Below are 63,095 nucleotides of genomic sequence, written 5' to 3'. Positions count from 1 at the left end.
AAGCCTCTGCCACTTCTGGCAACTTCCTCAACACCAAGTCGTGTCTCCACCTGTACTGGCCTTGGGAAAGCGCGGTCTTGCAGCCAGACAGGATGTGCTGAAGGCTTGCATTGATTGTGTTGCAGAGTGGGCAGGTCTCTTCTGTACCGAACCATTGGTGGAGGTTTCGTGGACAAGGTAGGGTGTCATAGGTGGCTTGGATCAAGAAGCTGAGCCTGGCTTGGGGGATCTTCCACAGATCGGACCATGACATTGGCCTGTCTGAGATGCCTTCCCATGACAACCAGCCTCCCTGCCGGCTCTGCGCCACAGCCTTGACATGGAGACGATCTTGCTCTGCCCTTGCCACTTTGGCCACCACCATGGCTCTCCTCTGTTCTTTTGATGCTTTGGACTAGAAGAGAGGGGTCTCGCCTCTCCCGACCCTGCTCGACCCTCCTGGACTTTGCCCACCATCTGCTCCCATATGACTACTGAATGTTCCACACACCCTGGAAAGCCTGGCACTCCAGCCTTCTGGCAGCTGGTGTCAATAAAGCTGTTGTTCACGAGGTAGCTTGTCAGCCTCTTGGCCAGGATGGAGAAGAAGATCATCCCTTCAACATTCAGGAGTGCAATGCTCCTGAACTGGCTGATGGTGGAGGAGTCTGCCTCCTTTGGAATGAAGACTGTGACTGCTCTTTGCCACTCTGAGGGGATGACCTGGTTCTTCCATGCCACTCTCAGGACCCTCCATAGGTGTTTCAGGACTCCTGGGCAGTACTTGTATAGCTTGTACGGTATCCCATTGGGGCCTGGGGCTGAGGCTGCTCTTGCTTTATGGATGACCTCTTCTACCTCGCTGAGCTTGTGCAGGGCCGCATCAAAGAGGTAAGCTGGGGGGTGTGGGCAAGGAACATAGCCTGGTGGTCCTAGCAGAGTCTGTTTCGCCGGGTTGCTGTAGAGCTCTTTGAAATGACTTTCCAGCTCTGGTTGTGTGATCTCCAGCTTCCCGCTCCTCTTATCTTCCAGCAGCTGCCTTGCATGCCTGAAAGGATTCCTGAAGAAGCTGCTCCTCTCCTTCTCCTTCCGCCTTCTGCGTTTGCGGATGTGCTCTGCCCTCTGCAGGCTGCCAAGGCTTTTCCTCACCTCCCCCCACAGTGGCTTCAGGCCTTCCCTCTCCTCTGCGCTAGCCTGTCTCCACTGCTTTCGTATTTTCACATGAATATATTAGAGCAAAATGTGTTATTTTTTAATCTTTTCAAAAAGCATCCTGGTCATGTGATCGAGGAGCCTCTCACAGGTATAAGCTGGAAATTTAGTACATAACTGGTTAAAGGTCGCATGTTATGGTGGCACATAACCGCGATGTCGTCCTGGTTCACTCATCTATTGCAACGCCATCACGTGCTGAATAAAAACCGGAATGTTAGCTCTCAAATACACACTCAACATTTCTCCCTCACACTGAAGATGAACGAGCTGCGTTCACTAGATCAACTAAACAGCAGTTTCTCAAGCTAACTGTTTTTTGATAGAATAGCATTTACCTCTCGGACAGTGGACAGTTGTGTAAACTGCTAACTGAGTGGAAAGAGCGATTTTAGGGGCCCATCAACCTTCCTGTTCAGCACACTCAATCTCACGCAGTACCCTTGTCTTTTTCACTCAGTTAGGCTCGAATTAAAACTATATGAGTAACATCCTTAACAACAGAAGATGTCTAAATATTTAGCAGGAACCGAGCAGTACTGATGCTTCTCAGTCAGAAATGGGGGTTAAGTTGGTTTACAAATGAGTCAAACGTTTTTTTGGTTGCAGCTGGAAGCGTTGGAGGAGGCTATCATGTTGAAGAAATCCAGCAGTCAGGAGAGATGGAAATGTTTGGTGTGTGGAAATAGCTTCGCCCTCAGATCCGAAATGATGCGAGCATAGTTTTACTCTGCAGACGTCTGCTAAATATCTTCCACTGTCTGAAATAGTCAAAAGATACAAACATTTATGAATTACCCAGTTGGGCAGTTAAACTAAACCAACCATGAGTGCTGATTTTTGCAGCTGAGTAGATGGAATGGTTCATAAAATGCGAATCCTTTTAATAATGTTTTACCAGCTGCGAGAGCTTTTCTAGTGGTCTTTCTTTCTCTGATTCACATTAACTGCCTTCACTTTTCAAACAGCCTCATGTGGCAAAAACAGAGCATGACCTCTATTGCTGATCACTTTCCAGGGATCTCCTAGCAGCAACATGCCTCCTGTTGTCTCCTCTGTCCGGCCAAAACACTCTCCACCTCCATGCAAGCGAGACTTGACTCTTGTTTCCAACTTAAAGTTATACTCGGTTTCACTTGTTATTTCTGCTGTTTTATGTTTCTAAATAAAGTAAATATTACTTATGACTTGATGTCCATGTGTGTAGTCCTCAGTTCTACATTAGACTAAATGCAAACACTCTCAGATATAAACTTTATATAAATACTCACCCAAATGGAATATGATGTAAGTTCAGTCTTTGACTGATAAACAAACATGTAACAGCTCAAGGAACAAGGAGGAATAAATGTGTTGTTAAAGTTTGTACTCCTGTTCTTTTGAGTACATTTAAGTCCTAAATAAATATCAGTACTTCTGCTTCTACCAGGTTTTTTTTTTTTTTTACACGAGTATCAGTATTACTTTTTGAGTAATGAATGAGTAAACTTTTGCCTCACTCTTGGAAAAAAGAAGGATGAAGCATGCTGTTGCTGTCTTACTGATGCGAGGGGAGAACGAATTGAAGTAGAACCGTTACTAGTGCACCGGCAGGGGGCGGTGAAGAGGTGGACGTTCACTGAAGTCATCGTCCCACTCTGCTTTCTGACCGCAGGTGAGGGCGCAGTGCAGCGGGTCGCAGCTCTCCCACACTCACAGTAAACCTTCCCCGCTGCTCTCTCACTCTCACCGTCAGTCTGCTCTCAGCTCTTCGCATGTGCGGACTCTTCCTGAAGTTTCATGAGCTGGAATGATATCCTCCTGAGCTGCTGTGATGAGATGTAAGTGTGTCCTGATTGCTGCCTTTGTGTGTGTGTGTGTGTGTGTGTGTGTGTGTGTGTGTGTGTGTGTGTGCGTGCGTGCGTGCGTGTGTGTTTTCCGAAACTAATTTCAGACCTGTGTTGAAGCCTCCGTCCTAGGATCCTTCTGTGCTCTTCTCTTGCTGCTGCGGGAGCCTGCATGCCGGGGTGATGAAGTTATCTCCAGCACAGGTAGGTGAGAGGTCAGTAAGTGGCTTTAAACAGGACTTGTAACATAACTTGTGTGGGTGCTTGCTCAGGAAGCACATGTACAGCAGGAGTCAGTGCTGTGTTTTTATTATCCTTGTGGTTTTATCGGTTCTTCCTCTGAGCACCACCCAGTATTTTACATTCTTCGAATCCCTTTTAACAAACGCAGGTTCTGGCAGGTCTGCACAAGGTAAAATAGATTACGTCATTAGAAAGAAGAAGTCTGAAAAGAGATAATTTATGTCATAATATGTTGATTTTTCTTATTTTAGAATCAGTCTCGTCTGCATTTGATGTCAACAACAGCCATATCGTTTATAGAAACGTCTTTCATTTTACACAACATGATCCTGTTGGAAATTGTGGGATCTTCAAGGTTAAAGCACTACTTAAACCAGGTTTATATTTCGTTCCGTCACAAATAGCCACTTTGAGCTCATGAAGATGTTCTTTTTTCTGCAATATTACTTATTTATGATTCCAGAATGTGGAAAGAGACAGCCACATACATTTATCTTAAAGCTAACGGCAGCTAACTTCTAACAACTGTCAAAAAAAAAAAAAAAAAACGCTGCTGGCTCATTCTTCCTCACAAAGAAGTAAAACATTTTTAGGAGCTCAAACCATCATTTGAGAATACTTCAAGAAAACTACATTTTTTTGGGTATTGCTTTAAGTTTTCTTCTTGTTTTTCTTCCTGCCCCCCCCCCCCCCCCCCCCACACACACACACACACACACACAGACAAGCGTCTCTGACCTGTACAATCATGTCACACTCCATTTCCTCTACACAGTAATCCTCCTGGCTTCAGGCCAGCTTTACAGCCCACCCATGGAAAGATTATTGCCCCTGCATCTCTATTTTTTTATTTTTTTTTAATGAGTGTACATTCATGCCCTAAGAGAAACAACACATACTCAAGGCTTGGGTGTCACTGGAAATGTGTCATTTGATGTGGTAACAGTGGATAAATACTGACCAAAATTTTGGTGGAACATATTTTGACCCACATCTGATTGTCAGGTTACATCTGATAGTATCTTTGCAGTTCACGCAGCAGTCAAATGAGGTTGCCGGTGTAAGTGTCCTGCTCTGAGATGCACAATGATGGGGGCTGCGTGAGTAGGCAGGGACATATTTTTGTATGTTTACTTTTTTTTTTACACTTAAGTCCTTTACCTGGGATTTTAGGTGTTTATCGCAAGGTTTACATGTCCCTAATATTGTGTACTTGTACTTATCAGTGCACAAAATCGCTAAGTGATGGATGAGGGAATGTTCACTACAAACAACTTAATCTGCCAAGAAGCTGAAATCTCAAGAGTATTTGATTTCTCCTCCTGAAACTGCATAAGCTTTTGCTTTGCTTGTCGCATCTTGTTAATACGTCTGCCAGACTCTCCGCTCGCCCTCCCACTTTTTGTGTTTGAACAAAGGCCTTTTCATGTGGCTCGCTGATTTTTCTCACACTGATTTGGACAGACTGTGCACGAATTGCAGATGACACAGCCACAAACATCAACAGCACACCTGTTAAAGGTGAAAGTAATACCTCTACCTGGTTACGTGCTTAAAGCTTTGGGAAAACATTTGTCATTTTAAAGTAGTGAAGGTAAGTAAAAAATGTTATTGAACCATAAAAACTAAATGCTATGCCAGTCTAAACCCACGCAACATGCCTACAGGGAGGTGCCAAAGGCAACATGAAGGATCAAGTATACAATAACGATTAGACGGTGTTGTTCTTCTAGATGAAGTTCACTAAAAAGCAACAATCCTATTCAAATTAAACATCAAATTAAACATCGTTTTCAATGGAAATAGAAAACTTACCCAACTAAGGGTGATAGCTGGATGTTTCCAGCCCAAATAATAAGAATGATGATAATAATGGTATTGCAATAGAATTAACATAATACATACAGAATCACTCACTGACCATCATTGTCTAATTTAAAAAAAATAATTTTGCTTAAACTATTACCAGGTGTGTTTTACTTATTAGAAGCAAAAATAGATTTTTTGTGTACAATCTGCTAATGGAGTATAAAAAATAAATGTATATTTTGTAGGCCAGTCTACAAGTTAGCATCCCCATGGGTTCCCTCACCTAAAGGTAAATGGGATTTTTACACTGGATTTTGCATTATTGTAGAAAATCATCTCTCTGGAAAACAAGTTCATTGGAGTTTAATGTTTAGTTTAATTCAGCTGGATGAAAATGTAGAAATTCATTAGTACAGTATTCACTGATGTATTTTATCCCCTTCAACTAAACATTTAAAATATCCTAATGCGCACCACAGACCATACAAGCGTTTCTCTCTCGTCGTTAAGTGTTATGAGATTTCTTTACCAGAATGGAGACAAATGTACAAGATTTAATTTGTAGATGCGTGTCAACATATTTGTGCTCATGCAGCGGTTGTAATTTTCCAACCTACTGAAAAAAGTCCTGAAAAACAAGAAGTGCAGTGGGAGCAGGAGTTTGGGATTGCTTCACCATGATGACAGATGTTTTACTGATAGAGGCAGGTTAGAATTCCTCACAATGACACATCACCTCTGGTATGTTTTAATTGTCAAAGTAAAAAATTGCGTAGTCTTCTGTCATAGATGACATACCTGCCTGAGTTGATGTGTGTGATTCTCACGCTCTTTGACACCAATTCTTTTTCTTGTTTTTCAGTGAACCAGTGCTGTTATTTCCCCTGCCAGCACTGGGGTGTGTGTGTGAGGTATGGAGAGGACAAGTACGAGTGTGACTGCTCTCACACTGGCTACTATGGAGTCAACTGCACTATCCGTGAGTCCAGTTGTCCTGGAGACAGTCGTTCTCATTTCCTCTTTTATTGCAATTTTCAGGAATTTGAACAATTCTGTTTTCTTATTCCTTCATACGTGAGGTTTAGAGGGTCAGCGTTTCATCTCTGTTCTTAAATCAGGAAATTGTGCAGCACACCGTGGCACACAAAGTTTGAACTTCAAGTCTAGATCTAAATATTTGGGTGGGAAAGTGAATTACTGGAGCCAACTGAAAAGAAGAGACCAGCTGGAAAATAGAAGTGCTGATCTCTTAACTAAAACAACCTCTAACTCTGCCACTCTGCTTCTCATTAACAAAGATCCCTCTCAGGGTCTAGTCCCTAATCAGACATGAGGTAATTGGCAGACAGTTATACAGTTACATCACGCTCATCACGGGTAATAACAGTGAACTGTGGTTGTTTTGAAAAAGAAAGAAAGAGAGAAAGAAAGAACAATGCTGGGAAGGAAGGGGCCGTTGAAGTCAAAGGGGAATAAAACACATGGGATTGATAACCAAGTAGAAGTATCGGGCTCATGTCCAAGTCCCTTGCAGTGCACTGTATCTGCACCACCATTTACCCAAACACGCACAAAAAAAGTTTATAAATTCTTTGGATTTCACACAGTTTACCTCCACCAGAGGTTGAGCTTTCATCTGTCTGCAGGATCACATTTGGGCCCAGAAGCAGAAACATTTAACACAGTGAAACATCTCACCTGTGCTCTTCATAATAATCGCTGTCAACACCTCCTATGACAGCAATGTAGCTCATCCACAAATAAAAGAAGGAGGAGGGACTCCGTTGACCTCCTGACCTTTCCTATGGTAGGACAATGAGAATGACTTTTCGGATTTTTACACATCATGAAATTTGGTATACACCTTCTTGTCCATTTCATGAATTATAAATGTGGTGATCCCTTCCCACAAAGATGATGTGAAGCCAAGTGGGCTTGTCACTGTGACCGATTCCAAAACCTCAGCATTTAAGAGGTGAGTCATGCTTCATCAGTCGTGTAGTTGTTGAGTAATCCTGCTAACAGACAGACCACAAAAAGTTTCGGCGTAGGTAAAAAGGACTTAATTAGAGGGTACATGGACCGTTCAATATGATGTCGTCAGATCCGGGATCAGTTTCAAGATTTAATTGACTTGCTTTCAACTTATATTCAGTGCTTTAGTCATCACAATCCCTCCGCAATGTTTCAAATTTCATTTCATTTCCATTCTTTGTGTAGATAATTACAGACATACGAGCATATAATGACGTGTGATTATCATGGGTAAATTTCCGCTCCAAATTTCAAGTGGCTGTCACTTCCAGTAATAATGTTTTTTTTTCACGTGTTTTCCCATCATAGCGGAGTTTTGGACCAGAGTGCATCAGTTCTTGAAGCCCAGCCCAGATGTGGTGCATTACATCCTCACCCATTTCCACTGGCTCTGGGACATCATCAACTACACCTTCCTACGGGAAGTCCTGATGCGGCTGGTTCTAACAGGTCCAGATCACGCAAAGACACTCGTATGAAGCTGTCTCATATTTAACACTTCAGATGACTTGATGTTTTTTTTCCCTTTGTCTACAATCAGTCAGGTCCAACTTACTACCCAGCCCTCCAACCTTCAACTCAAAATATGGCTACCTCAACTGGGAGTCCTACTACAACCTGAGCTACTATACTCGGTTACTACCCCCGGTACCAGAGGACTGCCCCACACCGCTAGGGGTCAAAGGTTAGCAACTTCTACGCTGAAAGCTTTGTCGAATAGTAAGAAATCTAAAAATTCATCATTCATTCATTCACCCAGGGCACAGGATCAAAAGAGTCAGAATCCTCTGAACATTTGACTGAAAAACTGAACTGACAAACATTTATCTCAGACCCCCCCCCCCACCCCTAGGATATTCATGTGGTGCAAGCGTGTGACAGCATCAGTAATGTTGTCATTCTTTAAGTATGATAGATCTTTCACCATGCATGCTGATTATTGTCCTTGGAAAGTTCTCATGTGCAGCAGGATGTGCAAACTGTATCAGTTTTAACAGATGTTGTGTTTCAGTATTATGACTAGAGGCGTGGTGTATCTGTGTTTTGCCCTGTGCTGGTGTGACGTTGTAATATTTCTGTGCAGGCAAGGCTGGGTTGCCTGACCCTGAGCTACTGGTTGAGAAGCTGCTGAAGAGAAGGACCTTCAGACCTGACCCCCAGGGTTCTAACCTCATGTTTGCCTTCTTCGCACAGCACTTCACTCACCAGTTCTTCAAGACCTATAATCGTATGGGTCTGGGCTTCACCAAGGCTCTGGCACACGGGGTTAGTTAATCATCCTGTCTTACCTTGTTATCATAATATATCTTATTTCTTTGTCTGATTTCTGTAGCTCTTTCTCAGAACAATAACAAAGAGCTTCCCAGATAAAGAAAACACAAAATGAGATTAAATAAAATGCAACTAAAAATAATAAAATGATTAAAAACAGGGGCAATAAAATACTGCTGAAATGACACATACAGTAGAAAAAGTGATAAGGTTAAATGTAAAACTTTATGAGAATCTCTAATTCTACAGATGCTCTTAAACTACTTAAAAAAACCCAGATGGAGCAGTGTTTTCATTTGGTCCTGTCCAACAATCACAGACCCGCCACAAAAAGTATTTCTATCGCTCTAAAATGTTAGACAAGCAACCTAGTTTGTTCTGTTACGATGAGTGAAACCTCAGATTTATTATTTTTAAATGTTAAGAAATTAGTTTTGATGAGGAAAAAACTTTTTTTTTTAAGCAGGACATTCAACTCCGACCTCGTGCGACATCACATTACTGATGCTTTTAAATTGTAAATGGGAGTGGCCAAAGAATAAACACCGGCCTTAACGAATGACAGAAAATCCAAATGCAAATCTACCAATAAAAGATAATTTTATATATACTGTATATACCATAAATTCATTCACGTAAATCCTCTGTCACCAAACAGTAGCAAGCCATGCTGTCACCCACTTAGTCTCACTCTCATGCATCATCTGTGTCCTCATCAGGTGGATGCAGGGCACATTTATGGGGACAACCTGGAACGCCAGCTCCATCTCAGGCTTCACAAGGACGGGAAACTTAAGTATCAGGTGACAAAATCCAAAGACTCTATGCAGATTTTTGGAAATCAATGTAATCCTTAATTTTAAAATTTCCAGCAATATCAACTGCTGTATACATCGACTCTGAGCATTGGCAACGTTATTAAGTGCTGAACATGGCTTTTAGCAGGTTGGGTGGCAGAGACAGGTTGTGTGGTGAGTAAAATGATGAATTAATATTTTTCTCTTTAGTTAGTAGATGGCCAGATTTACCCTCCCACTGTAGCTGATGCACCAATTAGGATGAACTATCCACCTGGGGTCCCCCCTGAACATCAGATGGCTATTGGTCAAGAAGTTTTTGGGCTCCTCCCTGGTCTGGGAATGTACGCCACGATATGGCTAAGGGAGCATAATCGAGTCTGTGACATCCTGAAAGTTGAGCATCCCACCTGGGACGATGAACAGCTCTTCCAGACCTCACGCCTCATCATCATTGGTGAGTGGGACACAGTTTTAAAGGGATCGTTTTTTTGCATGCCGTACTGTTCAGATGACTGGCACTTTATTCAAAGAATTCTTCACTAGAATCATATCTTCAGTTTTAAGCATTAAATGTAAACTGCCATAAATGTCCTAATAAAAATGTTTCCTTTGTATGAGCATACCTCTAACGGCCTATCGTATCTCTTGGAGCCAGTCATTTAACAGCTGTGTTGTGCTTGACCATCAACAACAACAACATCCATTTGCTCAGTGTGTGTTTATGGGTTTTGCTAACAACTGCTGACAAAGATGTTTTTCTTCTTCTAAAGCTGGAATGAAACCAGCACTAAAATCTGAACCGTGGGCCTGCTTTAAACTCGCAACCATATTTAGTTTGAAGACAATCTGTAGAAAATTAGCTAGTATGAGTCTCCCTCTAATTACTTCCAACATCTGGTAGTTTCCCTTGTGGGCTGTTAACAGCCAGCTACATAAACATCTTGATAAAATAGTCGCTGAATAAAAAAAGGGGTTCAATACGACTCGTTTTTCCCTGGGATTCAATCAAAGTAACTCATGATCATCCAACCCTGAATGGAGACGCCAATAACAGTAAAAGTTAGTCTGACACTAGCAGAATGGTAACGTGCAGGTGAACGTTTTGTGGCAGAGTGGTTGTTGTAAACTCATTAATATTCATGAGTTCTGTTCTTTAGGTCAGGGTTGAGGAATTTCACCAGCTAATTAGATGGCAATTAGTTTCCGTATGTTTATAAATAAGTTTCACTGCAAAAACAAAACTTTGCATCCTGGTGTAGTGTTGTTGCTCACTGGTTGTGCTGATTCAAGAGCTTTAGAGGGCGAAGTAAACAGGACGTTTTACCTTGGAAAGTGCCCACGCCGACTGTTTTCCTAAGTTAAGTTAATTATTGTTGCATATTAAATATGTAGTTTTACTTTTTGTTTTGTTTGTTTTTTTAATACCTGTGTATTTCAGTATACTACATATACAATATATACAATATCTCTTTGTGTTTCTCTATCAGGTGAGACAATACGAATTGTGATAGAAGAATACGTGCAGCACCTCAGTGGATACCTGTTGCACTTGAAGTTTGATCCCACCTTGCTGTTTAACGCCAACTTCCAATATGGAAACCGCATCGCTCTGGAGTTCAGCCAGCTTTACCGCTGGCACCCATTGATGCCTGACAGTTTCCTTATTGATGGAGACGAAGTATCTTATTCACAGTTCCTCTTTAACACTTCTGTTCTCACACACTACGGTGTGGAGAAGTTGGTGGAATCCTTCTCTCGGCAAATCGCCGGCCAGGTAACAAAGATCAGATTATGGATCAGATATTATTTATGTGTGTGTATTTCTATACTGGCTGAAAACAGAATTACTTGTAAATTTCGTTACATTTGCTTGCCTTCACCTGACATGTATAAATTGATATTTATACAACTTCTTAAAGGAAATCTTCATTCATGTTTTAAATGTCATCATTGATTGCAGCAAATCCCATTAAATCCTTAATTGTAAAACTTTGTGCAACAGATCGGTGGAGGCCACAACATCAATGCAGTGGTGACCAAAGTAGCTGTGGCGACCATAAAGGAATCCCGACAACTCCGCCTGCAACCTTTCAACGAGTACAGGAAACGCTTCAACCTTAAGCCGTATACATCTTTCAAACATTTTACTGGTAAAAAAAAAGAGTTGTTTTTCAAGATCTCACAACGTGCAGCCGTCAACATGTCTGACTAATGATTTTCACGATTCCATGAGAGCAGCTGAGCACGCATTCTTGAGATAACTGACATCTACAGACATGACTCTTTAAAAACAGTTTTTAAAGCCTATTTATTTTGGTAGTTATTTTAGTTTCAGTCTGTTGAACGGATGTGTAGTTTAGTATTGATTTGTTTTGATCATGTTAGCGCGCTAACGCCTGCTAATTAGGCTGAAACAAAAGTATCACTTTTTCAAAATGTCATAAGCCCTGCAGGTCATAAACCTACTGTAAGTTTTATATTGTTGTCCTGTTTGATGGAGTGATACTTAAAAATCCTTTTTACCTTTTCCAGATAACGAGGAGATAGCCCTCATGCTGGAAGAGTTCTATGGTGACATCGATGCTCTTGAGTTTTATCCTGGCTTGATGTTGGAGAAGACACGAGCAGGGGCCATATTTGGCGAAAGCATGGTGGAGATGGGTGCCCCATTTTCCCTTAAAGGCCTCATGGGAAACCCTATATGTTCTCCAGACTACTGGAAGCCAAGCACATTTGGAGGCCAAGTCGGGTTTGATATTGTCAACTCGGCCACGCTAAAGAACCTGGTCTGTCTGAACAGCAGGACGTGTCCTTTAGTGTCATTTAGGGTACCAAAAGAGGAGCAATCACGACCACAAAAGGATGAAAGTGAAGTGAGGAATGATGAACTATAACATTCTCCAGATGTTCTCTTTACGAAGGTCAAAGAGGCTAAAATGCTTGTGTGGAAAGTATGCAGTGATGGTTGTTGGACCAACTCTGTAGGAGGACCCAGGACCCAGAGTTCTCTCTCTGGTTGACACGTTAACACTTGTGCCTAAAGCCTGATATACCACCAATACATGTTTACACTGACTGCCCTGTAAGAAACTACAAACTGTTTGTAGATTTATCTCAAAGGAAATGATTGCAATGCAGTATTGCCATTGAGTGAAGTCAAAAGATAAACACACAGTGGAGTATTGTACTTCTATTAAAATTGGCAGTGATTCTACTCTTTGTTTTGACTTTCCATTGTTCGTTATCTCTCATAAACTTCTATACTTGACTTCTCACCTTCCACTTTTTGTGTATCATGTTCCTTTTGGCAGGAGCCTGAATTTCTTTGGAAGCAGAAGCATATCAGGGTGAAAGGCTTTCTTAAACGGGATGCACAACTTTGGTTTAAAACACATATATCCAGTTTCCGGTTTTACCTCAGAGAATCTTTTGATCAACAGGTTACATAAGACTTTAAATCAGGGACCCAACATATATGCAAAAAATCGAAACAATCCACACTTTTTGACCAGGTTTAGGCTTAGGTTTATTATCTGTCTTGTCAGATTACGTACATTAATATTCCATATCAAGCCCATATTCTATTATTATATGAATCAATTTGAGAACCAATTGGATACTCTAAATTACTGTAAAATACCGTAGGTGTGACTGTGAGTGTGAATGGTTGTCTGTCTTTATGTGTTGGCCCTGCGACGCTGGGATAGGCACCAACACCCCACCCCCGCAACCCTTAACATTATAAGCAGTAGAAAATGGATGGATGGAATTTCAGAACCTACCAACATTTTCAGATTGGAGGCAGAATTCAAAGTACTTGAAATATGTATAATTTCTTGTCGGCCTCTAGTGGTGAGAGCGCGGACTGCATTTCACAACAACTCAGCTACGAAATACGGTTGTCTTCATCGTGTTGAAATCAAAATAAAGGCCAAAATCAAGATTATAATTTAACACTCTAGCGCTTTACTTTGACATGGTATACGGATGTTCATGGAACTTACACCAAAATGAACAATGCATTTTTTTCCCTAACTTGTGTCAGTGTTGTTATATGTATATGATTTTTTTGATTTGTGAAATACAGTAGTAAAATTACTAATAAACCAGTTTCCAATGCGTCCATACGTCATATACAACTAAATTTTAAACAATGAAACGATGAACTGGGTGTTAGCGGTGATAAGTAGTAGTTACGACTTTCTCTGTTAGCCTTGAATGCATCACGGGCAAAGAGGCTTGCGGAAGCTAAATCTTGCTAGTAGCTGGAGTTGCTTTGAGGATTGGTGAGATTTTTACTTGCGGATTTGTCAAAAATCGAGGTAAGAGCTGAACTAATAATATTTATTGAGCACTATTTACATAGGCTTTTAGCACCTGAGATGAAATCTAAAGTTCTGTCCGTGTATTGTTTGCTAATGTTTACTGATTATCCAGGAAGGCTAAGCTTCTCTAAGCTAACTTAGCTCACATCCAGTAGCGTAGTAATGTTAATTTAAGACTACATTGTGCTGATTCGTCCCTCGTCCTATTGATTAAACAGGTTAATTGGATCGCCTCTACCCCGTTTTACCGTTTCGCCCTAGTGGAAATAGCGGTAATGCTAATGGTTGTTGAGCAGGAACGGCTACAGCTGATATGCTGGCTGTAACGTTACACCTTCATCCTTGTTTCAGTTCACGTTTGTTGGGGACTGTATAATTTTTTTTAAAAAGTGTTTTTTTTTCATATTTATGCCCTCAAATGACAACCCAACCAAATTGACAACGCGTTTAGGTGTCTTCATGTTCTGTAAGTCAAAAGATTTGTCGTGGGAATCTGCCTTGTGGCGTCTCCATCTGTGCGCTTTTACGGCTCAGTGAATCATTAAAGGCCCATTAGCTGACTTTTTCTTAAAATGACACACTTAGTATAAGCCATGTATAGTGTAGATGCCCCACTTGTGACATAAGACCCCCACCCTGCCTACGCCAGGAAAGCTGTCGGTCTGGATCATTATGCTCCGCGGACTGGAACGTGATAAAGCCGTTAATATTAAGAGGTTTTAGTATCGAGATGGTTGTCATCTAAAAGCAAATGGACCTGTTTTTTCTGCAAAAGGAATTCTCATATTTACAAAATGATGAATGAATATATAGCTTGTCTACAGAGATAAAAATGCATTTTTGAAGGGTTGGCTTTACTTTTCAGAAATTAAGTTCATGTCAAATGGGGCATATGTTGTCTAGAGAAGTTCTTAGCATTGGGAGGATATGTACCCATACCTCATGGATTATATGATTCTGCACAGCTGCACTATCACATACAAAGTTCTTTTTTTCAGACTGGTGTCTGTGTCCCATCTACATATTAATAGCTGTTGCCCTCAGGTGAGTTGTTGTCATGACGACGCTGGATGATAAACTCTTGGGAGAGAAGCTGCAGTACTACTACAGCAGCAGTGAGGATGAGGGAAGTGACAACGAGGATGAGGAAGGGGAGGGCAAGACCATCCGGGACGCCAACGTCAGTTCACCTGAGATAGACTACAGTCCAGATGGAAGTGCTGTCAATACAGGTAGTTAATGAAACTGTTAACCTGATTGGACTAGTGTGCATGATTGTTGACTAGATTTTGCTGGATGTAGTTTTAGTCATGAAAACAGAACAGTACATAGTTGCAATAATTCTGCCCAGGACCAAAAGGTGTGATCAATGACTGGAGGAAGTACAAGAAGCTGGAGGTGGAGCAGAAGCAAGAGCAGAAGAGGGAGATGGAAAGACTGATCAAGAAACTGTCGATGACCTGCCGCTCTGACCTCGACCTGGAAAAGGACAAGGAGAAACAGAAGGAGCTGCAGGAGAAAATCAAAGGCAAAGTAAGAAGGACAGGGGCAGGTTGATTGATGTATCCCCTCTCAGCTCTGGAAAGCCTGTGTGTGTGTGTGTGTGTGTGTGTGTGTGTGTGTGTGTGTGTGTGTGTGTGTGTGTGTGTGTGTGTGTGTGTGTGTGTGTGTGTGTGTGTGTGTGTGTGTGTGTGTGTGTGTGTGTGTGTGTGTGTGTGTGTGTGTGTGTGTGTGTGTGTGCACGTGCTGTGGGTTAAGGGTTTGACTGTATAGTGTGTTTTTGTATCCTCTACCCCACAGATGACCATGCAGGAGTACAACATGCTCCAGGAACAAGAGGACGATGAAGATTTCCTCCAGCATTACCGTATGCAACGAATTGAGGAGATGCGGCGCCAGCTCTGCCGTGGTAAACGCTTCCAGCAGGTCTACGAGCTTCAGAGCGGAGAGGAATTCCTGGAGGCTTTAGACAAGGAGGACAAAGGCACGTTGGTCATGATCCACATCTACGAGCCGGATGTCCCGGGCTGTGAGGCCATGAGCGGCAGTCTGATGTGTCTGGCTCAGGAATATCCACTGGTCAAGTTCTGCAGCGTACGCAGCTCAGCCATCAGCACCAGTGCACTGTTCAGAGACAGTGCTCTGCCTGCCCTGCTGGTGTACAAAGGTGGGGACCTGATTGGCAATTTTGTGCGACTTACAGACCAGCTTGGAGAAGATTTCTTTGCTGTTGACCTGGAGGCGCTGCTGCAGGAGTATGGCCTGCTGCCTGACAAGGCCCCTGTTGTCCCAAAGACCATTCGCAATGGAGCCATCATACAGAACAATCAGAGTGATGAGGACTCTGACCTGGATATAGACTAGAGAAGTCACGATGTCATGCTTTAACAGTCTGCATGGACGACAGATCAATTACATGTATGCAGGGCCTGGTCTTCATGAGGATGGACAGTCATTTTACTACTCATGCCCACAGCAACATAGAACCAGCATCAAGCAGAACCAAAAACCACTGCACAAATGAAACTACACACTACTATTGATCCAGTGGGCGTCCATCATCATCATCGTCGTCATTCCATGTCAGAGACGAGTTAGGTTTAATGAACCATTATTATTAGTGAGAATGATTTAGGTGCTAAGTTAAATGTTCTGCGTGCGAACTGTATCTGTCGATTATTTATTGATTGGAAAAAAAAAAAAACCTTTCCCTGTTTTGTTTCCTGCACATCTTCATTGTACTATATGGTAGAATGGAAAACCTTTAGCCCAACCTGACTTTTAGTTAAGTTTTATAACTTTTATATGTGCTTGACCATTTCAAATAGTAGGGGAGAATAATAAAATGTATGTGTAAACTCGCCCTCTGTTGTAGTTTTTGAAGCTGTCTGGGATTGGAATGGACAGTAAAACAAAATGGGCCTCAGTTAAGTTACTGCACAAATCAATATTTATTTCAACAGTTCAGAGACAGATATGACTCCACTCTGCTGTCCCCGTGTGTTTCATGTGAGGGATGATTAAGAAAAGCTCTTAACCTGGTATTGAACGGTGGATTAATCAGTGTGGCACTTGGTGTAACGATACATCTCAATGTGACCTGCATGCGTTTCATTTTTGATCCTGACGTCCTGCCGTCTCTCCTGCACTGCTATCCAATTAAAGTGATACTCCACTAAAAAAGTACTGTATACTCACAAATGGGTGTCTGAGTTTTTCCCACCCCTGTGTCTGCTGTAATCCAGGTGTTGTACCACACCAGGATTTTTATCATAGTTTGTAGTTTTTACCTCAAATAAAAGTCTTTGTGGATTACTGAGCATGCAGCCGGATGAAGATGTAGATTATACTGGAAAGTTTGGAAACAGACATTTTTCTTTGTGGTTGATGGTATTGAGGCACCGCTATCTTCAAGGTAAATGTATGTGGCTGGATCTTACTGCATTCTGCAATCTTAAAGTAATTCAGGAAGGAAAAAAAAAAAGTGACCTCTAGTGTTAGTATCAAAGTATTGTTTTAAGTTTACCTTACTTGGGTATTATTTCAGGGTCATTTTTACTCCACTATATTTATCTGAACCAGTAGTAACCTTACAAAAAACAGTTTGCATTGGAAACAAAACCTGATGAACATTGCGTAAATTTAAAGCTTGATTCATTTTATCAGGACATGACATTATAGAAACATGTACTTATACTTTTGGTACTTCAGTAAACTTCATATACATGTACAGTTTTAATTAAGTAAAGGGGCTTTGTACTTCTTCCACACTGCTCCCACACCTCTAAGAAGTTTCACGGGAGTTGGCCTGTAGTTTTTTTGAAAATCCAAACAGACTAACAGACAAAGGTCACGACCTTAACTACACGCTTAAGTTGAACCCAAACCCACAGCACAGGAAACTAGCTTACATTTAATGAAAAAACAATGGGCGTTTGTATCAATCGAGCTGTAGCCTACAAACTGATCAGCAGCAGGTTAAGACAGAGGAGGGATGCCAGCAGGAGGGCACCTCTTCCTTCATGGGGCCGGCCGGCTGAGTCGTGCAGGTCGTGTCTGCAAAAGGCCTGTTCCAACAGCAGGTGGGTGTGTGCACTGATGCCTGGCGGGAGGAAGAAACTTTAAGTGCCACATCAGCTAAATCAGAGTATATTTAGCAGTTTAACCTGAGTCAGATTGATACATATTAGTTAAATTAATAATATTGACTGATATTAGCCTGTGATTTTTTTTTTCTTTTCCAAGTGAAAAATCTTATTTTTTAAATACATTTTTATCGGTGCAACAGTGGCGCAAAACAGTTGTGGATGTGGAGAGAAAGAATACATGGATGGACACTAAACACAAGGACTTGACATGCCACAGTATGTCAAACAAACAAGGATGCAGTTGTGATTCAATCCAGTACATCTCTTTGTCACCAATATTTGATTTTAAGAATCATTTTCTAAAAAAAGTCAAATATAGCCTAGTAAGAGACAAGTAGTCAAGTGATCATATTAACTACTTGAGGGGCGATTTATTACTCAAATCTATTTTTCACACGCAGCTAACAGCAACATATTTGATGCGCAGTGTCAGTCAAATCACAGATGAAGCTTTTCACTATCGCTCTGGTGCTTTCATGACCCTGAAAGTCAAGCAGCTGCAGCCATGAAATCGATGCCAACCAATCAGTGCGGCCTGTGCCACGTGCATCTGCAGGAGGCTGAACACAACTGCTGTCTTACATCTGACAGCTTGAGTTCTGATTTTTCTGTACGATGGACAGAGACATACACACCGTGTTCTAACCATTCGTCCCACAGATGCTGAATATCCTCATCATGATGCTCCTGGTGATCATTATGATCCGGGTCTGTGAGCGCAGAATAGCTATGATTAGATATGGGTCTCTTTTTAACAGCTGTAGTAACACACAAACATGCAAAATGACTTAGAAAATTAATGTATGAAAAAAAATCACTTGACGTCCACTGACTGGCAAGAGTAACTGTAGCTGTTTTGTGTACTTTGAGTATCATAGATGACATGAACAGGGAATTAAAGAAAGAAAAGTGAAAAAAAAGAAAAGCAAAAACAACAGCTGATATGAGCTTGTTTGGCTTCCACTTTGTACTTCAACCTTTGACTTTCTTTTCCTCCACACATCTGCGCTCATATACATAAATGCTAAACAAGACTCTACCATTTGAGTGATGCAAGAGCATCCGCTTGAGTTCCCGAACAGCTTGGGTGAGGTTCTCCAGCTGGTCGTGCAGGTGGATATTCTCCTCTATCAGTGTATGGATGGTGTCCTGTAACTCAAAGCCCTGACTTTGGAAGATGAGTAGAATCAGAGGAATGTAGAAAAGCACTGGCCTCAGTCCCTTCATCATGACCACCGCACAGAGTCTCCACACGAGGAAAAAAGCATCTTCACACCAACAAAGGTATCATTCTATGGAACATCCGATTGTGTGAATGAGAGCAAGATGTGTTCCACTGCAGGAATAATTGCAGTTCTCGCCCTCTCCTAAGCCAGGGGTGGAGATCTGCCGGCGGGCTGTGTTTAAAATCCATCCAATGTTTCCACATCAACGGGCAAGCCGACTACAACACAGGCTGTTATTGCATTGATATTTTCTTCAAATGAAAATGATATGCTGTCTGTATACACCATGTACATTAACCAAAGGCTCAAGTATTCACTTTAGAAATGTTCATACAATTGAGAGGACGGTGATGCAGTTTGCACTGTGGGGGCAAAGTTAATCAATGCAGTCAGTGATGCGCCTCCCCCTGGTTTGTAATTAGCAGCAGCTCGTTTCTGCCATGTGCAGAATCACATGAGCCTCTATCGTGGCTTTCTCATCAAATACACCGTAAATAAGGGTAGCAGGAGTTTTCTGACTCTCCTCGCTTACCAATAAATTCACTATACAGTTCAAAGATGTTGCAAGGATAAATTCATTTGCATTGCTTACTGGAAACAATATGTATCCTTAAAAAAAAAAGAAGCAAACCGGTTCCCATCTGAATGAATGAATGAGCTCACCTGTTTCTACATTGACCTGCCAACATGTGTTCACACCCACACAGCTCTGTGCTGCAGTCACATCACATGAATGGGCAGTAAAGGGCAGATTTCCAACAATAAATAGTACAATTGACTTACTCCATCACCATTAACTTTCAAATAAAAAGAACACCAACAATTATAACTGTTTCCAACCAAAACAGTTTAACAGCAGCATCATGAGGTCTAGAGCTCAAACCAGGTGCTTCCAGTTCCTATCTGATGAAGCGTTCCTTTCTCACAGCTACACTGCTTTATCATCCAGGAATTTGGAGATTTCAACATCAGTGTGTTGCCTGCATTTGTCGGCTTACAGACGCCACAAAAAATAGGAAATGGATCAGTGAAACTAAGTGCCCACTCACTGACCTACTTTTGCAACAGCAGCTATTCATGTTGTCTGCTGCCTTAACTGGCAGGCAGATGAAACAGATGGTGAACCATTTAATTAATGTACACAATTCACTTGCAAAACATGTGTCCCATTTACTTTATACATTCATTTCCCTTACACTTTGTAGCAGTTCTGACTGCAAGTACGCTCCACTTAATCCTTCAGTGAGCAAACTATGATCGTTAAAGATTTTATGGCATCTATAAACTATTGCTGTATGACATGCAAAGCTTGTAGATTAAAAACAAGACAAAATAGTGTTTTTTCCAAACAAAAGCTTTTATTTTAATATATGCATCAGTTTATGCGGTCTTGGCAGCCCTGGTGCGCTTCTTTTTGACCACAACAGGCTTCTGGCTCTTCAGAATGGCACTGGCACGACGCAGGGCAGCCTGGGGAAGCCAAATGAAATCAAGTTATGATCTTGAAAAAGGAACGCCAAACAGGCTGCTGACAGTGATTCCTTTTGGATTTTACAGCCCAAAAACAATCATTTAGAGCTCACCATGCGCAGGTCCTTCCTGTACTTGTTCTTGCGAATGATGTGCCTCAGGCTGTTGAGGGTTGCGCGAGAGTTCTTGTTGATGGTGATCTTTTCATAAGAGGTGGCAGGTTTGTGCTGACCTGTACCACAAAACAAAAAGGGACATTCTAGTGTGACCACATTCACAGGTAACACCATCAGAACCATCACCCAGTCAACTGCTCTACATCTGCCTGAAGATGTAATGCTATGTGCTGGAGGCTCACACACTTTTTCGTATTCATATTCAGTTCATGTTTGCCACTTACATGATGTAAGCCATGGGGGTACAACAGTTGTTCCCTAACAAGTTGAGAATGTGCTTAGCACATCGTGTGATGGTGTACATCACTTTATAAATTTGTTTGTCAAAGAATAAAAAATAGGACAAGGACTGCTGAGCAGGTAAAAGTGATGTAATGATTAGTTAATAACTGCACTCTTTCAAAACAACAAAGTGGATTAGAAATGTATCTACATCAGTCTGCCACCCAAGAAAACTCTCTGGGAAATACTTATGTGTTAAATTTCTAAATGAAATTTAGAAATGCTGCTGGTAACTACAACCATGTAAAAAGTAATAAATGTGATCTCTATACCTAAAAACTACCATATAGGCAACTCGATACTTAATCCAAATCATTTTGTGTCAGCTTTCAGTTGACTATTATATTTTCACTCCTCTGATTACAATTTTTTTCTTAACTTTACACAACCTCCAAATTTTGTACAGCATGTCCTATTTGCCCGGTAAAAGAATGAAATCACACATTTACCTGCGCGCTTCTTCAGCACAATGACAACACCCTTGCCATCAGCTGCTGGCTGCACACCCACAGTCTTCTTGTGCACCAAACCATTGAAGCGGAAGGAGTTCCTGGCCTTCAGGTTGTTAGGCTCCTGTCACATAAATAGGTTGCATTCAGGAGATCCCGTGGTTCAGTCTCTTGAACATTTCAGTATTTGATTTAATGTACTCACAAATATGTGCCTTGAGCTCAAAATGACTATGTTCACCTATTTGTCACTTTATGACTCAATAATACATATACAGCCACACATATTCACAAACCTGTTTTCCAAACTTCATGCAGTAGTATTACCAATTTCATGATTGTCCATGCATTTATATTGAACCATGTTTGATTCACAAATGTGAGCAGTGCATTTTGTGATAGTTTATATGTATGTACTGTGTTGTTCCAATTACTTTTTTTCACAACATGTCAAGCCAAAGGAAAACATGCACTTTGAGGACACTTAAGATAATAATTAGAGTAGAGGTAGATTCTAGACAGTTTTTAGACATGTGGTGTGGACATGACCTGCCCTGAACTTCAAGTTATATAAGCATGGATGGCTTTTCCTGTATTCTCCAGTCACAAAGAAGTGAAGCAGTAGTTAAAAGCCTTCTTCTCAAGATCAATACACCCATTTGCAAGCATTAGAAACAAAATATCACTTTATGGGTGATGCATGCTTAAGTCACAAATTAATTGATTAACACACAAGAAGTCAAAGTTAAGTCTGTTAAAACACTGACTACAAATTCTGCCAATAACGGTTTCACAAAGAGAGATCAGAAAATCATGATTATCAGTCTGCAGCAATCTAAGTTCAATATTTCACTTGAGTACTCTCACGATTCCTTTCATGTGCAGCGATGATGCAGCAACTCAAACAGTATTAGTTGGCATACTTCCTAAGTCATGTGTGGAGACACAACAGGACACTCACAGTGCTGTAGGTTTGTCCGTTCCTCTTGATAAGGAAGCTGGAGCAGTTCCTGATGACCATCCACTGCAAATGGGACGACATGATGAACCTGGACAAAACGGAAGCTAATGTCAGATATATCGACCAGTCACAATGTATTCAGACGCTTTCATTTGTGACCCGTGTCAGCATGTTCGGTATCCATAGGTTGGGGGGCTACCTAGAGCCAATATTAAGTATGTGTTACTGTCTATAAATTTAACAGGAGATCTCTGTTGCCTCTTAGAAGAAGTGTGCTAGCATTAGCTTCATTGAGCTAGGATACGCATACAGCACGACCAGGCCTAACCAGGACGACGTGCCAACGAAACTTAAAAATTCTTCAATATTTGGGGACATCTCTGACCACACAAGATGTGTAACAGTCAATTTAACTACACCATCTTATTAAATAATTATAAATATAGCCATGTAGGGTAAATAAATATCCTTTAGTAACCGGGTGTTAGCCGCCGAAGCGACCACGTTACCTTTTAGCGGAGGAAAAGGACCGGAGAGAGCGGAAACCGCTTTACGCAGTCTTTGTCAGAGATCGTTGCGCACATGCAGTCATACTTTTAGGGACTGCTTACAACACCACAACTAGATTTACACATTTACTATTAAATATAGAGTCACTATTTTTCATCTTTATTTTTTAATTAAGTTGTTTTAGTCGATGTTATGCTGTTTTTTAAAAGTAATTTTAAGAAGTACTATTTTTTTCTCAAATACAGCGGAGCAACCCAGCCTTACTGACTTCGGTAACTTTTACGTCATTACTATGCGCCTCTTGTTTACAGACAGCCGTCCAAATTTCATCTTTTAAATGTTAAAAACAAGAGTGCAGTTTAGGAAAATGACATAATTGTAAGTCCAGGCCTAATAACATGTAGAGAAAAAATGCGTTTCTAAACGACGCTTTTGAGCTTTTTTGTGGAAGATTTATGAACAAAATTTGAAGAGAACCGAAAAGTTGTCTGAAACACTTTCAAAGTTACAGTCTGAAGTAACTTTACCGGCATTTAGATGTGAGAATCATGGATGAAGAGAAAGATGTGGACATACTTGGTGAGCAATTGTACAGTCGGATTTACCCCAAACACACCGAGGAAGCTGGGAAACTCACAGGTGCGGAGGCCCGTTTGTATTCTGATATTATAAATGTGTTTTACATCTGTTACAGTCATGATGTTAATCTCCGCAAATGTTAATTTGAAAACTGAAAACAAAATGAGCATTACTGACTGCGTGTCTCATCGCAGGTATGTTGCTGGAGCTACCAGGTCCGGTCGTGGGCCAGATGCTGCAGGATGAGACCATGCTGACCTCAGCTGTGGAGAAAGCCCTCAGAGCTCTGCAGGTGGCACAGGAGCCCAGGTATAGGAAGGACGGATCTTCATATCACCCCAGACAAAGCTGATCTATAGACAGGGTAGATTTCCTTGTTGAATTCCTTCTTTGAAAAAAAGCATAAAAAATGTTTCACAAACATGCAGATGGGGCAGTGTTTGAGTCAGTTGATCTACGGACCAACTTTTGGTTTTGTTTGTCTCCTCATGTAACAGAGACAAGGGCTTTAATATAGTTTTAACAGCTGTCCTTTTTGGCTTTGAAGGCAACGTGTTATTCACAAGCAATTCTGGTTCAAAGCCTCATTTTGTTATGTTCATATGTTTGCATCCTGTGTTCATGTGCTGGATCCTGCTCCACCGTGGTCTTTATTAGAGAGTTGGAAATGTGTCTGTTGGTATGTTCTGATATCACTGTACCTCATTACAGCAAAGTAACCTGTAAGGATGAAGACGATGTGTCGGAATCCTCAGACTCTTTGGGGGAGCAGCTTTTTGAGCTGGTGAATGTTTACAATACTGGCCACTCGCAGAAGATCACAGGTAAGCAACCAAACGTTTTTCCATTTTTTCCATGGAAACAATATCGGAGAACACAAAATGACAAAAGCATGGATAGATTTGGAAATTATCAGTAATTACATGAATGAAAAATGCATTTTGATATTGACAGATTATAATCAATTGCTTTGTTTTACTTCTACATTTCCATAAATGATATTTCGACTGTTTCTGTATTTTGACATTTCTTAAACCATTTGCTTCCTTCCCCTGTTCAATTTAGTATTTTATTTTAACTGTTTAGTTCTTTGTTTTCCGTAAACAGGGGGAAACCAGTCACATCATTAACAGCCTCTGTCGTACATCATTGTTAAATGTGACCTCTGTTAAACGTTCTGCAGGAATGCTTCTGGAGCAGCACAAAGAGGCTGTCCTCAAGCTTCTCTCAGACCCCAAACTCCTGGAAGAGCAGGTGAACCTAGCGCTGAAGACACTGACAGAGTATGCAGCTTCTGTTTATTTGGACAGTACATACTTTACATTCTTATGGATTTCCCTTATTTGTTAGATTAATCTTCTACTTACATGTCAAAGACACCATTAATGTACCCGATAGCTAAATAATGTTTAATAATTCATGTGTGTGCTGGGTCCTTCAGACAGACTGTGGAGGAGACCGATGTCAGTGACTCGTCGGACACTGATGACACTGAGAGGCTGGGCGAGAGGCTCTTCTCTCTGGTGGAGGAACTAGATCCACTTCATGCAAACGACATCACAGGTGAGCTCAGACTGTTCATATTCTAATTGTTCCTCCATAAAAAGAAAATTTTAAGTTCATTATTTATTCTCGTCTTTCTGCATAGCCTGGTCACATTTCTAAGTAACTATGATAAACTACATTCACCTAGTAGGCAAATGTGGCCCAAACCTGATTTCCTTTTGCTCAGATCTGTTTCACTGGATCTATGCTTTCAAAACAGATTAGGAAATTTTCAAATGAGGTCCTTAATCACATACAGATCTGCTTTTTTGGCAGTGCAACCTCAGTCTGAACTGTCAAATATGAATTCACTCCAGAGTAATTTTGTGCAGCACACATTTGAATGACATATATAAGCAGCCAAACATAAAAAAACAAGGACAAACAGACAGATTTGAGCAAAAATCTAAAGTTAGTGTTCAGCCTTGAGGTCTGCACATAAGCTAAGCTTTAGCGTCTTTTGTGTGCAGGTATGCTACTGGAGATGGAGTCAGCGGCTCGCCACCAGCTGCTCAGTGATCGCACAATGTTGGTGGTTGCTGTTCAGAAAGCACAAGCAGCACTGGGCACTTAGAACAAAACTCATTCCATCATGAAGTGACATTTTCTTGAACAGTAGAGGACGCTGCAGAAAATGGTGGATGTGCGACTTACCTGGAACTGCACCAACTGTAAATAACTGGAGTCTGTTGGATATAATGACGATGACCTGATTGTCCTTCCTGGATAAACAGACTGAGCACAAAGGCTGGTATCATATTAAAATAATGGATCCATCACCACTGACCCACAGCAACACATCACAATCATTGCTGCTTGATGAAAGGTGTACTGTTAATAAAGATTTTTATCAGGGATCATCTGTAGTATTGACCATGTAACAATGGCACCTGTAATTCCACTAGTGTTCAATTGAGTTGCTGCTATGTGGTTGCGTGCACTCCTTTCTGGCGGTTACTGCTCTGGAGTTTGCTGTGATCATGACAGACAATACCAGAATCGCCTCTTTTCTCTCTCTCTTTCATTAAAACCAGCAGTTCCACAGTGAAGACTTGTGACCAGAGAGCAGTGGCGTGGTTTGTAGTTCATGTTCCTGTTTAGAGAAAGAGAAAAAGATTTGGAAGAATAAATCTCTCAGCTGTCGTGTGTTGAGTTTATGTACCCCCCCCCCCCCCCCCGCTTACCTTTAACAATGTCATAGGATTCAAGGACACTGATTGGCTGTTTGGAAATTGAACCAGCGTACAAGTGCTGTGGACAAGAACATTAGAAAATCAAAAAAGTCAGATCCAGGGGCTGAAGCCAGTCAACTAATTTGGCCTTGACAAATAAAACAAACACTCTTCATTGCAATTTACAGCCTATTATATTTTCCATTTAAATTTAATCCAAACCATATTTTTTCTTTCAAATAGCGTAACTGTCATAAATCTGGGCCAATAATGGTACACATCTGATCACATCAGTTTCAAACAAAAGATTCTGCAAAAAATGAAACCAAAGACATGTCTCTTAAAGTGCTACAGATCGCAAAAATACCTTTATTAACATTAGTTTTTGCCTGTTGCATTTTACATAAGCAATTGTAAAACAATTGGGCAAAACAATTACTTTTCTAAAACAAAAAAGGGACTTTAAAATCAAATGCATCTCTAAGAAATCATGAAATCAAATGCTTCAGGGGGGAGAAGTAGAATGAGTTCTTTAAGTACAATTTGCTCATATTTCACAGTCAAGATAAAGATTTATTTGTAGCATAAGCGGCCAATACAAATGATCAGAATATGAATCCATGACATCTCCGGTGAATCATAAATGCATTTCATCAAAGCTAATCAGGGAAAAAAAAAGGCTTTCTGCTCTCCACACACAAACACACACACACAAACATACTTTTATGCCTAAAACTCATAAATACAATCAATCTGATATACAAATATTTGGATAGATTTTATTTTAGCAACATTGAAAATGTGGTGGTACTTTTGATCCCCGCTGACCCCTCCTTTCAATATTGATTTGAAATTTGAGCGCAACTTGCACAAATGTCCCTGGCACACCTTCAACTTTATGAGTTGCTGATGGGCAGGAGGACATTTAAATAAATATCTGGAAACAAGCAGCATCCTAACATCGCACACTTCCACTAACTGTCAGGTAGAGAAGCCAAAGGACAAGTTTCTTTCCTGCATCATCCAACATCCTTCCTTAAGTGGCGGGTGACAGAAGAAAAGCAAACACAGCAGACGATAAACTACTGACATTTCATTCTCACACAGAACGCAGCCTCCAGTTGACAGAAGAAACACTGAAGAACACAAGTTCACAATATGAAAATTAAAAAGATGCTACTTTCTATCCATCACACATACAGTCAGTCAAACATGGACATTTGGACAATATAACTAAAACAAGAAGTGGGATGATGGTCATATTAGCAGTGTTGCATTTCAAGCAGGACAGCTCAGAGCAGCAACATGTTTATTGTTACTAAATGATACTGACATGAAAGCACAGTTTGTATGAATGCATTGATGAAGAAGCCTTTACATGTGTATTAAAACCCATCCTAATCAGCTCAAATGCAGGAATAAACCCTTGAAGGAAACACAGGGGCTCTGAAAAATAAACCTGTGACATTTACTGACTAAGATGAGTGATGAAGGTGTTTGAAAAAACTACAGAGAATGTGGTTACGTTCTTCTTAGGTGCAGACATAAAAGACGGGTCCTTAAGACAGAGAGCAGAACATCCATGTGCTTCATTCACTTCCAGGTCATGCCATCCAAACAGTCTGTTAACAATCTTTCAGTGAGATGATGTTTACTTCAACACCGGGTACTGGCGCTGGCCGCCCAAGCGACCAGAGCGGAGTCCGCTTCCTGATGGTGCACTTGTCTGAGGAAAGGAACAAAAACAACAAAAAAACAAGATTATGAAGTGTAAAGAAAATGAAAAAATGTATTAAGTGACTTCTTTTTAAAAAAAAAAAATTTTTTTCCTCACTTGTGCAAACTGTGCAGGGTTATAAAAAGTGACACCCCCAGTGGGTGCAGCTCCCTGGGCAGGATGACTCTGTTAAAGACAAACTGAGTTACTAATTTGATTTCTAGGTAGAGGCCATGCTGGCATGGAGGGCCATTATCTTTTTGTCTACAAGGGCAACATAATGTGCTCCCCATGCCACACTCACTTTATACAGTACCAACAGTGACAAAAAAGAAGCCAGGGAGAATAATTAAGGGTTGGTTCATGGTGTCGATCCACAGTGAGACAGCATTACAAGCCACTGTTTCACTACATTTAGTGACCATGCAAACACAAAGGGTTAATGAACCTGTGTTGTCCTGCAACAGTCTCCAGCGTGTTTCCTTCTCTGACCGTTGACCCCAATGTTACAACTGATCGTTCAGTCTAACAAGTCAAATCTTCAGCCACACCAGTTGCAGTTAGCAACACAACTCAGATCAGAACAGATGAGGTTGGTAGGACGTATTAGAGCCGCAAGTGTTGGCTAATTTCAACATGTCACGATTACAGAAAATGAAGAGATCACCAGTGTGGCTAGCATGTCTTAAATTGAACTCATTGTGTCAGAGAGAATTTTTTTTTTAAGCACAAATGTCACCCCCATATTGCAGCTTGTTTGAAAGTTGTGGTCAACATTACAATATATCTGCTTGGAGCTGTAAATGTCTGTGCAGAATTTAACACCATCTGAGCAGTGGATGTTGACAAATAAATTTAGAGAATATTGGTGGTTCTAGACAAAGGGTCAGGGATAATACAAGTCTGCAGGATTCCTACCCTGCAGAGCACCCAATATCAAATTTCAAGGTAAAGCTGGCTGATAAGTTTAGATCTGTTGAGGGGAGCTGAGCAAGGAACACTGGAGAAAGCAGGCATGTTAGCAGGAAGACATCCCAGGTTAGATGAGCGGTAAAGCTTCAGGTGCAAGGGGTTAAAGCGTGCTACGAGTGATGCGGTGAGCGGCAGGCGGGGGTGAGAGGGGACCATTAGAGTCCCTGCTAGAGGTACCTGTTTTAAATGCTGACTCACTTCACGCGATAAAGAACTCATTGAGCTAGAACGTGAGAGCTAAGGACAGCAAGAGGAAAATAAAGAAACCCATATTAATCATCTCCCATGCAGGATTAGATTTGTGTCCACTAGTTCAGAACAAAAAAATAAAATCCCAGTTAGGAAATTATGGTTCATGTAAACACAGACATGAAGAGAATTAGATTATAACAGCAAATGGAGCAAAGACTAAACAAGGCTGCACGTTTTGCATGATTTTAAGCATTTTAAGATTTTAAGTTGACATGCATGCATTCAGACATTATCTCAGGTGCTCTTACATAAACTCACAATAAAGCAGACTGCACGAGCTAGCTATCGGCCATCATGATGGTTCTATGACGGCTTAAGTAGCCAACTGTCAGTGGAAAAGAACAATCGGTCTTACCTCCCCAGAGTGAGACCCATCAGGTGCAGGAGGACCCTCTGGGGCAGGTGGTAACAATGTTGGATTGAACATCTGAAAGATTAAGAGAGCAATGGGAAAGAATCGGAATGGGTAGAGCTTCACCTTTAACCATCAAGTTCTTGCTCCATCCTTAGATGTCTATGAACTTGAACATTTTTTTTCAGAATCAGGAAGGAGGAGATGAGGAGATCACATCAGCACCTGAGAGGTGTGGCGCAAACTGAACGTACAAGCTTCAGAGAAGATAGTCACACACTCGTAGCCACAGTAATGGACACAAGTATTAAAAAAAACATTCACGTATAGAGTGTGTGACTATCTCCCTTTTAACTATTTCTGAGTCAAACAACAAATACACATTTACTGCCATGAAGGATGCACATATGCTGCATAACAACTAAAATATGAGAAAATATGTAAACTACAAATGTCATATCATCAAAAATAAACATGAAGAATGGGCCTCTTTACAATTAACATAATATTGTGCAAAAATACGTCATAAATGGTGCCATGACATATTTTCAACAATGTTTCTCAAAAACATTGAGTTGCAACTTGCAAGCTCTAACATGTTATTGATACCTGTGGAACAGAGCTGGTGTTGGGTGAATTCTGCTCATGATTTCCTCCTTCACTGCCCTCCAGAGGTTGTTGATCGTCAGGAGCTAAAAAAAAATCTCATAATTTAAACTTTCATTGTACAGTGCTTTCACTACTGAAATCAAATAATATTAAATATAACCTGTTCATCAGTGTATTGTGATAAACATCATTTTATAGAAGGCACGTACCTGAACTAGGCACAAATACATTTGCAGGCATGGACATTGGTGCCAATGGAGCAAAGATGTCCAGAGGAGCAGGAGCCAATCCTCCAGGTTTAGCAGATCTACTGGGGTTCAGAACATCCACATATCTGCTCTTTGTGCCTGAGAACAAAGATAAACATCTAGATGTCATGAAGTGCAAACTCCACATATCTGAGAGTTACATGACGTGGTGCCCTTGTTATAAATGTTTTGTTTTGTAAAATGCTAAAGATGGTCATTTGTAAGCCAAAAGCTCGATCTTACCTGCCTTCCTGGAGAACATGTTGACAGGTGGACCACTATTTGGGGGTGCAGCAGGACCTCCAGGAGCAGGCATTGATGCCATCTTGGGGAACCCAGACGGAGGTGGAGGAGGGGGCTTACTCTAACAGAGAAACAAAAAACATCAGAACATTTTTGCTCACAGCAAGAAGAGCGATCTGGTGAGACCCATCACTCCAGCCACTCAGAGAACCGAGGCTATGCTAGTTCCCTCAAGTTCTCTTTCATAGCATTCGTCTCAGTGTCTGTTGACTTCAGAAGCTCGACAAGCTGACTCAAGGGCTTGTGATGTTGCATAAGCTGTTTATAAAGTTGGAGGGATCTTGATGCAGACATCCTGTGAATGTGTGGAGGGATACATCCCAAACTGACACACAACAAAAGCTATGAAAAAAGCACTAGTTTAAGTTTAACATTTTAAGACTTTTTCAGTTAATGCAACAAAGCCATTCAACTCCAAAAATCTAATTCTGCTTTCTAGACAGCAACATTACAAACCTCCTCCTCAGGCTCATTTATGTCAACCCATCTCTGTTTTGCTTCATCCCACACGATCTGACAACAGAGACAATTTTCAGTACTGCTCACTCATGGTAAAATCAAAAGGCACCAATGTTGAAATGCTGGACACCGTTAAAAACAGTACAGTATGTCAAATAACTGGAACCTACAGATTTGTTTTTGTCATCTGGTAAATGAGCCTCATTCTTTCCTTTCCCAATGAACCAGTTCACCAGCCAGCCACGGCCACTGCCGCCACCGCTCTGTGTGCGAGAGAAAATGGTAATGAAACCAGGTGAACTTTTGCAGTGCACAAATTTAAGATATGGAGTGTTTGTCTGTTGATATAAACCTTTTTGGAAGAATCTTTTTTGGATTTCTTCGCTGCCTCTTTGTTGGGCTGTTCAGGAATAGAGGGAGGAGGTGGAGAGGCCTGCTTGGCTGCTGAATTGCTTCGTTCTCTTCCAGCAGAGTGAGTGGAAGATTCAGAGGTGGTGCGGGAGCGGCGTCCTGAAGCCTGTAGAGCAGAGAACAAGGTCAAGAATAGTACACTTCATGAGGAAACCTTGCTGATAATGAGTTGGGACTCCCTTTTTCCTTCAAAACTGCCTTTAAAAAAAAATGATAAGATTTAATCCTTCCTCTCAGATTTTGGTCCATATTTTCATGATGGCATCAGTTGCTGCAGGTTTGTCAGTAGAACTTTCATATGTTAATATCTCAAAGATGAACTCTTGGACTGACATCTGTAACCACTTGTGTACATAAACCAGATGATCTATTTATGCTTTCATCCAATTCCTGCATTTCTATTAACTGAATTTTTACAAATCAATACTGAACCCACTGATTTCATTAAATTCTGAGATGATGGTCTGCATCAAAAGAATTTTAAAGGGTCAGTGTCCCTGTGCTCTGGCCCTTTTAAAAATGGTACTTCAACTTTCTTTCAATGCAGTCTAAGCGACGACAACATACAAACAGCAAAGAGCCTCGGAACAAGCGTCAACAAATTAAGCCTCAGCAAATTTATACATGAAACACAAACGCACTATATGCATTGATGACTGCGAAGTAGTCCTTGATCTCCTCCCAGGACCCTGTGGTGCCAGAAAACACATTGTGGTAAGCACCCTATATTGCATACACACATCAACAGCAGCAACACAAAAGCAAAATAAATAAATAAATAATAATAATAAAAAAAAATAAAAATCCCAATGCTCTATGGACTGTCATGTCGCTGAAGGCAAGATGTTTTTTTACTGACCATTTGAGCCATTTGGTCATACAAGTCCATCTGAGGTGTGAGGGCGCTTCTGTGTGGGGACGATGGTATTGGTTGAGACATCTGCATTTCTGGGGGCATGTGGGGCAGCTGCTCTGCAGGTGGCCTATGTCCAGGAGAGGGAGGCATCTGGGGTGGTGGGTGGTTTGTTTGGGCAGGTGAATGCGGCACCTGAGGGGGAATGTGTGGTGACATTTGGCTCATTTGAGGAGGTGGGGGGCCCGGCTGCTGATGGCCTCCTGGATACATTTCTACCTGCTCGGGTTGAGGATGGTAGGGAGGAGGAGCAAAGCAGCCAGGATCCTGTGAAGGATAGCTTGAGCTGATATTCTGACCCAGTGGTCCACTAGGGGGCACTGGGTAGAATTGGGGGATATCATTAGAGGGTAAGGGATGAGGTTGGACCATGCCATCTTGCAGGATGGAGGTGGGAGCTGAAAGTAGAAGAGATGAGAGCAGATGCTTTGAAATGTGTGTCATATTCAGGAGGAAGAAGAATGAATGCTTGAACATATCAACCCACACATACCTGGAGGCATGAGCTGTACTGGCTGCGGTGGAGGCCCAGGATGTAATGAGCTCATTAATGGATTGTCAGAGGTAGGGCCATCCAACTCCAGAGGCATGCTGTAGGGTTCTGGTGGACTGGGCTGATCCAAGTCAGAACTGGGGCTGCTGCACGAAAACTGCGTTGGAGTTGTTCTGTCTGTGTTGTAAGTAATTGCTCCCGTCTACGAGTGGACAAGAATCAAAGGATACAAATTAACAAAAGAGGAGAGTAGTTACACATTCATTTGGTTATTCTTTACATTACAATAGGAACAAACGGGTCATTCTCAGACAGGTTTTATGGCAATCATTTTCATTCATGTAGTACTGTCATTTTAAAGGCTGCAGTTTGTGGTGCTGGCTTATATTGGGATCTTCTCCTGATATTTCGCCTCCTTGATTTATTTCAAAGGGATGAAAGAAATCTTAGACACACACATTCAGCACCACTAACTGCAGCTTCAAAATGATCGTTAAAATAAATCAATGCCTCTCTTAAACAGATTCAATAAAAACTGAGCATTATAAATCTTATGAAGGGGAGATTTATTGCAGGACTGTTGTATTATATTCGAGTATAATGATTTGGCTCATCAATGTATATTGGTTCCATATTTCATACCAGGTATTTTGTTTTGGAGTCTCCTGGAGGTCTCTTCCATGTGTTAGCATAGGTGTTAAAATAGACTGGACAGATTTGTGGCACTGCTGCGACTCATCTTTCTGTTCATCATCAACATTAAAGTTTTTTTTTTTTAAGTTAAGTTTTTTCAGATGTTCATATTTTCCCTGCTAGTTCGGTGTCTGCTTGTTCGCCATGCCCCTGCTCTTTGGCACTGTATTGTCATTCTGCCGTCTGCTAGATGGGTCATGTTCAGACACACTTGCAAATTTTTTTTAAATTAAGAGGCAAATCACAGCATTTGTTGTAGTTATGTAATGACACAGGCCAACTTTGTGATGTGATCAGATTAATTTTGCAGCACTCGCACATGCTGCTCACCCTGATCTGCCCGTCCAGCTGTTTGAGATGGATCAGCCATTCCGGTTCATTGAAAAGCTCCTGTTCTGGTTTCTCCTTCAGTTGGGGGTCAAAAAATCGCAGCTTTTCAGACATCTGTCAAAAAAAAAGAAAGAAAGAAAGAAAGAAAGCTGAGGCTTATATACATCAATAATGATTTTAGAGGAGGAAAAAAGGCAATGACAAGAGACGGGGGGGGCGGTGTATACCTGTATGACTTGACTGATGAAAACAGGAGAGTAGTAAGATGGCTGCATGAGGACAGTCCGAGCAATAACTTCACAGTAGTGGAAGGCCTGAGCACTCAGACCTGCTTCGGCCAAACGGCATGCATAGATCAATTTGAACACCTATGAAGACACAATGACGAACAGAGAATGGTGTTATTTCTCAGCAAAATCATGTCATATGTTCTACAGACAGGGCAACTGTGCATTCAAATAAGACACTCAGACTCCATTCACACGTGACAAGTGTGCATTTGCTGGTTCATTTTATTAATCAGTCAGTAGCTAAAATAACAAAACAAACAAAGAAACAAAAAAAAAACACCTACTTGGAAATTAGGTAGTGTGCAGGGTTGGGATCCCAGTGACTGAGCATACTCATAGGCCTCTGTCCTCTGGATTGCCTCATTGGTTGCAAATTGGTAGAAGGATAAACTGAATGGAAGACACAAAGATGAAGCTATATGCTGGAACTTTTGGCCAGACAGTATAGGGGTCCAAAAAGACCTGATAACAGCGTATGCCACAGTTCCTCACCTGTGATTGGAGCCAATCAGAACCATCTTGGTGCTCTTCTTTGTGAAAACTCCCAGACCAACTTGAGCCATCAAGTAGCAGAAGTGTGCAGCATCAATCAGCCCCTTGGAAGCTGAGTACAAAACACAAGTAGAACTGAAGGCAAAGTAAAATGTTGGCTTGGGTTTTGGCTGAAATGGTGTTTTGATCACTGCAGTGACAGACTGCTGTTCGGATTAATCTTACCAAGAGTGTCACCCATGGTGGTGATTGTGCGAGTATCGAGGTCCAATATGTGCGTGAGGTTAGACAGCACCATGGCCAGGTGAGGCCGCCAGTCGCCCCACTTCTCTTCACCACAACACTAGACAAATAAAGGAAATGAAGACATGCAATTCTGCACACCTGAACCTATAATACAAATATTACATAAATAGGTGGCAAAGTACCACTTACAGTGGCTGACGCAGGCATTCTGCCTGACATCAGCTGGTACACTGTCTGGAGAGGGTCATTGATGGGCAGACTGTTGGCAAATCTAAGCAAAAAAGACAATTCAGCACATCTTTAACTTTATTGAAATGAACACAAAAATAACAAGGTGCAATCAAGTTCACTAGTCATTTTACCTTGTCATTACACGTGCATGTGTCCTGTTGTCCATTTTACTGGCCAATAAAAGGGCATGACCCCAGAGACCTCCCTTCATGGCAGCTTCAAGTGCATCCTACACACACAGGAGAACACATTTGACATTTCAAAAGAGCCTAAATGGAAAGACTGTCTGTAATACAGATTAAGAGGGTATTTTCTTACCTTTTTGCGGCCAAATAGTAGCAGCTCCCTGAAGCCTTCTGTTTCCTTACCAACGTTTTCTGGAACTGTCATGAAGGTATCTGAGAGGAGGGATAGTGGTCCAGCTCCCGGCTCCTCCTCAGCTCGTGAAAGAGGTTCATTGTTAAAATCAATCAAGTTGGCTTCATTTGGACTCTTGCCTGGTAACCATACGGAGCGATGCTCCTTCAGCAAGAGGTCAGCGATGTCTGTGCCAACCACAGTCTTAAAAAACAAAACAAAAAAAACAACACATTGTAACATGAGGATGGTGAGAATTTTGTTCCTGAAAATATAGACAAAACTTGAAAATTCTACATCAAACATTCTTACCCCATTCTGTCTACAAAGCAGCACAATGAAGTCCCAAATTAGGCGGGCAGAGTCTCTGTCTAAGAGGTTGTTGTCACGGGAACATTCAAGTGCTTTGTTCTGGGAGAACTTAATAACATCCACTTTATGGGTTTCCTCCCTGATGGACAGAAAGCAAGATATGAGACAGGTTAGTGATGACTAGTCAAACCAAAGGAAAGAAATTCTGTTTTGTATTCTCATTAAATGATCAGTGTAAACAGGTAGTTTGGAGTACTACAAACAATATGAGTGAGGTGGAGAAGTGAGGTGATGTTCTACACATGTTTTAGAATTCAAATTTTCCATGGAAAGATCAAAACCCACAATAAATTGATCCCAGTATGTGCAATATAATTAAAGCCGAACATAGATTTCTTCTTTGCTGTAGTGCTTCATTGTTGTTGAAAAATGATCTGGGGAGGTTGAGTTATTATTGCTTTATAAATGATTGAAAACAACATGACCTTACCAGCCTCATTCTCTAAAGCAGGGGCAGGCAACCATGTGCCATGGAGAGCCGTATGTATGCAGGTTTTCCTTCCAACCAAACACTTTAACAGGTGATTCCACTAATTAACGCACCTTCAGCCACAGAAGAGTGTTATCAGTGGAATCACTCGTTAAAAGTGTTTAGTTGGAAGGAAAACCTGCATACACAATTACCTGTGACGTTAAAAATCACTTACTTTACGAGGGGTCCAGGGAAAGCTCGTAGCTCTGCCTGATCCGCAGTATCCTGCAACATGGTCTACAGATCGAGAGATCAAGAAATGCCCTTTAGTGTCTGAACAAGGAGTTAGTCAGTATGAGCTCTCATGATATCATTCTAGCTCTTAAGTAATCACTTCACAACACAGAAGAACAGAAACAACTCAAAGACTTTGTGAAGTAATGATTAAAATATACCTCCATGTTGTGGATGTCAACGAGAGCAGGCTGACCAGCTGAGGGAAGATTGGGCAGAACTTGGACAAGATGACCACCGGGTCCAAAGCGGGCACATCGATGGGGTATAGTGAACTTCTCTGGTGTTGCGGGACGAGGGGGAGCTAACGGGAAGATATCCATTAGAAAAAAAGGAGCCAGAGCAAAACAGGGAATGCGTTGAAGCAATATATTGTACTTACGCTGCTCAGGGGCGATCCAGGTGCTATCTGCTGTGTACTCAGATGGATAGAGGTACTGGTTGTAGTTCTGGGAAGCATCAGTCTGGTTCGGGTACTGTCCATAGGAGTAGTCTACAGCCAGAGTGGAAGCTGTGGTGTCATAGACTGCTGACACTAGGTCAGGCTGGCTCCTGTATACCTGGCTCTGCAAAGTGGAAGGAGAATGACACAAAAAGAGGACAAATCAAACATAACAGCAAAAAGCCGCATAATTGCACAAATTTATAATACTAATAACAAATAGTTCATAAACACAAAGTCAATGCTAGCCAGCAGAATTACCTAATTATCAAGTCTTACTAACTCTGATGTACTTACCTGTATCATAAGCCTATGTTGCTGAAAAAGTTACTATGATGATTCTAAAGATTTTTAAGAGTGGAATAGATAAATACATTTTTGGTGGAGGTGGTAGATCTGAAATGTCAGATTTTTCATATTCACACTAAAGTGAACGGATGGCTAAATAAAGAAGATGTGGATGATAGACTTGAAAGTTTGTAAACAGACATTTTTGGACAGTTTTGCTGATGTTTTTAGATGGTGGCAATGGAGCTTCACACAAAATATATGTGGCTGGCTCCTTCTGCATTCCAGAGTCAAAGTAATGCAGTGGTGAAAAAAAATGTCTGTGAGCTCCAGGCACCCATTTGTGAGTACGTGAGAGGCAAAATACTCTTTGTGGGAGAGAGCTGTATCATTTATGCAAAGTCAGCTATAATGAAAGTAAAATTACGAGAATCAAGAAGCCATCTAAGGTCAACAGATTGCATCGATATTTGAAAGACTTGACTAACACTGAGGAAATCTTTTAAACTCAAAGATCAGTGGAGGGAAATACATTTCCAGTGGTGGCTGTCAAGACAGTACAGAGAGTTGAATCCCCTGACTTTGTCTTTCAGAGAAACAGGTTGCCCTCCTTTACAGGTTCGTCAGTTTGAACAACAGACAGAGGTGTCAAAGAATATTTGAGAATGTGGTATAGTGTACAAGGAAACCACTTAAAAAAAGTAGATGTTTGTTCCATTTGTAATTTGAAATAGGGTATGTAATGGGTCCTTTGGTTGAGAACGCAAACCTTTGAATACAAGAAAATCTGCACATTTACCTGGTGTGACCTTGAGCTGAAACTGCTCTGTCTGCTGTGGCGGCTATGGGAGCTGTGCACGCTGTGTGCCGACTGCTCACTGTGAACACTGCGTCGGTCAAAATCATCTCCATACATTTCCCCCCGTTGACGGTAATCCTCGTCAAAACTGGCATCATAACCAGGATAGTACCTCCACTGGTCATCATAGCCTTCTTTCCTGGAAGGAAGTAAACAGTTCCAATATTGTAAAAAACGCATGAAAAGTTGCATTTTTACCAAGTTAAAGAAACAATAGTAAACACTTCTTGGAGCCTTGAAATTCTTTAATCTAGACACATGAACTGCCTGGGGATATAGACCATAGCACCACAGAGTTAGAAGTACAATAAGAAGTACAAATACTCAGTCAGACATCCCTCTTACCAAAAACGCAAAAATGTAAAAGCAATTTTACATTTTCATTCATTTCAATTTCATTCTCATGTCACACTCAGATTTGGTAAAGGTTTTCTCTTCATACCTGGCAGGATACATGTGTTGATTATAGTAGTTGTCTCTGCCTCTGTAGCTGTCATCATAGTTAGACCAATAGGACTGATCATAGTATCCTCTGTACCGGGGGTCATACTGTCCATAGTTGTATCCTTCCAACACAACATACAGAAAGGAAGAGAATGAGATCAATATCAAACAACATATTCATACACAGAAAAACACAATGGGTTTTGAGAATTGTTTTACAACAAATTCAGGAACTGTCAAAGTGAATTCCTATTTAGACTTCGAACAATATTTATACAGTTTTCCATTATATGTCTCATACCTCCATAATCATAGTGCTTGGCATAATCTGCATAATATTCATTGTAGGCACTTCGGTTTGATCTGTGGTAATTGTCAGGGTACCCTTGCCTAATGAGGACAAAGCAAACAGAAGGTTAGATTTACAGCTCAAATTCAAGAACCACTGAAACATATGAAAAAACTTGCCTCTTCAAAAAGAATAATAGAAGAGCAGTTCCTGCATAAAAATGAAATGTGAATGCAAAGCTGCACACCACTGAAATAAGCCGAAAATATAGAGTGCAAAATTAAATTTCTACAAAGAAAATGGGCAGCAGGCATCTCAGTTTTTTAATGAGCTGACACTGCACTCAGGCTTTTTATTCAAAAACCAGACTCCTGTATAATGAGGACAACAAGACATGTCTTTCTCTCTCTATCTATATCTATCTATCTATAGATATATATCTCAAAATATGGAGAGAGGAAGATGTAAGAGGTTTTTTTTTTAAATGACAAGGCCCTTCTAGAGTAGAAATAATGTCACCCACTCTCATGCGAAAGGAAAGAGACGAAAAATTCTAAAATCCTTCTTCAAACTGAAAAATGGGGCTGAAAGCAGACAAACACTGTAGAGAGGAGGCATAACGACTATGATCTTAAATACGTGAATATGCACATTAAACATCATCATAGGTGGTTCAAAAGATTGATTCTCTGACCTGGATGAGGGCCTGTCAGAGTACTGACTCGTCCTGGAGCTGGGTCGCTCTGGCTGTGGCTCTCTGTACTGGTAGTTTGGATCACGGTAGGCTGGGTTCGGCCCTTCATATCTGGCATACCAAGGTTCGCCCCTACCTCTGTATGGACCATCCTGTGAGACAAAAGCATGGATAAGGATTTTTTTTTGTTCTATAACTTTCTTTTAAATGTAATGGTCATTAACTGTCATGCTATTTGAACACAGATCTACAGAAAAGGAATTTCTGCATACCTGATAGTATTGCTGCGCTCTAGGGTCCCCAGGTGGGTACTGGCCAGGAGGATATGGTGCTCTGCCATCTGTGTATTCTCCATAGGTTCCATAATAACCTCCATACATCTGCCCTGGTGCTGAGGGAGGTGGCCCATAGCTCTGCTGACTGCCCAAAGAGGAAGGTGGTCTTGGTGGCTCTACTGCAGCTTGTTGTGTCACTACTGGAGGAGCTGGCCCCCGCAGATCTTGAGCAGAAGGAGGGACACTTGCTACAGCAGGACCCTGTGCTTGAGCAGGATACTGGCCATGGGTAGATTGTGCTCCACTAACTGGAACAGATGGAGTATCACCTTGCCCTGGTAGTGCAGCCTGAGAATCTGATGTCCTTGGAGGTTCAGATGGTGGCTGCTGGTCATTGGCTGCTGCTTGGGAGGGTGTTGGCAGTACCTGTGTGGTAGATGAAGAGCACTGGTTCGGGGCAGGGGTATTCCCTCCCAATTTTACCCCCTGCTGAGCATCTTTGGTGACCTGTAGGTAAAATCCATTACTAGAATGTGGAGTCTCATGTGACGATGTAGGATGACCCGAAGTTTGATTCTGGGTTTGTGATTGATGCATAGAAAAATCAAGGAGTTCATAATTTGATGGTTGATTATGATTAGAGACAACAGCAGTGACTTGAGAAGCCTGTGGATTTACTTGGAGAGACAATTGGCCATCTCCACCCAATGATTGGCCCCTTGAAAGAGGAGGACAGGCTGGCTGAGGCTGTGACGGAGCTGTGATTTCAGATGTTGCTGCCTCTGTGTTGTCTCGAGTCAGATTGAGTGGGGCCTGGTTAGAGGGTGAAGAAGTGAAGCTCACCAGTCCAGGAGCAAACTGTGGATTCTGATTTGAGGTTACTAATGGTAGTTGGGAGGTACTGGCACCCAGGCCCTGTGCAAGTGATCTTGCAGGTGGGGTGGTTTCCCTAAGGCTACTCTGACTGGCTGCCTGAGCAGGGGTACTGGGAGGAATCACATTGTAATTGGACACCGGCGGGGCAATCAGAACAGGTTGATGGATGGAGTCAGACACCAGGAGAGACGCATAGCCCAGGTTGCCTTGGGAATCATTTGGCTCTCCCTCACTCACCTTTGGTGGATTCTCTAAGTTCTCTGAGTGTTGCTGTGATGTTGGCTGGATTCTCTGGGGAGGCTGGAGATCCAGTGGACCATCTTCTGGAGGCTGTATGACATCAGCACTAGGCTCTCTTAAAGGAGCAAGAACTGTTGGAGCAGCAGGGGCAAGGAGAATGTTAGAGCCCAAGCTGGTTGGATCATTCTGTGCCCACAGAGTAGTGGCAGGGCTCTCGCAGGGTCGACTGGCCCCAAGAGCGCGTGATGATGGTCGGGAATGAGAAAGAGCCACTGGGTGTGTCAAATGAGGTACACCACCTCCAGCTCCTGGGCCATAAATATTTTCCATATTATCTGGTGGCTGCTCCAGGTTACCAGGTGTAGAATCTGCACCGCCTTCTGCTACCATTTTTGCCCTATCAACTTCAACAGGACGCACTCCTACCCCATGTGAGCGCACAGGCTCAAAAGAGCTGTTCGCACTGGCCTGAAAAATGCCAGTTGGTTTAGGCGGGCTTGGTGTGGGGTGCCATGCCTGTTCTAAGGGGCTCTGTTGTGCACCCATATCCCCTGCTGGAGAAGTGTCAATCTGCTCAAAGTAGCCTCCAGCAGCAGCAGGCAAGTTAACATCCTCAGTGAAACGAGGGCTTTCCTGCTGAATGAAGGTACCTACTACACCCTGGTGTCGACGAGTGCCAGTTCCACTTCCGTGACTCATATTACTATAGTTTGAAGACACACTGGCAGACCTAATTGGTCTAGGAACACAATCTGGAGTCTCGAGATTAGGGCCAGTTTCAAATGTGTCTACTCCATGGGGTGTATTAGCAGTGGGGCTGCTGTGGCTTTCACTGGGTAATACTTCCTGATTTGGGACACACTCAAAATTCTCCACATGGTCATACTGAGAGTCAGGGGGCTTTAGGCTATTTCCTTGAGGTGTTGCATTTCCATCACTCATGTATGGTATGTGTAAATTATCTTGCAGAGAAGCTCCTTGGTAATCATAAGGAACATCTGCATGGCCACTGTTGGCTTGTGGGTTACTGTGATGTTGAAACGATTCAGGAATGCCATTCACCGTTTTATTTCTCTCCCCAGCCAGTGTTTCCTCATTTTCCACATCATTGTCATTGAAGAACATTGAGAGCGTACCAGAATCCTGAGCGTAGGGAACTGTGGCAGAGGCAGAACTAGGCTGAGGCCCAGTGTTGGATACATGTTGAGATCCAAGAAAGTCAGGCTGGGGCTGCAGATGGCCCATCGTAGTCCCCATTTGGTGGTAACCTGAGTCCTGTGGAGGTTGGTTGAACCATGAGTCCTGGGGGGTTGAGCTCTGACTGAAGTAGCTCTGGGTTTGGAAATTAGAATTATGCTGCAGAGCTGCATTTGGGTCTGGACCCTGAGCACTAGGGGCCTTTACTTGGTTGTGGGGAGGAGGAGGAGCCTGCATCCGGTGATGCCCAAATTGTGTTGGAGGGCTAGATGTGCTATGAAGGGGTGATGGGGTACTGGTGGAGTACATCTGACTTTGTGGTTGAAAAGGCTGTGATGGAGGATCACTTGTAGGCTGGAAATAGTTCTGAACTGATGGAGGGCGACTTCCATGATCAGGGGCCCACTGGGAAGAAGAAGAGGCAGGAGGCACTGGCTGGAAGGACACAGGCTGAGGAGGAGGCTGTCCTTGAAATTCCTGATTGAGAGGTGTCTGACTAGGTGTTGAGGCTAAAGCCACAGGTGGTGGTTCCATGGCCATAGATGATGTCTGTTCTCTTGAATTAAAGTAGCCCTGTTCTGGATGTGAGGATGCATATCCTGTGTTATTTGGTGCTAGGTAAACACCAGGTGGTGCTGCACTGTGAGGGTTGAACAGGGTCACCCCTGGTAGAGAGGATATTGGGGGACCAAGTGGAGCAGCTGGGACTTCCTCCAGTGTCTGTGGTTGTGGAGGCAGACTTACCCCCCCCTGAGAGTACATGGTGTTAGGTACAGCAGGGGCTTGCATTGGTGGAGGGATGCTATTGGGTATTGTTGGGAGGCCACCTGCAGCCATAGGGGGAGAAGCGCGAACAAACGCAAAAGGGTCCGTCATTGGCTGGGTAGATTGTGGCATTGGGGCAGTAGCTGCTGCTGTATGCTTGTTAGGCCTGGTCCTGCGGAACATATTCGGCCCAGAGGGAGGAGGGCCAGAGGCTCCTGGAGGTCCAGTCCGGGGAGGGGGCTGCATTGCTGCAGAGTTAACAGGTCTCACGACCAGGTAACTCTAGTAGATGTCTCTCAAGAGGATGAATTCAATGGTAGCTGGACAGAGAAATGAAGGCAAGAAATTGACAAAATGCAACACATTACCACACCTATATTTGCAAAGCACCTTACGATCCTATTTAAACTACCTGTACAACGTGGCAATGTCAACACAAGCTCAATAAGTTTATCACAAACTACTCTTCTAAATTTTATAGCATGATGGACTATGACAATTATCAAGTTAAAGGTTGTATATTTAACAGTTATTTTATACAAAAGAAAGACAACTATGGAAACACATTCCTATAATTTAACTAGTAAAAAAGGTGTAACCACTGATTTTAAATTAGGATGAATTAAAACTTAAAAAAGAAGGAACAATAGTCTTGCGTTTTTTTTGTTGTTGCTTAACCAGGAAATGTCTGATGCAGCTGCAAATGAACAAATCTGTCCAAATGAATTCATAATGCTAAAAATGCATTGCTTTGTTTACAGCAGGAAGTTAAGAGGATGATATACCGTAGTAATATGCCACAAATCCAGGCTGATTATTCCACTTACAGTGGGAAGTTCGGGGACGTTAAGTGTCAATAGCTACGCCAATGATTGAAAGGGGTGTATAACCCAAAGTGGTTTTAAAGTTAGGCAGGTTATCTGGGGCTGATGAATACTGCCAAAGTAACACAAGATCTTTGAAGAGCCCAAGGTTAAACATTCACCACGAAGCGCTGCAAAACTGTCAGCTAACATCAGCTCCGCCGGACTGCTAGTACCGACAGTCAACACAAAACTCGCATAGTTAGTTAACCTCTTGAGATAAACGACAGTAACTTCCCATCATTATCTGACTCTTATTAAGTTCTATAAAGTTGGATGCTGTGTCTGAGTTCAAGTTACATATCAAACATTCTGCGAGAAAAAAGGTCCTGAGTGCTTGGCTCAACAGCTAACACTAACGCCATAACCAGCAAAACACTTGTGTCAAAAGTCGTGCGATTTTGTCCGAATTCGGGTCTTCTGAAGGTCTCCCGCGAACAAAGGGCGCATTCTAACCATCTATATTCACACCTGACAGGGCTATCACCACGCAGTAACAGGTTCCTCGCCACTCGTCGTGCATATTTTAATAGTGGCTTGTCAGCTAGCATTAGCATTGGTGCTCAGCTAGCATTGCTAGCTAATTAGCTTATGCTAACTGCAGGGACAACAGTTTGACTTGTGCTGAAGACATTAGATGAAAACGCCCAGAGGGTCACATTGTTAAATATGACATATATATATATATATACGCTTACCCAACTGTATGAAATGTGTACAGATATAAAACAAAATCTTACAACTGTGTACGACAGCAGGTCTGACACACCGCCACCATCTTCATTGAACACATCCTACTAGGCTACGTGTACAAGCAGCGTCACGGTACAAACAACCAATACGTCATCATTGGGGGGAGCTTTTTAAATGGTCCTTTCTGAACTCAGAATTGAGTGCATACATGAGGAGTTGCACATCTGGTGGCAATCTACAGAAAACCATTTGGTCTGTTTAATCCGGCCAAGAAACAAGAAATAAGCACTTGAGTTGAGGGGGATTGCAAATAATATTGACTCCAGATGCATTATTATTGCTTTTCAATAGAGAAGCTTACAACAATAAATGCTACATTGTCTTTAACAAGTAGGACTCTGAAGTACAGGCACCTGGTGTGAATTTCATCAGGTTTGATTGGAGCAGCCATTGGTAGAACCAAAGGTCTTTAATGATAAAACCAAGTGTACAAGTCCAAAGATGAACAGTGGCGCTACCTTAAAAAGTTTAGATGAACTTACATGGGGCCCAAATAGAAACGATATAGAATCAAGAAAGAAAGAAAGCTAATGTCAATGTGCATAAATAAAAAGTGTGAGGGAAACAAAATGTCATCTTTTGCTCTGATATTTAAGATGGAAATGAGACATATAGATTAATAAAATTCTGTATTTATACCTAATATATGAATAAGATACATCTGCAAATATCACAAAATCCTGTAAACAGATAATGCATGTAAGTAAGCGCAGTGCTAACTATGTATTTAGACAATACCAAATAAATGTGTTGTGGTTATTTTTTTAAGTTATCATCTTGATCATTCATATTTGTGCCCCAGATTATCTGGAAGAAGATATTCAATCCACAATGATCCTCAAGGTAATATAAAAACAATTAAGAACCCCCAGCAATTAAAGAAATGAGAGTGGAGTGAACATTCATCCACCAGGTGGCACTGTGGTTTAATGATCTTGCAGATGGTATAGTTTGACTGAGCGCCAATTACCATCATTATGGAATGATTACATGGGCTACCATCCATCCATTTTCTTCTGCTTATTCCTGTTGAGGGTCGGGGGGGGGGGGGCTGGAGCCTACCTCAGCAGCCAGTCCATCGCAGGGTCAACACATAGAGACAGACAACCATTCACACTCACAGCCACACCTACGGTCAATTTAGAGTATCAATCAGCCTCGTCCCCTCTTGATGTCTTTGGACTGTGGGAGGAAGCTGGAGAACCAGAGAGAACCCACACAGGAACAGGGAGAACATGGAGACTTCACACAAAAAGATCCCACCCCCAAGCCGGGACTCAAACCTGGAACTTTCTTGCTGTAAAGCAACAGTGCAAACCACTGCACCACCGTGCTTCCCAGATGTTGACCCATATTTCTAAAACATGCAATTTTTTTTGTGCTGTGTCTACTGAAATGCCTGAATTAAAACTTCATTTTTTGTCACCTGTGACTGTTTGGTTTTTGTAAATAATGTGACTATAATTAGTACAATGACCAAAAAAATGTCCCACCTTTTCAGTGCATCTTTCTACACAAGTCCTAATCACAGGCCATATTCATGAGGTCACACAAATGTTGGAAACCATCAACTCAGGGCCAATGAATCATCTATTATTCACATAGATTTATGTCTTGTTCGCACACCTCATTTTCCCCTACTTTCGCTCAGACTTGTCTACTGAAACCAATCCTCCCACTATGCCGTGTCTGGAGAATACAGACCACAGGGCAAGTTGAAACAGACCTTTACTTTTACACCTAAAAGTCCCCAGCATTTCCTCCAGGAGTGGGTTGAGTAATCTTAAGGAGCCTTGTATTTGTTGATGATGTACAATATCTCTCACAATGAAATGAGTCCTATTCCTGCAGCATCTATGTGAAATCTAAAAATGATTGTTTCATATGTCTCACACATTTTACAAGGACAACTCCGGCACCCCCACCTTCAGATGCACAGCTCTCATGTTTAATCTGTTCTTATATACATTTTCATGTATGTTAGATTTTTGAAGAATCAAATACAATACATGGGTCATATTAATAAATACCTCAACATTCCATGACTTTTTCATGCCATGTCTACACATGAAATAAAGACCAAAAATTACCATAAACAAATGAATCAAGGCCATATTATCTGATTCAGTTGTACTCATTTCCAGGACTTTTCTCAAAACTGTCTGCTTTTTTCAACGCCTCCACACTGGCAACAGCTGGAGGCCGGAGGCATTACATTTTCATCGTTTATTCATCAAACACAAACATCTATTAACACTAAAAGAAAAACAGAAAAGATTTTGGTGGTCACAGGTTAAAGGACAAGGTCACTGGCATCTTACATGCTCATGATATCTATCCCATTTTCACCCTGGGAAAAAAATACTTTCAAATTTGGCACACATGCCCACTAAGACTCAAGGTTTAGGTGAAAGGATTTTGGTGGCTAAAGGTCAAAGGTCATGATCACTGTGACAGGCAAACATTGTGGAACCACAAAACCACAATTAAGTATTAAAAGTTTTATTTGTCAAAAACCTCCCCAGGCTTTTTTTTTTTTTATTTGAGTCCATGATTTCTCCAGGTTTTTATGCCTGTATAAACACTAGAAATGATGAAAAAGTAGATTAGAAATTTGAAATGGTTTCAAAGTTTTTTTTTTTCAGATGAAATGAAACAGGGATAGTATGTGACTGGAAATAAACAGTTTGTAAAAACAGCATAAACTGAAGAAAGAGTAAATATTTAATGATAAATCAATTTCTGTTCTCAGGTTTGATGCTGAAATGAAAAACAAAAGTTGCCATAAAATTGCTTCACCTAAAAAAAAAGATATGCCCCATTCCTGAACACAGTCACTCATGAGCCAGTCAGAACCATCTGTGGGTACAGCAGTATTTGTGGCACTGACAGAATGTTTGTTCCTCCAGAGATACCTTGTAAACCTAGTCATTAAGTCTCTGTTTACAGAAAAGCTAGCTGAGTGGTTAATGTTTGGTTAACCACAGTCTAAACTCCTGAGAAGCCGCTCAACATCATCCCGATCTCTGCGGTTTGTCCAAAGCACAGGGTCTCCAAACAATAGTACTGGAGTCACTTAATCCTTGCTGAGGCATATGCTTGGTCTCAGCTGTCAGATAGGGCAGGTGCATGATGGTTGAGATAGCAACTCAGAAGAGAGGTCCTTTGGAGAGGAATAACAAGGTAAAAGTGTTTGCCTGGGGTTAAAGGATGCAAAGTTTTGGATAATACCCTCCTATCAGAGAGACCCTGTCACACACCCTCCTCCAGATTGAACTCATGTTCTTGAAGCAATTGGAGTATATTTTGTGTTTTTGTATCTTTTGAAAGAACGCACGGATGGTGATGATGATATGTGTGAAGGAATGGTCAGCTGACAACCTCAGGCTCATAAAAGTACCACCAGATGGGGGCGATGTTGCATCTGTGATTAATCATTGGACCATGAGGAATTAAACTTTCCTACCAAGATATACAGATGGAATAATGACACAAAAAATAAAAATGGCACTGTGTTTATTTAATGCTAGAGAATGATCTTTTTCTGGGATTCTTTTTGGGAAAAAAAGAGAAAAGTCAAGAAAGGCACAAGAAAGGCATTTAAAAAAATGTTGCTCCAGAATATTCTTGTTTTGTTTGGGGGGGGGGGGGGCTGTTTTTCTTGTGTGCATGGGGTTACATGTGGTGAAAAGAGTGAGAATGAAACAAAATGACAGACTGAAGGGTGCAGTGTATTTATTAGATTACTCCAACAGTCTTGTATCAAATTTAACCATCAAATAGGACTAGATGCAATCATGGCATCACAAAATGAGGGATAATTTTATTTCCATGTTGATTACGGGAAGGGTTATAGGAAGATATGATGGAGGTAGAAAGTTTTTACAAGTGGAAGATGGATTGTTTTACAGGCTACAGAGGGAGAGACTGGTAAGAGGTTCGGACAGAGTGGGGGAGTGCAGACGTCACATCTGTTCCTGCCACTCCCCAGGGGGCCTAGGAGCATGGGAACCTTCCGCAAACCCACTGGTTGCAACAGGCTTTCCCAAGTGCAGTTCATTTATCAATTTAAAAGGTAAATGGAACTATCTGGGAGTCTAAATTTAATCATATTCCACAGGATGGAGAGTCACCAGCCTCGTGACACCTGTAGTCCATTTGTGAGATAACATAAACTCAGCATGGTTAGTCATAGGAAAATAAGTCATCAGTATTTCATGCATGCAGTATGTTCTGTCCATGTAAGTTATCCAATAGAACCATCTTCTGAATCTGGGGCTTCCTGTCTACAGCTTGTGGCCTGCATACTGCTCTGTTTGCCAAAGAGGGTTTTGAGTTTCTCTCACTGTCTTTCCTGTTGGCCCCCACCAGCCTTTAATAAGCCATTTCGCAGGGGTCAATTCTCCTTTCTCCACGGCGTCAGCTGGGTCGCCCCCATTCACCCCTTCCTCACCCAGGCTCCCCCGTTGGCATGTGTTCAACCCTGCGTTGTTTACTGGACAGAGCATTTAGAGGGGTTAGCATTTCACCATGGCAGCTGTTGGCACCATGTGCCTCCCCCTCAGGCGGCTGGCCGACGGCACGCAGACCACTGCTTCACACACCCTCCAACATCCCCTGGAGAATCTTCCCCTCCCTTCTCCTGCCTGCCTCACTTGGCCTTGATTGAAACAACCAGTAGCCACAACGTGGTATCAGATACCAGTCTAATATGAAGACACAGCTTAATTGATGGCCCACAGTCTGCAAGAAAGGTTCCTTACAATGCAAACTCAGTAATAACAAGGAGCATATATGTTCATGTTCATGTACAGATTTGATTCATTCTGATGCTACAGCACACGTCCCATCTGTCAATAGCAGGATTGAAGGCTCCTGTCACTGTATTTCCCATGTCACCTCTTTCGTTGATTGGCCTGACAAGTGTAACCAACATAAGGTCTCGCTGAAGAACCAATCAGCTCAAAACTGCCTATGGAGGCTTCTGTTTATAGCTAAGCAGTGTGGCACTGGGGACAGCAATGGTTGTTTATTGTTCAGTCCACCACTTCATATTGAAATACCTCAGCAACTTAAGTACGGATTGCTATGCAATTTGGTGATATTCACAGTACCCAGATTAGGTGCCCTGATGCCATTGGTAATCCACAAGATTCTCCTGTATGATAACATCTGTAAAATGGATTGGCACAAAGTCACATTAATAATTTCTTTACCTTCTCCAGCTCCTTGATTAAAAACCAACTGAATGTGTGGGGATTTAATTGCGTTAACTTGACTATACCTCCCTAATCAGGCATTATATTTGAAAATATGTTCACTTTGGTTTATGACGACATACTCGTAATTCTCATGCATCCTCATCAACAAGTTATCTGATATTGCTGTGTTCCTACAACATGATGATAGGCGTTAAGGGGTTAGAGGAAGGGATAGGGGGTTAATTATAACACAGCAGAAACCATGACAACACGGTGACATCAAGGAGTGTTTTCCTCAACCATGATTCCTGTTGGTGAAAATTAGAAAGAAAACAAAGACTCCAAAAAATGAAAGCGGAGGAATTAAAGAAGTATGAAAGAAAGGTCTACCCAAAAATTCTGATAGATAATAAGAGGAAATATAAAAAACACATGGTGGAAAGAGAAAAGTAAATGTAATTTAGTGCTGCAATTAGACATTATGATTAGACAGTAATATCACACCAAAATTGTCACCTTCTGCTGTGATTAGGATAGCGAGGAAATATCCCCAGAACAAGAATACATTCAAAAATATGAGTTAATTTGAAGACATATACTCTACATCTCCAGCATCTTCTGCTCCATAGTGACTTTTTCACATCTTTCTGGGTACCAGGACAGATTGTGAATGTTGATAATCTTGTCCCCAGCAGTCTCACAGCGAGTCCAGAGACTCATGGGAGAGTGGTGTAGAGAAGCAAGGTCAGGGTGACAGTTGTCAGGTCTCCAGCTATACCATTTGGAAGGAAAGTGATACTGCAGACAGCTGAGGCTGCTTCTGTCACTCTGAGAGTTAATTTGGAGCGTCTTAACATTCACTTTGCTCTCAATGTATTTGTAATGAACGTGGAACTGGAGGGTTAATGGAAATCTCAGCTCGGCGTCTTTGTACCTCCATCTCATGTAAATACACACACGCGCGCGTGCGCGCGCACACACACACACACACACACACACACACACACTGATTTACAGTCACCACATCAAGGCCACAGAACAGATTCCTGAGGTTGTCTTGTAACCACAAATAATATTCTCTGTGGAAAAGCCTGCATAGATCCCACCCCATCCAGCACTTCTGGGGCTTCGATCTTGATGACAGCCCCTTTGTGAATGTTTTCCTCCATCACCACAGTCAGGCTGCTCATCAGGTGGGCCCTAAAATACACAGCAGAGAAAGAGAATGTTCTCTGAACACTTCAGAGCTTGAGTCTCCAAATAGACCTTGCTAAGTTCCTCTCGGGCCTGCAGCAGCAACAGTACGTGTAGATGTTGTGCATTTTGTTTCATAATTATAACAAAAAAAGCAACATTTAACTAAATGACAACAAATAAGGCCTGAAGCATGTCTTTCATTTTCATTTCTTTTATTTTTATGTTATGAATAAATTTACTCATTGTTATGAAAATTGGGAATACACACACATTTATATATACTCCACATTTAGATGAAGTTTGTTTTAGCCACTCTACCACTCTGTGTGTGTACCCCATAACAGCTTGTTCTAAGAAAAAAGAGAAAGAGAGAGAGAGAGAGAGAGAGAGAGAGAGAGAGGGAGAGAGAGAGGAAGCTTATTGGCATCCATTAGTGTCCATTGCAGCCATCAGTTGAAAGAGGGCTATCATTATTCACTGTCACTGTTCCCTAAAGTGTGGGAAGAGAATCAGCATTCAATTTGTTATGACGGGTGAAGACTAAACTCTGTCAAGATGAATACAGTCCAGCTGGGTTGTTGCTGAACAGTGCAGAAGAAATTGTGGTTTTACATTCACTGCTTCAATGTCTAACATGTGCGACATGTTGATGAGTCCCTGCAGCCCACTCATCTATGGGGCCACAGAGGAAGGAAGATAATAGCAGGGGTAGTTGAATCTCTTTCTATTAATGTCTTTTTCTCAGCCTGCCTCTTGTTTACATTCCACACACCCATACCCCCTAACCAGCTCTGCACTGCCTAATCTCATCAGTAAATTCCACGGCTGAACAAATATCTTCTCTCATGGTGAATATTCTCACTGATAGACACACATTGCACACAGCTTCCAGGTACTTTTCCGAGCGGCATCTGGTTTTTTTTATCAATTTGATAGCCCTTTCCTGTCCTCTCCACTGTGGACAAGCAGAATGCCTGCAGGAAATGAGTGTGGAAGTCACAGACTCACTTCTCTCTTTCATTTTCTCACTGTCTTTCTTCTCATTTCTCATAATTGAAGGACACAAGAAGTTGAAAATGGCTGTGCTGGAAGGGAGCAGGGTATGGTGTGAAGGGTTGTGAGGGGCTGGGGGCTCAGTGGGATAACGAGTACCTTTGTTCCTGTGGGCAGAATTTGGCTAGCAGGAGAGAAACACTCTGACATGTTGCCTGGAGAGAGACCTTCTGGCAGGATGGGGAGGTACATATGAAAGGCTGGTTGGATAGACAGACAGGAAGACAGACAGAGATAACTATGGCTTGCTAGTGAGCCACAGAGGAGAGCACAGACTTCCAACTGTGAAACCCTGACCCATTCGAGCGTCTATTGTGGTTCAGATCAGTGGGCCTGCAAAGGCCAACTGTCTGGCGTGCTGCACCGCTCCAGTTCCCATCCAAAAACTTTTCTCTGGAAAGGCCTTGAACAACAAACAGCTAAGCAGGGCAGCACATTTACTTTACATACAATTTTGCTGATTCAATGAATTTCTGTATTTGATGTCTTTGTGTTGTTGTGTTTCTCCTGTTGTCCTTTATGTGCCAGTTGTCACAAGGTTGTGAATTAGAGCCCGTTTCCTGCACTTTTCTCACCCTGGGCTCTATGGGGGAAGGACCTAAAAACATTGTGAGTGCTCTGCATTGCCTGTGTGTGTGTGTGTGTGTGTGTGTGTGTGTGTGTGTGTGTGTGTGTGTGTGTGTGTGTGTGAGAGTGTGTGTGTTTGAGTGTGTGTGTGTAAATAGGTACTCTTTGTGTACATGGACAGCATGGAGCCAGGCCTTCCTGGTTCATTGTCCTTCAGAATACTTCCAGACACATACACACATGCAGCAAAGAATATTTAAGATAATACTATAGTTCACAGGTAACAATATAAACTTGCTCATTTTGTTTTGATAATTATCAAACTAATTTCCCAGATTCTAAAATGCACTGAGCCTCCACAGTCTTACACTTAACATCAAAAGAATATTTAAATGATGTAGTGATAGTGGGACATCAGTGGTTGGTAACAATGCTTGTTTTTGCAAATATATTTACGGTGAATGTCAGTGCAGAGTGTTGTGCATGCAGGTGATAAAGACTTTAAGAGAGGGGAAGACAAATGCCATGCTACAAGAAAAGTTAAGGCAAGGATGCTTTCAAGCAGTCCTTAAGAAGCTTTCATGCTGTTGCACCTATGATACAGATAAATGGAAGGAAGTAACAGTGAGAGAAATGACTGAAGACAACCTGGGAAACATCTTAAAACCCTGCTTACTGTCTCACCTCTGCAGAGCTTATAAAATGCTTAGATATGGGTCCAACCAAAAGGTGCAGCAAACACTTTGGCGGGAGCATATTGACACCATGAGCTCCATTTGTTGTGTTGTCGACCAGCTTTACTAACTTCTGTGACCGTTAGATTTCAGTCAGACTGGGCCACAGACAAGCCTTCATTATGCGTATTCACAATGATCATCTTATTACAATGCAGCACATCTAAAATCTATGTTGTGCAACCTTGATGTAAATCTGTTTTCTAGTGCTGACCGACAACTGAGGTTTAGATGTGATACACTAGAGGCCAAGCAACTGATCTTTAACACCATTTGTTCATTACTGAATGTCTGGGCATGTCTGAGCACTTCCCTAAAAACTGATTGTGAAGGCCAACAGAGGAAGGTGATAATTGGGACACCTGAGGACCTGTGTTCGCTGACCCAGAACCGTATACTCCGGAGAAAGACAAACACACAGAGGCTCCATACACCAGTGGGGTGGTGTTGATGTTCCTCTTGTCCAGTCACTTATCAGCAAATAAGCAAGCACTGGGCTGTTTTCTTACAAACAACCCTCAATTCAGTCCAAGTCCTTCGGTAAATACTGGGTGATCTGATTGGCAGAGGTGTGAAGTGCTCTCAGTTTCGGCAGATTAGGCACAAAGTCTTAATTTTCTCAGAGCACAGTGGCAGTAGATGCATTGTTTTTGTTTTAAATCAGTATGGTGTTGAGTTCACTGAAAAAAAACAAAAGAAAAACAAAAACAGTAGCGAGAGGAAAGCCCAGATTGGAGGCCAGTTTATGTATGCACAATCACATTGTTCAGTTGCTCTTCCAACTCTATGCTATGTCAAGAGGCTTTTTTGGGTCTTTTCACAACTGGTTGGGTGTGAACCGAGGTCTGTTCAAACTTTGAGGTCTGATAGTGCATGAGATCATATATCCTTGTCGAGGGGAGCAAGTTTTATGATAACCTCTGGCTTGGCTCCCTTCCTACACCCATGGAAGGTCATGTTTTATACTGCACAGGGCAGTCACATATTTAATCTCAAAGAAAGTAATGTGTTTTCTTGCACTTCTTGTTGACCTCTCTTGGTTTTGCTTCTATATTAAGCTTTGATACAATTTGTTTTTCTAGCTTTGGGTCTTCCTCTTTCCAACCTTGTGAATCTATAACAGAGCATTTTCTCATGGCCTTAAAATTTTCCCCAAACAAATAAGTATCTCAAGTCTGAGTGAGAGCCCCATCAGAAAAAACAGAAGCTCAGATTTCATGGCTGATAAAGAACAACGTGCTTTGCCACCAAGTACAAAAATCAACACTTTCTCATTCAAAGATCAAATTACACTTTACTATGATGGTGAAGATGCAGGAAAGCATCAAGCATAATCAGTGCTGAGTGTGTGCCTGAAAGATTAGTTGGTTCTCACCAGGTGGAGTCTTCATTTACAGGATTGCCCTCTAAATTGTCATCCATACAGTTCACGGGAAGAAGAAGAGCTAAGCTGAGCGAACTGCTACACAGACATTTTTGTCTCCGTTAATATCACCAGTGCTCTTAAAGTGGAAAGACTTTATGGTCAATCATGGCAGGGTATGGTGTTCTCATCAGATGATGTGAACAAGAAATAGTGATATTTTCTCAGTACCCTGCAGCATTTGTAGCTGCCTTTCAACTATGGCCCCAATGTATATGTTCATATGTCAGACTCTCGCTCTTGAAATCTATACATAATGAAAAAGTGTGCTTTAAGAGGTTAGTTGGGGCGAATGAGAGAGTTGAAAAAAAATCATGGTTGAGGTTGAAACACGGTTTTGTGTAAGTTCCACATGTCTGAGCAGCAACAGGAAAAAAACTTAACAGGAGTGAACTAATGGCCTGTTTCATCATGTGCACATGAGATATGAGATGTACATCAATATCAAACACTGAGGCTATTAAAGAGTCACACTTTGATAACATGGAAAGGAAACAGGCTGAGCAGCGAGGCACTGAGAATGGCTCAAAACTACGACTTGCTATGAGATGCCTCAAAATGGCCCCAGTCCAGTTTTTAACGCACCATTCTTGCTCTGTCTGACTATGTCAGTATGGTAAACACTGGGAGAACAGAAAAAGAAAGAAGGGGATTTCAACGGTGATCTGAGAACTGCAAAAAGACTCTTGGATGATAAAAGGTGAAACATTTTCAAGGATCTAAATCCACATGCAGTTGTCCTGGTCCCTTGATTCATTCCTCCTTAGATCAGCGTGACCTGCTGGACCAAGAATTTTCACATCTACAGAGGTGGCAGACAGAACTCCTCAGAACACTTTTTTTGGCTTTCAAATTTAAGGTTTTCATGTTTTCTCAGTCTAGACATTGTGCAAGCGGTGACTCTAACCAATAACCTTGCCTTTCAGTTGCACCTTGCAGTAGCTGCTGTTGTTTTGGCTCACTCAACATTCATGATGCAGTTGAAGCCTTTCTAAAACTATAATGTCTGCTTATAGTCCAGTTAGCATTGAGTGAGTTCCGGTATGTGTCCATGTTTTGGCACTTTCTTCTCCCCCAAATCGCCCTAAAAATGCAGAACAAGCACAAAAGTGCCATGGCTACCCAAAAAACGACACTCAAGTTCCTGCAGTGGAACACGTTCTGTTCCACTTTTCCCACAGTGGGAAAGGTGATTCTTTAGTATCACGGTACATGCCCGCACAGATCTTTCATATTCAACACCTCCCCGCAACACATCACCTTTGTTTGTCTGTTATGCAATAATTTGTTGAACTGATTGCTGCCACTCCCTCTTTCTGTTTCCCACACTGCATGCACCTCAAGAGACCGAGCCCCCTTTGGCACTGCTCCATTTGGCAGATGCATCAACATAAAGACCTGCATGTGCGTAGGCTTCATATTAAGACAGTCTTTGCCCCTGGGTGCTGAAACTGTGCAGCACATCTCTAGCAGTTTCACTTGCCCTGAGAGAAAGAAAAAAAATAAAAAAGGTAAAATAGAAATTGAGAACAGAGACACACTCTCTGTGACTGTGAGATACTGTATTGTGTATTGCAACTGAAGCACTACATCATTCTGTACAACTTGGGCACATTCTGCAGTAGAACAATCCATGCTGCCAGTTGTCATGAAATGGAAACAGGAATTGGAATGTAACCTTATTTCACAAAGATTCTGTGATTCAGCAGAGCAAATTTCAAATCAGATGCCAACGGGACACACAAATTTGAAATGGTTCAGAGACAAGAACTGTGAGCAAGAAGTCACAGTGTGAGACAGTAAACATGTTTTTTGCTTTTCTCCAAAGATACTTTTAATAGGCTTCATTGCAATTCAATGTTTTGCTTTCCAAACCATATTGAAGCAATGGAGCTCTTATATAAAAGTAATCATTGTTAAGTCAGTGATGAAGATGGTCATTAATTAAGTGTTGGGGTTAAAGTAAACCTACACACAACAAATACAACAATATAGACTGTATGTGTGTGCGTGTGTGTGTGTGTGAAGAGAGGGACAGAAGCGACTCGTTTCTGCCTCAGGCGGAAGGGGGGGGGGGGGGGGGTGTAGCGACACTGGGAGGAACTTGTGGAGTTGCGTCTAGCTTTCATTGAGAACTCGAAAGGCACCGAGTGAACATCTATGACCTGAGTCCCGCTGACGACTTTCTCTCTGTTGGATTTACACTATTTATAAAGGATATTTATTTCAACCAGCATCTGGAGTATACCGAACTGCGGATCTATGCCAACCCTACGTAGAAGTCGACGACATTTGTGAAGTTGAAGAGGAGGAATGTATCGTTTCTTTGTGAAACTAACATTTCTGATTCCTGCGATCGTCATCTCACAAGGTACTCTTCCGTGCATGATTGAAATACTTTTATCTAGCAATGTGGCATGGAGTATTCTCAGCAGTTCTCGGCAGTTCCCACAATTACTTTTGGAACTACTTTATACACTTTTTAAAAAAATATTTTTGAGCAGGCCTAAACTACATCAGCAGCCAATAATTAGATGTTGAAACTGGCAGAATCTATAAGGCTGAACAATCGTTCAAGTGATTTATTTTTAGAATTTCCTGGTCGTGGGAATAAATTCACTCCAAGCACCGAAGCCAAAGCTGCGGTGCGCTTGGCTACTGACAACGTAAACTTGTAGGCTATAAATTAATTTACACGACTTTACTTTTTGTTACCACTAAAACAAGACAGGCTGACAGTCACGCTAGAACAATCAGTTCTAGACACTTGATACAATTATGCCACTTAAGTGGGTTTTTTTTATCGCTCATTTGAGTGTATTCTAGTTTAAATCTTAGTCGTAACCACATTTTGAACAATATCCAATCAAAACAACTGCATCTAGATATTTCCAAGTCTGCTTTAACATGTTCTGGTGACCGGTTTTAAATAACACGTGAGATAATGGAAGTTTGTGCGTGTGTTGGGGCCAGGGGACGCGGGGGGTGCGGGGATGGGGACTGGGGTGGGGGGGACCTTTTGTCTGCATGTGTGGGAGAGTGTTGTGAGTGGAGGAGGTGCTGTTATTCCCGTCTGCCGGTAAACAATGCCCGAGGAGAGTGTTTTATGGCTCGTGCTGGACTCTGATTTCTTTTGTTCCGCATCTGAGCCCCACAGCTGCTGCGCTTTCCCCGCAAAGCGTGCGCACCCAAAGCCACGCACCACGCGCGCTGGCCCCACCGGTGTCCAAGACAAGCTTCCCCAAATCCCCTGCGGACACTCGTGTGTTAAATCAATCAAAGATTTGGATGTGCAAAAGCGTGCGTGCATTAAAATGAAATTCCTGTGAATAAAGATGAACGATCTCCCACCAGTGGATCACCTCTACCTGCAGTCTCTACAACTCGATTTTGGCCCTGTCACATCTACAGCATGTTTTGATTCTCCTCATGTACTCAACAGGTCTAAAATGCTCCCTACCTACTGAATCGTGTCTAAATGGAGGAAGATGTGAAGCTGCCTCAAACGGAAATGGAGAATGCAAGTGAGTATGAAAGGCAGCAAAATGTGATGCTGCACATTAAAACTTTTTTTTTCCTTTTTCTTCTCTCAGTGGGTCAGTTGTGAGCGTGTTTTGGACTTTGTGCAGGCTTACTACAGCAGTGTAATGCCATTTCGGTACTTGAAAGTGCTTTTTAGGCAGGAAAGAAAAGGAGGCCACATATTCCCCTTTTCATTCCAGCCTTTGAGCAAGACCAGTGCCCGGCAACCAGAGGCCCTGGAGGATCCTCTGGGCTGGTGTGCTGGAGCTCCCCTCTGGGAGCCACAAGGCTTTATAGGAGGCTGCACACATTCCCTTAAAAGAAGAGAGTTTAAGAAGTGAAGTAAAAAGAGAGTGTAGTACCACAGTCCCAGAGAGGTGAGAGAGTATCTGGACAAAAGCCCACCCCCCATCGTTAGGCCCGTTAATGAATGCAAGACCCCTTCAACAGCAAAGTGAGAGGACGCGTCCAGTCCTAAATCTTGTTTTTCTGCTCTTTCACGGGCGACAGCTGGGGCTCGCCCGCCGCCCGTCACCCATTGTTCTGCAGTCAGAATAATGCTGTGTGACTAATCTGAGTGGGCCTTCCCATCATACCACAGCCACCCCAAACACCACAACACACACCAAACCTCTGGCATAACCCCCACTCACCAACCCCCAGCTCCAAATGCCTTGTCTCCTTCTTTTTGAATGGGAACCCCCCCCCCCCCCCCCAGCTCACTCACTTGTGATCTCCATTAGAAAGCCAGATGGCTGTGAAATGTAATTGGATTGGATGTCAAGAGAGTGAGATTAATGAGAATAAAGTGCAGAAATTTGAAGGCAAACAAGTGGGAACGGAAAGAGAGGCAGATTTTGGGCGAGACACTTTAATGTGTGGACATATTTCTTGTATCTGACCAGAGAGTTTTATAATTTTGTCTTGAATTTTCTTGAAGATAAACGTTGGGTTGTCGATGTTGCACGTATGAAGAGACCCAGGTGGAAAAGGATAGTTTTTTCTTTTCAAATCTTCACTGTGATTTGAAGTTGTGGAGTCATTTGTGTCTATAAAGTAGCTCAAGGGTGGCCTGGTTTACCCTCAGGGCATCTGGTCATGGCAGGCGCTTCTCTGGTCTGTGGGGACAAGGGGGAGCTATTGAAGAGGCTATGGAGCTAGCCCAGGGCTTTTGATTCACAGTATCTAATCTGCGCACACAAACACACACACACACACACACACACTGCCGCACGTGCACATACGCTTGCACACAGAAACTCTTCCTCCACCCTCCTCTTCTACAAAGCAGTTATTGTGGTCACCATCTCTGCTCAGTCCAATTAAAAACAGACATGGTAAATGCATCACTTCACCCTCCCGCGCGCTCTCTTCCTTTTTTCTTTCCCTCTCATTAATCATTCATCCCTGCCAAGCCAAGCAGCCATCAGTCACGGGGTGTACCAAGAGAGCCGGCGTCAGTGCTCAGGAATCAGCATCTGTACCGGGGGTGGGGGCAATAATGGTCCAATGTGTGTGTAAATCATCATCTTTAATGCTTGATTTGGTGCCACATTAATTGTCAGTTTGGCAACATGTTTGTGGATTGAGTGAAAGGAAATCCACTGAGACAAACTGGTTTGTACACCATTCAATGCCCCAGGGTTGTGTGAGGTTAAGATGTAATGTTGCTATCACGCGATCTTAAGGTTAAAGGTTTAAATTCAGAAATGTTTCAAATCCACAAATGTCGCTCTTAAAGTTACCAGCAAGTCAGTTTGTGGTTAATGCTGCAGCGTATAAGCAAATGGTAACACAATTTTCAGTGGTAAAGTAGATTAGAATCCTCTTTCAATGTTGTTCCCATGAGTGTGAGAACAGAGAGCGAAATCACATGTCGGCATAGAGAACAAGGTTAGGCTTGGTGTAAACTGTGGTAATCAGATGTCTTTAGGATGGGTTTACTGGGATTACACCCATGTTGAGACAAAATGTTCTGCCTAAAGGATGTTTTCTGTGCTTTCACGTTGTAAAAATAGCCCTACTTAATTTAATTTTTTCTAAATATGGATGAAGGCTGTTTATTTGATTGTTGTGTATTTATCTAGATGGATTAAGTGAAGCATTTTTTTCTGGACTACTCTGTTCTACAAAGTCTGGTAAAAGTCTTGATTGAGGAGAAAAATGTGTTTTAGATGGACATGATGGACAATGATAGACAATTCTTTGATTTTTCATTGAGGGGGTATTTTTTTTCCCATGAAAAACAACCACAGAAGAGATCTAGAAAAAGGCAATCTTTGGATAAACATCAAGTGAACTTCATGAAATGATGATGTATTTCCAACAACATGGGCTGAGATGACAGTTTTATTCCTCAGCGCCAAATTTAGTGCTGTCTTTATTCATAACAGACAATTTAAGAATATTTGTTGCTTTTTTGAAATGTATTAAATGAAAACAGCCACTAGACTGCTGGGCTCCAGTTTGTCAATGTGAGCTGTTACATTCTGAATCACTCAGGTTGGAGGGAATTAGACATATGATTTGATTAATAATGAGTTCCCTTGAGGGGAAGTTAAGTGCTCAGTTTGAGGGAAATTAATCTTTTTGAAACTTTAATACATGTGAGGTACATAGAAAACAACAACAACAACAACAAAAACTTAAAACCAAAAGGGAAACACTTATCTAAAAGTCTGGGCTTTCCTGTGTCCCACATTAATGAATTTGTTTTCCTATTTTAGCTTAAAACATACAAAGGTCGTGCATGGTGTGAGTCAAATTTGGATTCCATTTGTGTTTCAGTAATGAGGTCATATTTAGGTTAAAAGGTCGTTGCTCTCAAGTGCTTTTGCATGACTGGCTGACTGATGATGCTCCTTTGCTGAAATAGACACTGTTTGGGTCTGAGTGGCTTGTTAATAATAAACCCAGAAAACATCTCAACTCTCTTGTTGCATGTCTGACATACTGCAAAACATTTGACTGAAATAGAGCCGAGACAGAAATGTGAAAGTCTGCTGTGGTTGGCGTGAGCAGACCTTTATGACCTTGCACAGAGCTGTCTGGTGTTGCATATTGATGATAAAATGTCTCTCACATAGCTACTGTCTCGAGCGAGCTCAGCAACACTAAAAAGATGTTCCACTCTCCCTCTTGGAATGTTGTTCTTCATTTGTCCTCCTATAGGATTACCGGGCAGGTCACCGTCACCGCTCAGCTCGGTGTGGGCTTAGGCGAATCAGGAACATACAAGTGCATGAATGGGTCAAGTGTGACTGCTGGTGTTGGGACTTTATTGGAGTTTAAGCTCTAAGGCTGCCACTCCCCTGGTTGGGCCCATTCTCTAGATGCCAGGGCCCCTCTGATGTAGAATGAGATTGTTGGAGCAATCCTAAAGACTTCTACCGACTTTCCCTCCTTTTGAACTTAACAACCTCCATAAGCTACTGTTGAGAAAATCTTGACGATTTCCCCACATTTACTGTGACTTGACTTCAGAGTAACATACAACACAGCATCCTGTGGAGAGGCACAGAACTATGAGATCAAAGCTGTGGTGTTGGAGTGGAGATAAGAAGCTATGCGGCTAAAGTGGGTGCTGAAAGTTCACATGCACCAGCTCAGGCTGTCAAATGTAGGAAGTCTGTTGCACTACAGACCACAAGGACAAGAGGGTAAATGATTAGATGAGTATATGTGTGTGCATGTTTCCACTACCTGTGCTTTGATGAAAAGCATGAGAGGAAAATATTAGCATTTACACCCGGTAGTCACCCCTCAGCTGTATTTCTTCTAGGTGAGACTGGAAAGTACATGAGTTGATATCTAATAAGAGGAATAGAGTCCAGGTTGGAGGTCCTCAGTTAGCAGATGTGTTGTCACTGATAACATCACAACAAGTAGAATAAGATGGAATGTCTCCACGGTGTTAGCAGAGCACGAGGTATTCTATGTGTGAAAGTGGTACTGCTGTCATTAGTTAGGCAGGTGCTCGATCCCAGGCAGTGTGACTGACCCTCATAAATCTCTCCTCCCTGCACCTTTGAGAGAGTCAGGAAGTCACTTCATTACTATCAGTCTTGGCTATCAATAGAGCCTACAGGACACTTATTTGCAAAAATGTTTTTTCTTTACTTAATTATTAATATCTATTTGAGTTTCCCAGATTTAATGCCATTAAGGAAGATATTTAACAATCATATTCCTCAAAATCTTATTTTTGACTGATTTCAGTTCATAGAATTTCAGGGAATGAGATTAATAAAGTGTAACATTTAATTGTAAGTTTTACTAAAATACAAAAAAAAAGTCTAAGGTTAAAAACAAGCACTTTTATTCTTAATATTAGAGCAATTCCACTGGTTTTAATCCTTAGTGATCATTTCAGAGCCTAGGTAGAAAAATACTGGAGTTATCCTGTCAGCTTTGAGGGAAGATGCTGAGTAAATGTCTTATTTACTGTATGTAAGGTTAATATTCATGTGCTCATCTACAGCCTCTCACTGAACACACCGATTCTATTAAGTGCACATATTTTGTGATGCGAGTTCAAGGCGCAGCACATTTTTCATTTCTTTCAGCAGAGCTGTTCTGTTGCTGGTCTTACTAACAGATGTGGACCCCAGGGGTCAGACCTTGACCAGTGATTAGGCCTATCCAAGGGAACATCAGCTAACAAGACAAAAATGAGAGCAGAGGAGAGAAACAAATAACCACTTGAAGAGGAAAAGTGAATGTTTAGGGGAAGGAATAGATGCTGACCCCATTATACTTTCATAAACACCAGAAAAGGAAACACCACAAGTATAAACTCAGGCTGACACACAGGAATGACTGTATACCACCTCCATTCATTTCCATAACATTTTTCACAGCAGTGGCATTTCCACTGCACATTGGGGCCGGTTTTGTGTCTGAGGATAAAGTCACCTCAAGAGTGGCAGATGGTAGATCAGACCCAGCAG

The 63,095-nt window shown here is 41.9% G+C and overlaps 7 protein-coding genes across 14 annotated transcripts in view; 4 read left to right on the top strand and 3 right to left on the bottom strand.

Annotated features, from left to right (window-relative positions):
* The first annotated feature begins 2,835 nt into the window (after positions 1 to 2,835).
* Positions 2,836 to 13,094, top strand: LOC147243818 (prostaglandin G/H synthase 1-like). The gene is made up of 11 exons (XM_086186557.1): positions 2,836 to 3,011; positions 3,138 to 3,221; positions 5,932 to 6,048; positions 7,413 to 7,553; positions 7,645 to 7,788; positions 8,188 to 8,369; positions 9,095 to 9,178; positions 9,383 to 9,629; positions 10,663 to 10,949; positions 11,178 to 11,325; positions 11,708 to 13,094. Exons 1-11 carry the CDS (start codon positions 3,005 to 3,007, stop codon positions 12,067 to 12,069), a joined length of 1,803 nt encoding a protein of 600 aa, XP_086042683.1. The 5' UTR covers positions 2,836 to 3,004; the 3' UTR covers positions 12,070 to 13,094.
* A 251-nt stretch (positions 13,095 to 13,345) lies between these two features.
* pdcl (phosducin-like) lies at positions 13,346 to 16,363 on the top strand. 3 transcript variants are annotated; one of them, XM_086186558.1, is made up of 4 exons: positions 13,346 to 13,497; positions 14,545 to 14,732; positions 14,852 to 15,033; positions 15,301 to 16,363. In XM_086186558.1, exons 2-4 carry the CDS (start codon positions 14,558 to 14,560, stop codon positions 15,862 to 15,864), a joined length of 921 nt encoding a protein of 306 aa, XP_086042684.1. In that variant the 5' UTR covers positions 13,346 to 13,497; positions 14,545 to 14,557; the 3' UTR covers positions 15,865 to 16,363. The 3 variants fall into 3 exon arrangements, with proteins under 3 accessions (XP_086042684.1, XP_086042685.1, XP_086042686.1); XM_086186559.1 differs by having other exon boundaries at positions 13,395 to 13,497; positions 14,532 to 14,732; XM_086186560.1 differs by having other exon boundaries at positions 13,411 to 13,497; positions 14,499 to 14,732.
* Positions 16,364 to 16,491: 128 nt separating this feature from the next.
* Positions 16,492 to 18,968, bottom strand: LOC147243816 (uncharacterized). The gene is made up of 3 exons (XM_086186562.1): positions 18,689 to 18,968; positions 18,284 to 18,358; positions 16,492 to 17,602 (listed from the first exon to the last, which is right to left on the bottom strand). The coding sequence occupies exons 1-3, from the start codon at positions 18,876 to 18,878 to the stop codon at positions 17,457 to 17,459; spliced, it is 411 nt and encodes a 136-aa protein (XP_086042688.1). The 5' UTR covers positions 18,879 to 18,968; the 3' UTR covers positions 16,492 to 17,456.
* Positions 18,969 to 20,212: 1,244 nt separating this feature from the next.
* Positions 20,213 to 22,779, bottom strand: rpl28 (ribosomal protein L28). Its single transcript, XM_086187030.1, has 5 exons — positions 22,722 to 22,779; positions 22,213 to 22,300; positions 21,252 to 21,375; positions 20,458 to 20,576; positions 20,213 to 20,344 (listed from the first exon to the last, which is right to left on the bottom strand). Exons 2-5 carry the CDS (start codon positions 22,291 to 22,293, stop codon positions 20,255 to 20,257), a joined length of 414 nt encoding a protein of 137 aa, XP_086043156.1. The 5' UTR covers positions 22,294 to 22,300; positions 22,722 to 22,779; the 3' UTR covers positions 20,213 to 20,254.
* A 242-nt stretch (positions 22,780 to 23,021) lies between these two features.
* LOC147243814 (uncharacterized) lies at positions 23,022 to 25,972 on the top strand. Its single transcript, XM_086187303.1, has 6 exons — positions 23,022 to 23,361; positions 23,496 to 23,610; positions 24,013 to 24,125; positions 24,485 to 24,584; positions 24,743 to 24,864; positions 25,317 to 25,972. The coding sequence occupies exons 1-6, from the start codon at positions 23,271 to 23,273 to the stop codon at positions 25,418 to 25,420; spliced, it is 645 nt and encodes a 214-aa protein (XP_086043429.1). The 5' UTR covers positions 23,022 to 23,270; the 3' UTR covers positions 25,421 to 25,972.
* Positions 25,973 to 26,360: 388 nt separating this feature from the next.
* Positions 26,361 to 44,563, bottom strand: sec16a (SEC16 homolog A, endoplasmic reticulum export factor). Of its 6 annotated transcripts, none has more exons than XM_086187284.1 (32): positions 44,437 to 44,563; positions 39,753 to 43,153; positions 39,481 to 39,632; positions 38,799 to 38,887; positions 38,496 to 38,619; positions 37,994 to 38,192; positions 36,847 to 37,030; positions 36,626 to 36,768; positions 36,406 to 36,467; positions 35,699 to 35,837; positions 35,348 to 35,590; positions 35,161 to 35,258; positions 34,988 to 35,069; positions 34,778 to 34,895; positions 34,553 to 34,664; positions 34,345 to 34,450; positions 33,998 to 34,138; positions 33,771 to 33,884; positions 32,748 to 32,949; positions 32,474 to 32,652; positions 32,201 to 32,389; positions 31,983 to 32,030; positions 31,283 to 31,447; positions 31,101 to 31,193; positions 30,928 to 30,984; positions 30,412 to 30,532; positions 30,130 to 30,267; positions 29,921 to 30,003; positions 29,315 to 29,386; positions 28,885 to 28,944; positions 27,853 to 27,921; positions 26,361 to 27,744 (listed from the first exon to the last, which is right to left on the bottom strand). In XM_086187284.1, exons 2-32 carry the CDS (start codon positions 43,077 to 43,079, stop codon positions 27,670 to 27,672), a joined length of 6,984 nt encoding a protein of 2,327 aa, XP_086043410.1. In that variant the 5' UTR covers positions 43,080 to 43,153; positions 44,437 to 44,563; the 3' UTR covers positions 26,361 to 27,669. The 6 variants fall into 6 exon arrangements, with proteins under 6 accessions (XP_086043410.1, XP_086043411.1, XP_086043406.1 ...); XM_086187285.1 differs by having other exon boundaries at positions 32,201 to 32,652; positions 39,753 to 40,262; positions 40,869 to 43,153; XM_086187280.1 differs by having other exon boundaries at positions 32,201 to 32,652.
* A 12,209-nt stretch (positions 44,564 to 56,772) lies between these two features.
* notch1a (notch receptor 1a) overlaps positions 56,773 to 63,095 on the top strand; it is a 23,092-nt gene continuing 16,769 nt past the window's right edge. Inside the window, exons 1-2 of the mRNA XM_086186810.1 lie at positions 56,773 to 56,995; positions 58,067 to 58,148. Coding sequence (XP_086042936.1) covers positions 56,938 to 56,995; positions 58,067 to 58,148 — 140 coding nt within the window. The 5' untranslated portion in view covers positions 56,773 to 56,937. The remainder of the gene's footprint in view (positions 56,996 to 58,066; positions 58,149 to 63,095) is intronic.

Source organism: Aulostomus chinensis, chromosome 19, assembly GCF_037954235.1.
Source record: "Aulostomus chinensis isolate RoL2024-O1b breed Wild chromosome 19, RoL_Achi_v1.0, whole genome shotgun sequence".
Lineage (NCBI taxonomy): Eukaryota > Metazoa > Chordata > Actinopteri > Syngnathiformes > Aulostomidae > Aulostomus > Aulostomus chinensis.
This window is presented reverse-complemented; position numbering and strand designations above follow the sequence as displayed.

What these genes read in the sequence shown, in the direction of transcription:
- LOC147243818 (XM_086186557.1), top strand. An exon ending in TGGAGTCAACTGCACTATCC is followed by an intron (nt 6,049 to 7,412) that starts GTGAGTCCAGTT and finishes TTCCCATCATAG; the next exon opens with CGGAGTTTTGGACCAGAGTG. An exon ending in CACACCGCTAGGGGTCAAAG is followed by an intron (nt 7,789 to 8,187) that starts GTTAGCAACTTC and finishes ATTTCTGTGCAG; the next exon opens with GCAAGGCTGGGTTGCCTGAC.
- pdcl (XM_086186558.1), top strand. Translation starts at nt 14,558, where the DNA reads ATGACGACGCTGGATGATAAACTCTTGGGAGAGAAGCTGCAGTACTAC. An exon ending in TGGAAGTGCTGTCAATACAG is followed by an intron (nt 14,733 to 14,851) that starts GTAGTTAATGAA and finishes AATTCTGCCCAG; the next exon opens with GACCAAAAGGTGTGATCAAT. An exon ending in AGGAGAAAATCAAAGGCAAA is followed by an intron (nt 15,034 to 15,300) that starts GTAAGAAGGACA and finishes TCTACCCCACAG; the next exon opens with ATGACCATGCAGGAGTACAA.
- LOC147243816 (XM_086186562.1), bottom strand. Translation starts at nt 18,878, where the DNA reads ATGATGAAGGGACTGAGGCCAGTGCTTTTCTACATTCCTCTGATTCTA. An exon ending in GCTCTTGCATCACTCAAATG is followed by an intron (nt 18,359 to 18,688) that starts GTAGAGTCTTGT and finishes CTGCGCTCACAG; the next exon opens with ACCCGGATCATAATGATCAC. An exon ending in GGACGAATGGTTAGAACACG is followed by an intron (nt 17,603 to 18,283) that starts GTGTGTATGTCT and finishes TCCTCCCGCCAG; the next exon opens with GCATCAGTGCACACACCCAC.
- rpl28 (XM_086187030.1), bottom strand. Translation starts at nt 22,293, where the DNA reads ATGTCGTCCCATTTGCAGTGGATGGTCATCAGGAACTGCTCCAGCTTC. An exon ending in ACGGACAAACCTACAGCACT is followed by an intron (nt 21,376 to 22,212) that starts GTGAGTGTCCTG and finishes TTTATGTGACAG; the next exon opens with GAGCCTAACAACCTGAAGGC. An exon ending in ACAGGAAGGACCTGCGCATG is followed by an intron (nt 20,345 to 20,457) that starts GTGAGCTCTAAA and finishes TGGCTTCCCCAG; the next exon opens with GCTGCCCTGCGTCGTGCCAG.
- LOC147243814 (XM_086187303.1), top strand. Translation starts at nt 23,271, where the DNA reads ATGGATGAAGAGAAAGATGTGGACATACTTGGTGAGCAATTGTACAGT. An exon ending in GGAAGCTGGGAAACTCACAG is followed by an intron (nt 23,362 to 23,495) that starts GTGCGGAGGCCC and finishes GTCTCATCGCAG; the next exon opens with GTATGTTGCTGGAGCTACCA. An exon ending in CCACTCGCAGAAGATCACAG is followed by an intron (nt 24,126 to 24,484) that starts GTAAGCAACCAA and finishes AACGTTCTGCAG; the next exon opens with GAATGCTTCTGGAGCAGCAC.
- sec16a (XM_086187280.1), bottom strand. Translation starts at nt 43,079, where the DNA reads ATGCAGCCCCCTCCCCGGACTGGACCTCCAGGAGCCTCTGGCCCTCCT. An exon ending in GAATGCCTGCGTCAGCCACT is followed by an intron (nt 34,896 to 34,987) that starts GTAAGTGGTACT and finishes TTATTTGTCTAG; the next exon opens with TGTTGTGGTGAAGAGAAGTG. An exon ending in CACCATGGGTGACACTCTTG is followed by an intron (nt 34,665 to 34,777) that starts GTAAGATTAATC and finishes TTTTGTACTCAG; the next exon opens with CTTCCAAGGGGCTGATTGAT.